The following is a 72,089-nucleotide window of genomic DNA, read 5'->3' as shown; positions in this document are numbered from 1 at the left end:
AAAGTTTTAAAAATGTTTTTATCTTGTGAGCCACCTTGGCTTTGGGGAGAAATGAGGCACAGAAATGAAATGAAATAAATACTCCGAAGTAAGTGTGTTTATTAGGTTGCACTGTAGGCACACTTATCCTGGAGTAAGTCCATTGAACGTATTTGGCCTAGCAAGTGTGAATGTGGTGGATGACACCCCTTTTCTCCCCACAGAATATAACAAAGTTCCTTTTGTGATCCAAAATTTCGCATAGGATACTCAAAGGCTGGAAGGCTATCTTACAATGAGGCAAGCTTTAGAGTTGCACAAAGCTCTTCATTCATCCTTTTTCTGGATAACAGCTCTATGCAATTCCAAATTTCACATAGGACACACAAAGGTTGGAAGGATATCTTGCAATGCGGCAAGCTTCAGAGTGGCACAAAGTCCTTCTTCCATCATTCTCTGGATAATAGCTCTACCCTCTACCCTCCCTAAGAAAGGGTTATAATTAAAACTACAAACTCCAAAGTCAGTAGAACACTGTGTCCAATCAAGCTACATGCAGCAAGAGATCTCACATGAATCTGTAGGGCAGAATTTGATCACAGAAGCAGGAGGCAGGAAATGTGGTGTTTATGTCTTTCCTCATCACTAGAGATTTTGGCAATTGAAACCATCCCCACAACTTGATTTTCCCAGCCATGCTGGAGGAGAAATCCATAGTTGTGGTGCAGGGAAAAGAACATCTGAAATAGAGATAACCTGGTCCCCATCTCTGCAATTACACTATTTAGGCTACTATTTATATACTGCTTTATGGGAGGCGATACACTTTCTAGGTTCTTTAAGAATTGCACAAAAGACACCTCTCAGGGAAAACTCAGAAGAGCTTCTCCTTTCACACAGCAAATATGTTTGGCCTCAGGAAATTTCGCTCAGAAGTGTACACCCAAACACGCACACACAAGCTATTGTGAAATGGAGATAAGCCTAAACAGGAGTAGATAATGAAGTGGCCCCTATGTGTCCTATTAGATTGTACAGAGATCTAGACAGATGTTACTATCTTTCTCCTTAGTGGTAGACAACTTCATGCATGCAAGCTCTGAGATATATATATATATTATACACACACACATGTTAGAATTTAAATGTACAGAAAAAAAAAGATTATATGTTCAACATTTCCCCTTCCTATGCCCTCCTCATGTCACCATCCCTTCTGGTATGTACCTATCCATCCATGAATGTTTCCAACTGCAGCAAAACTTGTCTTCACTTGAATTAAATCACAGACTGAGTCATATTGTTTAAATCCAGCAATCTGAAATCTATGTCAAAATGTATGTTTTTAGTCCTCACTACTGAAGATTAAGATTTAAATTCTTAAATGCTTGCCAACCTTGCTGGTTTTGTGAGTGTTTAATATCTTACATGTGGAGAGATCTTGTAGCACCTTTGATACTAACCAAAAGAAAGAAATTGGCAGCATGAGCTTTTGTAGACTTCAGTCTACTTCCTCAGATGCATTTAATATCCTACATGTAATGCAAAATTCTCAGCCAGGCTGAAAACCTGCAGGTGGTTGTGCCCAAGATGAAACTATGAAAATGATACAACTCACTGGTTTATTTTAAGAGCATTTGCTCTGTCTATCTCATGATAACTCTAGCAAGGGTTGGTTTTTTTTATGGCAAGCAGGTGGCCTTCTTTCTTAAGGAAAGGGTTTTCAGACTCTGACATGCCTATCTAGTGTATAAAACGATTGCACTGTTTCTTACAATTCAGTGTGTAGAATAGTAAGAGAAGTAAACACACGGGGTCCAGAGTATAGAGCAGAAACATTCTTATCCCCACCTTTCTTCCATGGAGAGCATCTAAGACTCCAGTATCTAACAGAAGTTCAATTTAGATACTTTGCAGAATAAACTTTTCTTGCCCTTTTCTCCTTTTGGCAGCCCCCATGTCCATCCTACATTGTTCAGGAGAGCTTCCCCATCCTGCCTGAGACCCACCTTGAGACTTCTTTTGGGAGAGTGCAGGTGGCTTCAGGTGGAAGGAAGAGGCAGGAAATATTTCTTCTGTGAACTTCCTGAAGATCCTAGCTATTACATTTTATGGAGTGCCCTTTTAAAGTGTAACAGCTAACTCTCAGGTCATACAAGGAGTACAGCCAATATCTCCTAGGCCAGAAGAAGAAAGCCTGTTGCCTGCCTGCTTCTCTTCTCTTCTCTTCTCTTCTCTTCTCTTCTCTTCTCTTCTCTTCTTTCTTTCAGACCTCAGTAACCATTAGCCACAGGCAGCATGGCCAATGGTCATGAACACTTGGAGCCCTTTGCAGCTACACAATTATTATAGCACTATGATTCCACTTTAACTGCTGTGGTTGCATCCTATGCAATTCTAGGATTTGAAGTTGAGAAAGGGGTATGTAGAATTCTCAGCCAGAGAGCTCTAGTGCTACAAGTCCCAGGTTTCCATAGGATGTTGCCACGGTAGTTAAAGTAGAACTGTAGTGCTATAATTGTGTAATGTGAAACTTGTAGGCCAGTGGTTTTCAACCTTTGGTTCTCCAAATGCTTTGGAGTTCCTCAAAGCTTAAACTCATATGGTCAGGAATGCTAGGAGTTGAAATCCAAACATCTCGAGGACTAAAGGCTGAGATGAGAACAACTGCCACTTCCAACTCCAAAGCCCTCATCCCCATCAGTAAATGGATACAGTCTCCCCATGCATACTGAACAGAAAGAAGTACAGAGGAAAATATGTTATGCATAAATGGAGATTAAGAAAGGGACTTGTATTCCTAACCTTCAGAGCTTGGAAAAATTACTTTGTGATATTATAATTTCTAGAATTTCTATTGGCCATGCTGGCTACGAGGGTCTGGAAACTCGTCCAAAAAACAATAAAGGGCAAATGTTTCAAGTTCTGATAGGATCCCAGTTGCACTTTTTGGTTCACCTTGGCAAAAATGCCTTCTGGTTCCCACCTGGTTTTCCTGGAGTTGTGTTCCCTCTGTCCCTCCCAGAGTTTTGTTTGCTATGTCCCCCCTCCCTTTCTTGTTTAAATGGCTCTCTGAATGCCTTTGGTGGGCCAAGCAGAAGAAGAAGAAAAGGAGAAACCCGTGTGAGAGCTGACTTGTGGTATTTATTGCTCCCCCTAAGCACAGGACCGATAAGAAGTTAAAAAGCATCTTGGGTCTTTTCAAGCTGGCTACCCTGGGGCTTTGATGTAGATTACATTGCAGAATAAGCCAATACTTTTATCCTGGAGATGATATTGGGTTTGTTGAAATACATGCCTCTGGGATCACAGGGCCAGCTTATCCGGGCAGAGAAGTGAATTGGCCAGGCAAGGCATGTTGCTGGTACATGAAGCAGTGACCTCTGAAGACTTGCATTGAAAATGAGTATCTATCTGTCTGCCTATCTCTATCTATCTATCTATCTATCTATCTATCTATCTATCTATCTATCTATCTAATTTATTTGTTTATTCTATTTATCAGTCTATATCTTTTATTCATGTTTGAAGAATCCTTTCCTTGTCTGGCCCAGGAAACCTACTGTTTGGACTATAACTCCCAGAATGCTCCAGCCAGCAAGCCTAGTGCAAACCTGTGCAACTTCTGGCCCAAATGAGGGCATAAAACTTAACTGGCAGCAAATGCTGAGGATATGTAGTAGCATTTGAGATAGATATTAGATAAAGAAGTCTGTGCTTAGTCCTTGCTAGTTATATGCATATGCAGTTATGTCTAATTTCCAAATCAATCTGATTTAAGAAAAGATGCACAAAATATTATATTTTTCTATGCTTTTTTCCAGTGCTTTGAACAATTACTTTTGTGGATGATGATTGCCAGATTTCTGCACACAATATGGCCATGCTGGAGGCAGAATTCTGGCAGCTGCAGTTCCAAAATGAAACATTTTCAAATTTCCCTAAGAAAGCATTGGAAACAAATAACTGAAATGGAAATCAGTAGAAGTAACTGAAACAAAGTAAACATATTCCATACTGGAAAAATCTGACAACAGTTCAAAACCATGTACATAGGCAGACTGAAATGAAGTTTTAATAAAAAGCCAAATCTTAACTTGGCACCAGAATTAAACCAAAGTTGGGACCAATTGGGCCTCCAAGGGGAGGGCATTTCAAAGGTGGGTACCACAGCAGAGAAGACTCTCTCCCATGTCTTCACAGAGAGTAGTGCACCCACAATAAGCATTTTGCACATATATGCAATCATGGATGTGCAGTTGGTGTGCTTTTTTCCAGGAAGGGATATGTAATATGTGCTTTATGTGTTTTTAACTGTTGTGATTTAACATCTGAATGTTGTAATCTGACTGATTGTTTAATCCTTTTTAAATGTGTGCATTACATATTTTTTTAGTTATTTTGTTTTAACATACATTGGAAACCACTTTGAGTCCCATTTGGGGGGAAAGGTGAGATATAAACCAAATCAAATCAATCAGTGAGTAAGTTGTACACATATAGATATTGTACACAACTATGTATTTTTGAATGGAGAATTGTGTCCTCAAATGTGAATAAATATTACTCTGGGAAGTGTGAATTAAGTCTATTCTCATAAAAAATAAAGACTGAATGAAATTATTTAGTTCTTCACTTCCCTTTATGTTGTTGGCATCATAGACTGAATTTAGTAATTCGCCTGAACAAGGAAAAAATACCCTGCAACACAATCTCTTCTCTGCTTCACCTCTTCCCTGATTGTATCTGTATTATAATTTACTGAGCAATCTAGATGACCTTGCTAAATAGTGTCCCTCTATTTTTGACTGTGGGATGAAGATGTGATCCCCTGCCCAATACCCATTATACTTCTTCTCTTGACTTTGGACACTTCCTCCCTTCTGACCGGCCTGGTCCTATGAGCCTCTTATCCCACCCATCCCTCTTGATGTGATGCATCTAGCAGATGGATGGTCCCAGTCACATTTCTTCCTATGCAAATCTTGGCCCATGCTACATCATAGAGCCTCCTGACCTGCACCCAATGTGCCAATGCACTCATGTGAGCATCACCGGCAAAATAGTGAGTTGTTCCAGTGGCTTTATAAATCATTTTCAAACTGCATAAAATAGAATGATCATCACCATGGGTTTGCAGAAGACCAAACCATACACATGAATATAAGAACTGAGGTGAGATGGTGCCTTGAGATGTAGGGACATCACCAGGAGTGTGTGGGAGGTGTACACCAGAAGGGGGTGTACACCTATTGAGTGGTTTTCCTGGTGGGACTAGTGCAGCTGCTAAGCAAGTGACCTGAGCAGTCATGCCAGACCCTAAACAGGCCGTCTAGAGGCCTCAGCACTATCACCTCCAGCAGCAGCTATTGCTATGAGAGGATGATATCTTCTGTTTAGGGTCTGCCATGACTGTTTGCCTGAGCAGCCATGCCAGACCTTGAATGGAAGGTACCACCCCTGCAACAGCATCCTAGCCAGGCAGTGGCTGAGTGGCCAGAGGGCAGGTGAGCAAGTAGTGGGAAGGAGGGCAGGGTAGGCCCCCACTGCCACCCCCTCCTCACCGGGTGACACCAACCACAGTAACACCACTGTTGGGATGCTGATGTGAGCATCTACATTGCCATCTGGTCCCTGAGCTGCTTCTCTGCTGTCTGTGCTGGAACTGAACTGTAGCCTGTAAGTTCACCTAGGTGGAGTTTGTGGGGCCTCTCCATTGGATTATCACTTGAATCATTTTTTTTTACACAGACAGGTGCAGTTATACCTGGGGCTTGTTCCCTTGCCCAGAGCTTGTAAAAGTCATTTGAATAGAGACTATCACTGTCCAGCCTTTCAGATCTTCATGAGCCTTTCTTTCACTCTCACTGCCTTCCCAAACACATTTGGGGATTATTCACACTGTGCAAATATTTCAGGATGAATCTGGGTTGAATCTCCATTGTTCATACACATCCTGATGCACCCAAATAGGCCCGAATAAACTTGGGATAAAATGTTGCATGCCTTTACATGTTCCAAATGCATTTGCATCATTGACTTCATCTTTATTCGCATGCTTGCACATGTGAGCATCTCAACTTGCAGAGATGCACATCAATGCAGTTCCATAGTGTGTATAACAAACCTGGCTCTGGACCTCCTTTCCTCAGGAGGCTAGAATAGTCCCCTCCTTGCTGCCTTTCTATCAGCAGGGAAAGGCTACCTTATTCTGGCAGACATTTAGAACTGAAGTTTTTTTTAAAAGGAAAGTGCTTTTAAGAGGTTGATGTATTGCATGAACTGTATTGTTTTAAATTCTTTTTTATGCTTTTAAATTATATGATTTAAATTGTTTTAATATTGTTAATAGTTTTATTCAATTTTGAGATTGAACTTCCATTTGTTTTTAACCATGTTGTAATTATTATAATTTGTAAGCCACCTTGCATCCCAATTATGTGGACAAAGTAGAGTGTTAATAAAGTTAGCAGTAACAACTGTTGTCTGGGGGATTCTGGGAGATGTAGTCCAAAGAGGAAATGTTTCCAAACTCTGCTCTACTCTGCACAGTTCTATATGCCACAGTGGATAACAGAGGCACAGAGTATGGAAAGGTTACTTGTTTGGACTACAACTACCTGAATCCCTCAGTTGACCAGGGGATTCTGGGAGCTGCAGTCTAAACTATTAAGTTTCCAAATTTCATTCTGTATGAACATCTCTAGTAGTGTCACATCTACATGCATGTCTCTCATCTCCAGGATTTATTGTCATGTGAAAACTAATAATTGTATTATTATTATTATTATTATTATTATTACAATTGTCATGTGCTTCCTTCCTGACATCCCAACTCTTATGAGATGGAGAGTGGGCTGGTGTGACCCCAGTTGAGTGACACACTAGCTGCTCCATTGGTCTACTATCTCCATATCCTTTGTTTTCAGCTGATGGTTTCTGTCAGAGGAACCAGCTGCCTGTGTCATGTGGCCTCAAGCTTGCCTATCAACTTATGTGAGGCCCTCGAATTTCATAGGGCTTTCCCTAAGGAATATTCGAGGTGTTGCCCAAGCTTTCCATCTTCTCTCCTGAAATACAGCCTACACCTAGCATGCATTGCCATGTTTCAAATGTGGGAGCAAATGTGGACGAAGAGCGGCTTCCAACTATAATCAGACTCCTCTACGCACACTGCCTTTATGCATGTTCAGGTGTGAGAAGAAGATTGGAAATAGCTTGGGCCACCTGAATTTCTGGTGTAACAAAAGCCATGAAAAGCAAACCTGTAGGTCAGATGTGGCTCACAAAGCAGAGTCATCTGCCCCCTGCTGGTCCTGCCAAATGTAACCAAAAACAAGCAAGAATTTTGGCCAGTTTTCCTCAGAAAGCTCAGAAACAAAGTATTTTTTTTTGGGGGGGGGGGGGAGGCAGAGGATTTACAGACTGTGGGTACAGATTCTTCACTTTTGGGAGGCATCTAGCTCAGAATACCATTGAGACAAAATGTCTGTTGTCAGCTATCTATCTGTCTATCAGCTATCTATCGATCCATTGAGAGAGGTGGGAAGATAGAAATAATAATAATAATAATAATAATAATAATAATAATTATCTAGTTGTACACACAGATTATCACATTCACTCACAGAGTACATTTGCCTTGCAATATGTACAATGGGGCCTTGGTTGTTGGAGTTTGGTTTCAGGACCCCTGTGGATACCAAATGGATGCTCAACCTCCATTAAATACAATGGCATAGTGAAATGGTGTCCCTTATGTAAAATAGCAAAATTTGAATTCACTCCCTTGTACTCACTTTTAGTCTTTGGCTACAATTCCTTTATTTTTATTTTTATTCATAACAAGCTGCAGACCAATATCATTCCCCATTTTAAAACTCAGAAAGTGAGAAATGATAGTTTAGATCTCACACACACACACACACCCCAAAAAAAGAAAGAAAAGAAAAGGAAAGAAAAAAGAGTATATCGTCTGCAGTTAGTTACTACTCTAGGTCAGTTACAATGTCATGATTTTAGCAACTCAGAAAAGTTCATCTTAGGGCTGAAACATCCCTTTGCCTTCTTACTTTATTGCTTGTTTTGGTTGTTGTGAAAATCATAAATGAGCATTTTACAACCAAATGATGGGTAATAAGGACATTGGTAAACATAGGTGGAGTAAATAGAGCCATACAGAAATCACCATGGGAAAAAAATCCCAGAAAGTCATGCCTTCCTTTTCCATAGGTACACCCAATTTTTCTGTTTCCTTATTAAAGGTCCCCCTCTAGAATCTTTAATCTGCTTTTATAAATGCTCAGTTTAAAGACCCATTTGTGGATCTGACACTGAGAATAATTCAGATGGGAAAACATACCCAAATTACAGACTTGAGAACAGTTTCTTTGCTGGACTGCAGCCCCCAAATGCCCTAACAGCATAGCCATGGGCTGTGCTGGCTGATGGGATCCTCGGAGATGTATGTTTATTCTAAAAATGTAATTTTCCCTAGTTCCTAAGTTATTCAACCAGCTATACTCTAAAACTCTGCAAGACTTTTGGAACTGGGAACAATTTAAGCAGAAGTTTGGGAGTTTCTGTGCGTCGCCCTTTGAAACAGGAAATGTAAAGGGAAATATTTACGAAAACCAAACTTAATATATGTGTGCATCCATATGTGCCTTTTGGTACCCTGACCATTTTGCTTTTAGTGATAGCATACCCTAGTTCTCCCTCCCTCCATCCTGGGTCCACTTTTTTTTATTTTATATTATGCCTCTCCTCTTCCCAGTCTCCTTTTATACAGACAGGGCACTCTGTCACTAAGCAGCTTTCCCTATGCTGATGCCTTCCAGATGTATTGGACTACACCTCCAGTCATTTCTAGTTGTCACTGCCGATGGGCGATTACAGGAAAGACCATAGCTCAGACAGAGCATATGTAGTAGGAATGGAAGGTACAAGGTCAGCCTCTCCCAGATAGTACTAGGAAAGAGTTGTGTCTAAAAATCTGGAAAGACACTGTTGGTCTGTGTATACTGCTGAACTAGATATTCTAATGGCCAGACTTGGTGAAATGCAACTTCCACTATCCTACAATGTTCTACATAAATACTGCTTGGAGGTAATAGGAAGTGCATTTCAATGCATCTGGAAAGCATCAAGTTGTAGTAGCTGGCACCAAGGTGTCTTAGGCCCATCTAAATTGCAGCTCCTTCCTTTAGCCATAATGTTGCACATATTACCTTCACTTTCGTTTCTCCCTTCCCTGCCCAACAAACCATCTTTAAGCATACAGTAAACAATTTTAATAGTTGCATTCCTATACAATGGGCCCACCAGATGTTGGACTGCAGCTCCCATCACTCCTCACCATTGGTTAAGGTTGTTGAGACTGGCATTCAAACAACATCTGGAGGGCTGTGCGATTGCCATCACTGTCTTGGGAAGACACTCCATTTTTAACAGGCTTTAGAAATGAAGCTAATTTCTTCACATCTTTCCAGAAAAGAGCTGGAAGCTGGAGGTATCTCTCTGGAAAGTTCTTTGCTGATACATGTTTTTTATCTACTGCTTGAAAGGACAGGTAAATCCAAATGTTTTGCAAATTTGGCAATGTTGCATCGTTTGGATTTTAAATTCTGAATAATTTTAAAATTGAAATTTGGAAAAAATTAAATTTACTTTTAAAATCCAACTTTAAGGGAGTTTTAGGGTTACATATTATTATTATCTTTATTTTTTTTTAAATTATATCCTGCCTTTCTCCTGGTATAGGGACTCAGTATAATATATTACCTTATCCAGATTACTTTGTTTCTTACTCAGTGAGACTGCAATACTGTGTATGGTCATCTGGGAATAAGTTTCATTGATCATAGTGGGAGTATTTCTGAGTAACAATCACTGAGTAATTAACTTCTGAATAGTAACGCTAGGCTGTTCATCTAATAGCATCCATCACTGGCAATTTTTAGTCATTGAATTGGGAAAACACATTTTAAAATTTGGGTGAGAAATTTGAATTAGGAGGCTTTACTTCAGAATGTGGCACCTTCAGCCATTTGAGTAATCCCTGGAATGCAAAAGAACCCACACATACTTATTTGGTTGTTGCTGCTGTAGTTGTGTACTTTCAAGTCCCTAAGGGGAATCTGTCACTTGACCGTCCTGCCACTACAGTTTCTAGTTACACTGGGTTTTCCTGGCAAGATTTGTTCAGAGGGTTTTTTTGGCCATTGCCTTCCTCTGAGGCTGAGAGAGCATGACTTGCCCAATGTCACCCTGTGTTTAGCCACAGCTGGGCAGGGATTTTTGCCCTGGTTTCTAGAGTCATAGTCCAATGCCCAAACCAGTACATCATACTGGTCTTCATTTTGTACCAAGCACCAAAAATAATAAATATTTATAACCAACTACAAAAATGATCCGACAGCACCACCTAGTGTTAAAAACTGTAGTGGCAGGAGGGTCAAGATGTCATCAGTTCATCTCTGGTGACAGGTAAATTTTTGATATTACTGGAAAGAGGAAGGAGGAAGAGAGTACTAATTTATATTGTTTTAAGGAGGAACAGTGAGGTGAAGTGAATTTCATTGCTAAAAGCTTTAAGACATCACATTCTATATACAGGAACAGTTTAAAAAGGTAATGCTTGTGGAGAGAAGAATCCATTCTTTTTGGCTAGAATATCCACTATAAAAATATATTACAATATCATGAATGAAAAGGGAACATATTCTATGGAATGCCTGGGTCATGTTAATTATGAGAGATGTGCTTAAAAGAGTAATATAACTTTGCATGCCTCTTTATTCTCTTTCAGTTATGGTTAGCCAGGAGCAAGGCTCAACATAGCAACTCATATCTAAGGAGGCACCTAAAATATTAAATTATATGGATTTTTGGCAGTCTATTCTTGCATGTTTTGGACATTTTAATGGGGCATTTACACTAGGGTCCATAAACCCTGATAACTAAAAATGCAAGAAATTCCAGAAATGCTCTACACTAGCAATCCAAATCTTGGTACATCTTGAGCCATCTTGGGGACTATCCAGAACAGATAATTTTCAGAGCACAACTGGAGGCAGTTTTCCCATTCCTAGTAGAATCTCTGAAAGTAGCTCCAAAAGCTGTTACTGTTTCTCAGAACTTGGTAAAGTTACTTTTTGGGCTACAGCTCCTACAACCCCCAAGCTGGTTGGTGGATTATGTGAGTTTTAGTTTTTAAAAAGGCAACATTTCCAAACCATTTTCCTTCTGATGATCACTATGGTTTTCTATTCCTCCCAACAGTTTGACAGGAATGAACCAGAAATAATAACATGCATCTGAAAAATTATATCTTTACTTTGAATAGATATTTTTATTAGCAAAAAGAACAAAGTACATTGAAGAAGACATTTCAGTGGCAAATGTGACTACTTTGTGATAAAATAATACATTTTAAGATACTACCTTGAACTACAGACTAATATTTCTGTTGAACATCTGTTTCAAAATATTAACACTCACAATATGCTACAGCTGGTGTAAGTTCAATAATAACTAGAGTCAGTGAGAAGCAACAGGAAAAGACATTCTGGGGAAAAGACATTTTGAAACTACAAAGACACAAAAGAGGAGTACGCAATCCTTTTGGCTCAAGATCTGTGTCTACTATTTGATAGATAGTGTAGGCCACACATATATGAGCTGTGAATACATACGCTTGTGTTCAGCACACACCTGTGCGCCCCTCCCACAGTTCTCTGCCACACTTCCTCTGCTTTTTCCACCACCCTTATCTTGCACAAACATGCATGCACACTTCCTGCACTTTCTCCACCAGGCATAACTTCCCAGAAACATTCACTGTTTCCCACACATTCTCACCTTCATACTTCCCTATGGCATAATTCCCCATTCCACCCACCCACACACATTCCATCCCACACAAGTGCACACTTGCCTTCTAGACAAGGATTACAGTTAGAAAGACAGATCCATATATGCACTACAGATGTGTTCTATCCTGAACATCCATCCATATATCCACCTACCCATGGCTTTATTCCATAACCCCTTTTCCCAAAAATGGGATTTTAGACACCTTACAAAGAAAAGAGAATTGCAATTAAACGACATTCAGTTAAAAATACATAAAGAGAGTTCCCTCTCAGATATGTGTTTGCACACATTTCAGTCCCACATACCCCCACTCCATCCATGCATGAACTCATATGTACATCTCCCCCACTTCAACCACATATTTTTACACAACCAGACATGCACCTCAAGACAGATCCCCCCAAACAGGCAGGCAGGCAGGCAGGCAGGCAGGCACACAGACACACTTGATCCATACACTTTCTTCATCTCCAAAGACACCCACCCTTCAGCATGTTGGTCCAGGGATAAGTAAGGAATTGGAAATGGGCTTCCCTGCTGTCCCTCTTCCACTTCCCAGATTAACTCCAGTAACATTAACTCCAGTGAGACTCTTGTTTCTCTGCTGCTACTAGAGGTAAGAAAGAATTCCCCTTTCCAGCAACACCAGATAAATTTGGAAGGAATTGTCCAAGGTGCTGAACCATGCCTTCCAAATAGGCTCAGTGCCTTGGAAAACTCTAATGTTTAGCCAAAAACCTGGAACAGTGTCATCATTGCCCTGATGAGACAACTTTAACTGCCCTTGCTCAAAGCTAGGCAACAGTTTTATAAGGCATTTAACCTTCTCTATCAGAGAGCCCTGGAGCCACAACAAACTACAACTCCCAGGATTCCCTAGCACTAAGCCAGGGCAGTTAAAGTGGTCTCAAACTGGATTATTACTGCAGTGTGTTTTGAACCAATGTTTGTAGTACAGCAATGCCACTCCATAGAGAGACTGAGATGGAGAGAGAGAAAGAGATACATTGGTAGTAGGAAGTTTTGCATTGGGGGGGAATGTATGAAACAAGACCAGAGCCACTTGCAGTATGTGAGCCATGGACTGTGCAGAAATTCTTCAAACAATAAAAAGTAAAAGTTATTAGAATATAACCATTATTCACAAAGAATGGAGGTGACACAGTCCTCAAAGACTTCAGTTTAACTTGTGGAAAACCATGCTGTGAATGTCCCCCATTTTTTCATACAAGGCAGAACATTTTGCCAATTTATACAAAATATACAAACTGGCAATTAAGCAGTCATATCATAATTTTTAAAAAGCCCAAATGCATGTGACAATGCAGACAGCACTGAGTGGATTTTTGAGCAGAGGCTGCCTATGATGCCTCTAAATGTCTTTCATTGTGAGTGTATCTATACAACAGAACCAGTGCAGTTTGATAATACTTTGCCTGTCATGGCTCCCTTTTACAGATTTCTGGGATCTATAATTTAATGAGGTACTTAGAATGCTCTGCTAGGGAACTGAAGCACAGTTCTCTGAATTACAGCAGAGATTTCTAAGTACCTCACCAGACAACAAACCCAAGGAATCTGTAAGATGTTATTCATTTACTATATTTATTTATATCCTGCCTTTTTCCAGTTCAAGACTGCAGGAGATTAACAACAATTAAAAGAAACATAGTAAAAATTCACAACATATAAAAGGTAAAAGTATAATTAAACCATCAAAAAATTAAAATCTATTAAAGACATAAATCCTTAAAAGGAAAACAGCAAATAGAAAATCCAGCACATTATGGAAGACCCTTTCCTCTTGAGCAACCAGTCTTCTGAAGTATGTCAACAGAAAACAAAAGTCTTTATCTGCCTGCAGAAATGGAGCAAGGAAGGTGCCAGCCTAACCTCTTGAAAAGGGATTTCCAGGGCCTGGAAGCAGCCACTAAAAAGGCCCTCTGCTGTGTTCCCATGAGTGAAGATGGTAGAGTCAATGGCAGTTAAAGTAGTATCAACCTTCTGTCACTGGTTAGTATAGATATACTCTGCAATAGTATGAAACTTCTTAGCTACAATGTACAGAGATATCACTGGACACCTTCATGCACAAATCTGCAGAGAGTGTGTGTGTGCCTTCAAGTTGTTTCCAACTTATGGTGAGCCTATCATGCGGTTTTCTTGATAAGATTTGTGCAGAGGAGGTTTGCCATTGCCTTCCCCTGAGGCTGAGAGCATGTGACTTGCCCAAGGTCACCCAATGGGTTGCATGGCTGCACCAAGAATCAAACTTTGGTCTCCAGAGTTGTAGTCCAACACTTAAACCACTATACCATGCTTGCTCTCTACTGTTTGTATTCATGCAATACTCAACTGAAAGTTCTCATGAAGATGGGGACACTCATTTGTACTCCATATGCTTAGTTATAGCATTAGCAAAAGGTCATACGTGAGAAGACACTCTGAGGACAGCATGTATGCAGGGCATCAGTGGAGATGAACTACCTAAGCATCTGCTAGGTAATCCAGAAATAATTTTGCCACTCTGTCATGAAGAAAGAAAAGAGAGACACTAAGCCTGCATAGTGGCTGCAATAATGATTATGTTTCACCCAAAGTTAAAATTGGTTAAATTCTAAATGTCAGAATTCTCAGTTTTTAAAACAGTTTTCAATGTGAATTATGAATGTAGAATTTCTCTCAAAATCCCAAGAGCCTTGGATTTGTTGGTATCCTTTCATTGGTTTGTTTGAAACATCCTTATAAGCTATGAAGTCACATCCTGCATACATACACTTAAGATAACAATGATTTTACAATTAAAATACACTTAAAAAGCAATATATTGTTATATGTCTGCTACTGAACATTATCATACATTAGCTGTCAAATTTAAAAAACTGAAATAAATACCAAAGTCAGAAGTCACATAATACTGAACTCAAAAATCTAATAGTAGAGATGTCAATGATCAATAATAGTGAAATCAGATATCAATAATAATTAAATATCAAATGACATTGATGAAGTACCCATTGAACAATCAGCAAAGATATGAATACTGAAAGGCTATCAGACATCCTGTATTTACAATGTGCTGGTTTATGACCGTAATAAAGAAATATATTTACAATGCTGGAGAGAATTATGCAGAAAAAGCTGGAGTCAATTTGAACAGTGGACAACAGATTCTCAGGGGTTAGGGTTGGTTGGCTAAGCTGGGGTTGAGCTGTTGTTCAGTGATATAGGTTTAATAACACTTGATATCTCCTTTTAGAACTATTAAGTACATTTCTGTGCTCTGCAGCTTGTTTTCCCACATTCCTCCTGCTCTTTCCTCCATGTTGCCTCTGAGAGAAAAGATGGCTATCATGACACCTCTCAGTCTTCTCTAAGTTAAACTCTCCCAGCTCCCTAAGTCATTTCTCATAAGACTTGGTTTCCAAACTTTTGATGATCTGGATCTCTAAGAGACCAAGATGATAAAGTAACCAAGTACTTATGTTCAAAGTAACTGTTTAAACTGTTGGCACTGAAGATGATCAAAAGTCTGCAAACCAAGTCTTATGAGGAGCTGGATGTGTTTAGCTTGGAGAAGAGAAGATTAAGAGATGATGTGATAACCATTTTTAAATATCTGAAGGGATATCATGTTTTCTCCTGCTCCAGAGACTAGAAGATGAACCAATAGATTCAAATTACAAGAAAATAGATTCCATTTAAACCTTAGGAAGAACTTTTTTACTGTAAAATTTTTGTGACAGTGGAAAAGATTGCTCTTAAAGGGTGGTGGACTTTTCATCTTTGGAGGTCTTTAAGCAGAGGTTGGATGGACATCTTTCTAGGGTACTTTACTTGAATATTCCTACTCAACATGGCCTTGTGTTCACTTCCAACTGTAATATTCTATGATTCAATGCATTCTGTTCTCTGAACAGCCTCTGCTAACCAGAGCACACACTAGCAGCCTAGGTGGCTTGTAATAATAATCTTCTCCTATTTTCTTTCTTGCTATGAAATAGCATAGAAACAATATGTAGGATGAAATTGGCTTTGCAGATCATTTACCAGATGTTACAATTTCCATAAACATCTACACCAATGCCTCTACTACACTAATGCTGTTAGTAATGCTGTTGTCAACTGTGTAAGGTTGGTTCAGGATCTAGAGGAAGTTCCAGTCTGAACAGTTCCAAAACACAAGCCCAAACATGTCATTACATGTTCATGCTGAAATAGTTTGATTAGAAATATTTTAAACTGTTGGCACTGAAAGCACAAACAGGAGCATATGGTTTCCATTTCCTAGTTTTAAACAAAAGAGTTTAAATTCTTCCCACTAATGCATGGAAATTGTACACATGTTATTGAACCACTGGTTCAAAGTAATGTTTATATAAAAAGTGCTTCCTTGGTTCAACTACAGAAACTGAAAAGAGAGACAGGTTAGTTTCATCTTCAGATCAAAGGCTGAATGGAACTGAGCATGATATATTCATTTTGTTATAGCAGCAAATCAAACATCTTCAGTGGAGATGGGGGGAAACCTCTTTTAAATACATGCTTTTTTTTTTGTAGGAAACAATATATTTGCTTTATTTCTCCCGTGCAGCATCCTCCTTCAGAGCTGGAACAGAGAAATGTAATGGTTCCACTTCCATTATTTCATGTTGAATGCTTTTGAAACTGGACATATGTTCAGAAACTTCAGTCTTCTCGCTCTGATGTGACTATAATTAAGGTGGAGAATAGAAGTGGCAGAAATGATTAATTCTTGTTCTTGTTGATGATGATGATTTTATTACCTACAACCAGGTTGGGGAAGTTATTTTTTTAAACCTCCATCTCTGGAATCTCCTAGCCAGTTATGCCTGTCTTTGCTAGGGATTTCTGGGAGCTGCAGCCCTCTAAAAAGAAACCTTTTTAGTTATGCTTACAAAATCACAACCCTCCCACATATCCATTGTTGTCATCGTTGCTGTTGTTATATGCCTTCAAGTCATTCCCAACTTAATGAAAACCCTAAGATGAACCTATCACAGTGTTTTATTGGCAAGATTTGTTCAGAGGTTTGCTAATGCCTTCCTCTGAGGCTGAGAGTCTATGATGTGTCCAAAGTCACCCAGTGTGTTTTCATGGCCAAGTGGCGATTTGAACCCTGATCTCTAGAGTTCTAGGGCAATGTTCAAACCACTATGCCACACTGGATCATATCCATGGTGATCCACAAATCTCATTTATTTCAAAGGAGATGGGGGGAAATAACCTCCCTTTCTTGTGATGCTATATCCCAGGATCAGCAGCTGAAACTGAATGGCGGGGGATGTAGGACAGAGTAAAGGAAACATTACTTCACTCAGTGCTATAGCTTAAAATGCAGTGGTGACCATCAGTTTGGGGAGCTTTAAACGGGGGTTGGACCAATTCATTGCAGAAAGGTTACTGATAGCTTCCAGTCATGATGGATATACATTACCTGCAGTTCCAGAGGCAATATTGCTCTGTATGCAGTTTGGTAGGGAACATGACTGGGAAGCTCCTTTTGTCCTGCTTATGAACTTTCCATAAGCATCTGCTTGCCACTATAAGAACAACAGAGTATAACTTCTTACTCTTATTCTCACAAAAACACTGAAATAGCTGAAAGATAACTGGACTAATGCCATGCAAGGTTTTCACCCCAGGTCTACCTCATTTAGGTCCAACTCTAGCTTTGATTCTCCTGGCCACATCAGACATGACATGCAGAGGCTCTCCCACTGCTTATTTTTAAAATGTATTTAAAGGAAGGTGTAGGAGAGAGGAGACTGACTTGATTATAGTTCTTTGTTTGCTTGTTTATTTCAAATTCCACTTTTCTCTCATATGGGACCCAAAGTAGCTAATACTATACGTTAAAACAAAATAGTTAAAACTGTAATACATTTTTTAAATAAAGTGTTAAATGATGGCACTTGAAGAAGGAAATATATAGCTTCCCTACACTGCCTTTTCCCTTTCTCTTCTACTTTAAATTACACCTCCTGAAAGGAAAAAAAAAGCCCTACAGAAAGGATATTTCTTTGTATTTTCTCCCCTGGGGCAAATAGCAATTCGGTTTGTGCAGGGTGTTCAGAAGTCCTCCTTTTCCAGGACCTGTCCTATATTTCAGCCTTCTGTCCAGAAGGAATTTCAAAATGCCCTCCATTTTCAGCATGACTAAGAAGCATAAATTTACATTTATATGAATGTTTGCAGCTTTTATTTGATCATGTTCTACATTTTCTCAAATGTCCTACATTTTGTGGTGCCTTGCCCTCCTTTGGGGTTAAGACATCTGGTCACTTAGGGTTTGTGCACATGGGTGATTCCTGTCAGGAAAATGGCACCACATAAAGGCTAACACCCCCTCCACAAGTGATGTGCTCCTGATAAGAATTTGGGCCTCCTTGTAGTTGCCTTTCTATTTCAAGAAGCCCCATATTAGACCTCTGGCTGCTTTCTTTTTTTGATGGGGCAGAGTAGTGCAGCTCAAGGTGAATGTTGGGGAGGAGCTTTTCTGCAGATCCTTTCAACTTGTCTCTGCCACTTTAGATTGTGCCTCTAAATAGGCTCAATCTATCAATTTGTAAATGAACACTAACATTACAAAATGCTGGAATATCCCATGGATCTCCTTCCAAAGAAAAGGAGGCACTCTGCCCCAGGAACGTCTCAACATAGAGAAGTGGAGTGAATGTCACACGTTTAACATATATACCTGAAGCTGCACATGGTGCTTTAATGTTCATATGCATTTTTGATGTGCATGCACACAATCGATGGATTGATTGATTTTTATTCAGGCAGGCTTTTAAAAATCATGACAGGGTGGCCTTTATATGGGGTATGTGTTTTAGATTATATTTTTAAACTTTTGTATGTTTTTAACCTTAATTTTATACTGTTTTAACTAAGTTATTTTAATGTTTTTTTTAAATAAAGTGTTTTATCTTGTGAGCCACCTTTGGTCCCTTTTTGGAAGAGAGGCAGCATTAAAATATAATAAATTGATATGACTGAATGTATACCCTACTTTTCTTCCAGGATCGGATCCAAAGTGGCTTACATTAATTTAAAACATGATTAAATTAAAGACTTATTTTACAAAAGTTAAAAGGAATCCAACAGCAACTTAAAAAAAAAACAACAACCCATGGTTTAAACAGTTCAAAACATACTTAAATCACAATTTAATTTAATGATTTTTTTTAAAAAAATATAAAATAAAATACAGTATACCGCTCCATACACACTACTTCTACATAATTTAAAACTCAAAATCCTTCAAGAATAAAAAGATCTTGACATGTCAGCAGAAAGAGAGGGAGGGGGCCAACTGGACTTCCCATGGAAAGTTGTTACACAGCCTGGGAGCAGCTACTGAGAAGGTTCTTTCCTATGTCCTGATCAAACATGCCTGTAAAGGTTGTGGAACTCAGAAAAAGCTCTGCCCTGCAGCAGATGTTATAGCTTGCACAGGTTTGTATAGAGAGATATGGTCTTTCAGATAGTCTGGACCCAAGCCATGTAGGGCTTTAAAGGGCAAACCCAGAATTTTGGATTCTGCCTAGAAACAGACTGGCAACCAGTGAAGTCATTTCAACAAAGGGGCCATATGATCCCTGTTATCAGCCCTGGTTACATTACTGACAAGATGCATCCACTCTTCACAATCAAAAATTCACAATAAAAATCCACTCTCCAGAAACTAGGGCACAGACAATGAATTCAAACTACAGAAAAAGAGATTCAACCTCAACATTAGGAAGAGCCTCCTGACAATAAGAGCTGTTCAACAGTGGAACATACTTCCTTGGAGAGTGATGGAGTCTCCTTCTTTGGAGTTTTTTAAACACAGGCTAGATGGTCATATGTTGGGGGTGCTTTGATTATGGAGTTTATCAGACAAGGGAAATTGGAAGTATAATCCAATGGCAATCTGAATGCAATCATGGAGTTTAACGTTATTGCGTGATAGTGTACTAAATGCAAATTCAGGCAATGGGAAGTCAGTTGGAGCGCAATCATGGGGTTTCACGTTATTGCGTGATAGACGACCACACACAAATTCGAGCAATGACATGCTATTTTCGGGCAATGGTGTTACCACATATGGATTTTAATAAATTTTGGAGTGTGTGTGGAGATCCTTCATGACCCCAAACTGACCTGCCAGGCTAGCAGCCATAATCCTGAAAGCAGTGGGTCAAGTAGGCAGATGAGTCATACTCACAAGACCCCTGGAAAACAACACTTTGGAAATTCTCCACAGGAAGGTTTGGGAGTTGCTAAAGGGAAAACCATCACCTCCAAGAGTAAAATCTTTGTTTTAAGTCTCACGTTTGATGATTAACTTGACTCATCTACTATCTCCCCCTCCCCCGATTGTTGTCAGACCACTTTGCCTCAACAAGACAATGCAAAGCCCTTGTTTACAATGACCAAGCAACCAAACACCTTTTGTTCTCACCATCAAGTACCTTTGCCAGAAGCAAGATTTTGCCTTATAAAAACCCCAGACTTTTGCCTGTTCACTGGGCCAATCTGGATTTCAGAGGGAAGCTCTGCCCCTTTGAACACTGACCTGGCTCCTGGCCCAGTCATTCTATGGCTGAGCCTCATGCCATCCCCATCATATTCCATTTGGGCTCCTGAAGAAGCCTACTGGAGTAAGGATAGCCCTAGTAAAACCTGAAATCCTATTCCACGCTAACCTCTGATTTCCTGAGCCTTGTATAAATGTGTGTGTGCTAGTGAATTGTGTGTGTTTTCCCTGTTTTAATAAACTGAACTTTAATTAGAAATGTCTGCTTCTGCTCCAGTTATTGGAATCTCCTGGTCTCTTGGTATACATGACAGGAGGCAATTCTGCAGAGCTGTCATAGCAGGCCCCCTCTTGCAATATTAAGCTAATAACAATAATATTAAATTCCCCTAATCAGACCCTTGGCTACAATGGGAAGCCAGTTCCAACGCAATTCGCATTCACGTGAATTCGCTGAGCTAGCGAATTCACACGAATGCATTCTGGCCCCACTTTCTTTTCATTCGAAATTAAGAGAAATTCCTCACGTGTGATAAAGTCCTGTGTGTTCCTGCATGGCAGGGGATTGGACTTGAGGTATCTTCCAACTCTATGATATGATGGGGCAGAGTAATACAGCCCAAGATGAATCTTGGGGAAGAATTATTTTAAAACATTTAACTCTGATATTGTGAAGTCAAAGCTAAACCCTGAAGAATGACACTTCTAGCAACTTAAATGAATACTATTTTTCTAAGAAATCCCTTAAGGCAAAAATGGAGATCAATTTACTAGAGGCAACAGAGAGGGCTCAAGACATTTGGCGAGAGCATCAAATAGTATCAAAGACTGATCAATTTATAGTTTTTTTTGGTGGGTTTTTCAGGCTTTGTTGCTGGCTGTGAAAGCCTTCAATTTCACATTGATCAATTTATTTTAGCACCTGAAAAACAGCAGTCTAGGTCAAAATTTTCTAAAGACTAACAATTTTTGCCCTTTCACTCTAAATCAGCTGCCAGAGGGGCCACTTTCCTCTGCCTAATGGTAGGGGATCAAGGACCAGAAAAGAGGAGCAACCCCTAAGAAACAGGAACAGTTGGAGGATGAATAAGTGCTCTGTCTTTCTCAAAACTTGGAAAGTTTTGCTCAGTCAGCAGCCACCCCAAAGATGGACAAGAGCATCACTGGACCATTTACATGATGCTCTCAAGAAAACACTCAATAATACATCTCCCTCCATCATGTCTTCTCTGCTCTCTACTCTCTCTCTCTGAACAGCTGGGGACAGTGCCAGATTTTTAGCACTCTGCAGTTCCCCTGGAGGTAAACAGATGATGCTCTTTGAATAGAAGAGTCAGCAACAGGGGACATCATTCACAATTCCTTTGCCAGGCACACTATTAATAGATTTGAAACTCAGAACTGCAAAAATGTCCTTGTTTGCTATGCTTGCTTACCGCGCCTTCTGCCTGTGCCAGCTGGCATGCCAGAAGGGAAAGCAGCTGCGAAAAGGATGGTCTTTTTTGGGAGTCCAAGGCCCAGCAGGAACAGAGTACTAGATATCTGTAAAGACAACATGGTAAAAACACAGAAAGAGAAAAATATACAATGATTCCTTACAGCATTTTCAGTGGGAAACTAGGTGATGTTGAAAGACCTAAAGATCAAAAGGACTTCCATTTCAGTCAAAATTAATACTTTCATCACAGGTTTTGGCCATGCAGGTTGGAGTATTCAGGGAGCTGTAGTCCCAAAGCTTGGTCATACTGGCTGCGGAGATTCTGGGAACTGAAAGCCAAACATTAACTTAACTTGTTGTTGTGTGCCTTAACTTGTTGTTGTGTGCCTTCAAGTAGTTTCCAATTTATGGTGAACCTAAAATGAACTATAGGGCAGGGCATAAATATTTTAATTAATAAATAAATACCTTATCCACTATTTATTTATTAAAATATTAATACCCTGCCCCATATCAAAAGATCTCAGAGCAGCTTCCACATAATATTAAAACAGGTTAAACAGTTTTAATTTTTTTTTTTAAAAAAAATAATAATCATGTATTAAATATAATGAATGGTTAACACAAGATTTAGAAGATTTAAAATGAAATACATTCATATTTGAGATGAAATAGATCAGTATTTGAGATGAATTAATGGGGTCAAAGGCCTTGGTGAACATTCAGGTTGTCAGTTGGCATGTAAATGAGATCAGTGTTGGCACCAATCAGGCCTCTAAGAGGAGGATATTCCACAGTTGGGGTGCTGTGGTTGAGAAAGCCTCATCTTATGTCTTAACACAGTGTATTGGCCTCACCAGCTACTTCACCATGTAAGCTAAGAGTGAAAAATCTTAGGCTTCTGGGCATTGATAGACTACAGTTCCCATCCACCTTGCCCATTGGCCATGCTGACTGAACTGATGGCAGTTGGAGTGCCCCAATATCTGGTTAGTAATAGCTTCTCCAGCCCTAAGCAGTGAAGGTATTCTATAGCTTCACATACTTTCCACCTGGCTCAATTATACCAGTTATATTTTGCAAGCTTTTATGGGACTGCTGGTGCTAACTCATATCTAAAACATTTTGGCTGGGTTTTGGAAAGGAGGTAGCTTACATTCCAACCAAATCTGCACCATACTATTAAAATTCACCGGAGTGATAGGACAAAGAAGCATGTTCAGAGTATTAAAAGCATATATGTACCAGTATTATAAAGTGGGACAGCACTCTTGCAAAACAGAATCCCTCTTGTGAACAGTCAACACAGATCAGTCACATTCATAGAGCTTGGAAAAGTTATATACAGCTTGTTTTTATTTGCTCATTTTCCACATTCACAAGGGTCCTTCAGCCCTAACCCCAGTGAATGTGGAGGGACCACTGTACTCACTAGTCCAAACCCTCTTCTTACATTTCTTTTGTAGCATAAAATGGACATTCCATTTTAAATCCGCTTCGAATCATCTTGTAGAAATTTGCATCAACTTGCATTCCAGGGTAAGGATTAACACCTAAAGGGGGGGGGGGAGGTACAGGTAAGGAATTGTTATTGACCTGTGCATCTTGCTGACATTTGCAAAATGCACCCACACAGATATATTCCCCTTTATTCCCTCCCCACTGCCCATTCTAACTTAGTGATTCTGAGCCAGTTAGCTATGCAATGAGATGAGACCACCACACAAAAGAGATTATCGAATGGCAAAAAAGAGCGACTTACTCCTGCCAGAATACAGTCACTTACAGGATGCAGCCAGGAATTATTACCTTGAAAATGCCGTCAATGCCGCCAATGCCGCTGAGCGACTGCATCCCGGCTGCATCCCAGCTCCCAGCCATGCTTAGCCAGCCAATTTGCAAACACGTTCCCATGCTTGCAAATTGGCCAGCTGTTACACTGGCATGCTGGGGCAAGGCAATGGCAGCCAGTAGAGTGACAGCATGAGGGGAATCTCACAGCAGCCTCTGCAGCCAATCATTTGCTATTTAAGCCAGGAGCAGAACTGAGCTCCAGTACTGTCTGGTTGCCATTGTGCAGCTGGGAGAAAGCCTTATGAAATGGTATTGGGTACCTCCTTGTGCAATGTCTGAAAAAGTACTTTTGTTTAACCCTCTAGTTGTGTAGGATTAAGTCACCAAGCAAATTCGATCAACAGAAGTTCACTTTAGACAGCACCTCTTCCTCAGTGATGCCAAACATCACTATTACCACCATCTTGAACAAGTAAATAAAATGCATGTACCTTGCTCTTAAGGAGAATTAAAATATGTGCTACCTGGAATGTGATTCTCCTTAAAAAGCAAAGCATGTAACCCCTTCATACTCATTTACACATTAAAAAAAATTATATCGCTGCTGCCACAACAAAACTCAGTGGTGAGGACCAAGAGTAACAGCATGTAATTCACAGCCTGTGAGTTACTTTTTTGTGACTTAGAAGTCAGGAATAGATTGCAACATTTTATTGCAGCTGCCCTATTTCCTGAGCAAAGGAACATGATCCAAAACATACCAAGAGAGAAAATTTCCCACAATAAGATTCCATAAGACCAGACATCACTCTTGATTGTATATATTCCTTCAAATAAGCTTTCAGGTGACATCCATTTGACAGGTAAGCGAGCCTGTATGAAGAAAGAGGGAGATAAATAAAACCAACTCTGCATTAAAGCATCCACAGATTGAAGTGGGAGAAGAAATAATTATACAAACTCTGTATACTAGATAGATAGACAGCAAGATTTGTTCAGAGGGGGGCTTGCCATTGCCTTCCCCTGAGGCTGAAAGAGTATGATTTGTCCAAGGTCACCTAGTGGATTTTCATGCGGATTCAAACCCTGGTCCCAGAGCTGCAATTCAAAACTCAAATCATTACACCACATTGGTTCTCTCAAGTCAGGATATTTGTTGTCAATAATAACTTCTAATATAACATCAAATAATCCAATAAAAACAATGGGAAAAGTCTGCAAATGAGAATTTACTTACATTCCCTCTGACAACATAGTTGGAGTCGTACATTATATCCCTGGCAAGACCAAAGTCACAGATTTTTGCCACTTTTCCATGTGTGAGTAGTATATTCCTGGCAGCAAGGTCCCTGTGAACACACTGGTAAGGAAGGATTGTGTTAATTGATTTGGCATCATATTTCACTATAAATGTTGATAATAGAATGGCATATAACTTGAGAAACACCTGTCAAAATGCCTGTAGGAGTGCCTTATGAAAGTGAGTTTTTAAAATAAATGTTGTTATTGTTATTATCAATATAATGTATTTAATTTCAACCACTTGCCCAGCCCTAGGACACAAGGCAGCTTACAAAAATGAAAACAAAGGGAGAGATAAGTTGGCATTATAAAAAACATAAAAACCCACCAAACTATAATTAAACTCTTAATAAAATTAAATATAATTTTAAAACATAATTAAAAAGCAAGAAATACAGCACAGTGTTAAAAGTGGTTTTCTTATAAACAGTCAGTTACCAAAGGTTTGGCAGACTTTTAAGAAAAATCTTCACCTGCCACTAGAAGGAGACCAAAGAAAAAGGCAATCTTGCCTTTCTAAGAAAGTCGTTCCAAATCCTGGGAGCCAACATCAAGAAATAATTCAAGACCATTATTCATTATACCAAGTAACTTCATTCTTACTCATCATATTACTTTTGAAATGTGAGCCCATGTTAATTCCAAAAGGAACTACCAGTTGTTCCAATTAATTATGTCAATTGCTACTCATTTCTTCCAAGCTCTGCTAAAAAGCAGTCGATTTTAAATTTCTTAAACTGGAGCTTGGAGGATTTGAAAAAGTTACTCTTTTTTGACCAAAGCTCCTAGAATCTCCGACCAGCATGCATGTGGTCTGGGAATTCTGGGAACTATAGTACCTAAAGTAACTTTTCCAAGCACCTAAGTGCCATGTGCTCTATTTAAGATATGAGTACTTAGGAATATCGTTCAGTCCACTTTTTGAAGTGAACTGAGTACATCTATTGGATTAAAATGTAAGTCAGAAAACAGGTTTCCTTTGGATTTCAAACTTCCAAATTCTGTAATTCAGTTTCCATCCCAAAATGCATCCTGAACTGCATGTTTTTGAACAAAATATGGTAAGAATTACCATATTTTGTGAGAAAATGATTCAAAAATACATACCTAAGTACATTTTTTCATGAATAGTTAAAGAAAACTGAACCAATTAGCACAGAAATGAGAGAGTCAAGATTTAAGAATGAACAGATGCTATGTTGATGGAAATGGTCTGATCCATTCATTCCTAAACTTCATGCATCAAGACTGTGTCCTACCACATATTCGTGCTAGAAATTTCTTCTTCTCAATTAGTTTCAAAAGTGCTACTGTATTCCTTTAGAAGTCTTTTTACACATATTCATTGGCAGTCAAAAGCCCCAGGTTCTTGTGTGATCAAATCTCCTTTCAGCTGCAACCCTCATTTTTGTTTTTTTCCAAGACTATATTAAGTCTTGGTTTCTTGAACTCAGCTAATTTAAAGTGAACAGTACTGCTGAAAGAAATACGGTCTGGCTGATTCATATAGCTTCCATCTCTGGGTGTCCTTTGTCTTTGGCCAACCAAAATCATTCCATGGCCTGCTTACTCTTCCTCTCCCTCCAACGTGTGCCAGGAAAAGCTTCACCACTGCTCTTGAATTCTTTCTCCCTAATTTTATCTGTTTATTTTTTCCTCTTTCACTTCATCTCTCTTCTTAAAAACAACAACACACCCTTCTATAATATGCTTTAAAATTTGCTATCTGTTTTCCTTTAACAATAAGACCTCTCTTTTTCTGGGAAGAACCCTGCCTTCATTTCTGTTTCTCCTTCTCAAAAATTTAATAAGCCTTGCCCCAAAATTATACCATTTTTTAAAATGGCGGTTTTGGGAAGGTTTTGAAAAATGGTGGGGGACTTTGTTATAAGAACATCTGGATCTCTCTCTCTCTCACTCTAAAGAACATCTAGGGGTAGCTGTGTTGGCCATATAGCAAGTCCAATAACATCCAAATAACAATATTAATAACATCCAAACAATGATAGCAATGATTCAAACAATGATACCAAACAATGATACAATAACGGTATCGTTGTTTGGATGTTATTCGATTGTCTGTCTGTCTGTCTGTCTGTCTGTCTGTCTGTCTGTCTGTCTGTCTTTCATTATTATTTTCATCCCCTGTCTATCTTTATTCTTCCCCAGGAATATATATATATATATATATATATATATATATATATATATATTTGCAGTACTTATATCCTAACTATATCTTTGTCATAAATGTAAGCTGCAATTTTTAACTGAAGTTAAAAGGTTCTAATGGGACTTGCACCACTCTAAACATTTTTGCTTTCTTGAACTATTTTTGGCACATGAAGCTTACTGATTTTGACTCCAGAAACTCCATTCCTTTGGCAACTTGATAGGAGAAGCAGAGAAGGTCCTCAAATGTCAAGACGTTAAGGTCTTCTTCATCATCCAGTCTTCTGTTCACATATTTCATTTCTTCTACAAATGAAAAATCATGACAGTTTTATTTCCCCAGAGTGTGGTGTGAAAAGAAGAAAGGAGAGGTCTTCTTGCTCTTTAATCAAGATCTCTAACTACTGCATGCACTAATTCTAATAGAAACATATATTCTTTTTTAAACACACACACACATATATACTTTCATAAACTTTCCTGTTACAGGAGCTAGTAATAAATGTTCAGAAGGCTACATCTGTTCAAAAGGAACTCCTGCCTCATCTTGTTATAAATTTAGATGACTCAATTAAGATTGCATCACATGATCTGATTATGAGAATCCATTCCTCTTAAAAGTAGCATCCCAAGGTCTGCTGCAGCAGAAGATAGTACCCCCATTCAAAGGGCACAGTAACAAAACCCAACAAAGGTATTGGACACAGGAAGCAGAAAACTTCTCCAGAACCTCTCTCATCTGTAGCAGTAAAAATATTATGATAATGAAAATTAAAACTCTGATGCCTTTGTAAGACATTAAAAACTACTGCATGAGGTCATTGCCTCACTCTATGTAATGGTAGTATTGGCAGTGAAGATGGTTATGCTGCTGCTGCTGCTGCTGCTGCTAATGATGAGAGCGAGATGGCTGGTTTTGCCTGCTGCTGGTATAGTCCCAGTCCCAAGTGCTAATTTCAGCAAAGTTCCTTTATTTTCCTCCTATAATTTCCAGAATAACCTGTTGGCCACCTGACTGAGGGGTTCTGTACTGCATAATCTAACCCACCCAAATGTTTCTAAGTTATGTTCTTGATGAAAAAAAATATTGTCCAATCTTTTTCTAGAACTCAAGATTCTGCTAACCAGGATTATTCACCAAATGACTGCTTGACTTCAGATTTTAATTTCTCACCATCCTGAGAAAGGAGAGCAACTCTAGCCAGTTTAGAGGTAAAATCCAAGTTTTCTTTTAAATCAGTGTTTCCAAAGTCATCCACTGGTATGTATGATCCATTTGTTATTATATTCCCATTTCTGGAAAAAAAAAGCCATCGGTGATTATTGGTTTGTTTTAAAAAGAAATGTTAACAGCAAAGAGGACGCAAGTAAGAAAAACAGAGCTTTACTGTGAAATACACAAACAGGAATCAAATCCATGACAACGGATCCATCTTTAAATTTGCAAATGAACATTTGATTGGTACTTAAACAGAATTCGTCACTCAGATCATGAAATTTGTTATATTACTCATTCACTTTAAAATTATGAAGCTGCAGAAAGAGAATTTATGTCACTTTTGATTTAGTCAGCCTATCAGCAGAAATGAAACCTGGCAACCTCAAGCAGCATTCTTGTGGCTTTTCTATAGAGCTGTGATTGCAAAACTATGCAATGCTAAGTTACCCTACACAATAATGAACTCACGGAGCTGTTGTCATGAGACACAGCGATAATGGGAGTTGTAGCCCAACAACATCTGGCAGTCACAGGTTCCCCATCTCACACTCCTTTTTTTACCCTCTAGCAATAATTACAAGGTTTCTAGTTCAAAAGCCATCTAGTTAGCTTCCAGGCATGTTGAGAAAGCCCCTAAAACTTCAAATTTTATTTAAAGTAGGCAGTACATAGGGAAATCCCCTTTGGATTGGCTACCACTAGCATAATGAGTATCACATTTCAAAAGCAAAAGATGTTGTTTTTAGAAATTGATAAACAGCTCCTTTCACCTTCGCTTTTTCCTTTACAAATATTTCTATAATACCAATTTTTGATACAACAGAAACAAACTGATCATCAGCTTCAATCTATCTTCACCACCAAGACATTGTCTCCTCTGTCTTCCCAATGATGCCCCATACAAGTTCATCACTGCAGCTAATTCTGTAACGTAATTCTTTCACACTCAATTCATACATTCGTAAATTCATACATAAAATACATACATACATGCATACATATCTATGTACATAGATTAGAACAATGAAAGGTCTCACACCTCCTTTCTGCCTTAGCGAAAAATACTCTCCTGCCCCAAATTTTAGAGCCTAGGGTCTTGATTTTGGCAAAGTATTTGATAACGTTCCACCATGATATTTTGTCTAATAAACTGACTAAATATAGTATAGAGGGAAACACCATCAGATGGATCCATAATTGGTTGGAAAACCATACTCAAAGAGTCATCATCAGTGGCTGCACTTCGGACTGGAAGCAGCTCTCAAGTGGAGTGTCTAAGGGTTCTGTCCTAGGGCCATTACTCTTCAACACTTTTATCAAAGACTTAGATGACAAGGTGGTGGTAATCCTTATCAAGTTTGCAGATGTTACAAAACTGGGAGAAGCGGCTAGCAGATTAGAAGACAGGAACAGAATTCAAAAGTATCTTGATAAACTAGGAAATTGGGCAGAAATTAATAAAATTAAATTCAGTAAAGACAAATATGAAATCCTACATTTAGTCCACAAAAACCAAGTGCACAGGTACAGGATGGGGGATTCATGGCTCAGAAGTAGTATACGTGGAAAAGACATTGGGATTATTGTTGATCATAAACTGAACATGAGTCAGTGGTGTGGTGCTGCAGCAAAGGATGCAAATGCTATTTTAGCGTGCATTAGTGAAAGCATAGTTTCCAAGTCAAGGAAAGTAGTAGTTCCACCATATTCTGCACTGGTCAGGCCCCATCTGGAGTACTGTGTTGAGTGCTGGGCACCTCAATTTAAGAAGGATATAGACATTTTGGAGCAGGTTTAGAGAAGGGCAACAAGGATGATAAGAGGCATGGAGAACCAAACACACGAGGAAAGGTTGAATAAGCTTGGCACGTTCAGTTTGGTGAACAGAAGATTGAGGGGTGACATCACTGCACTCTTTAAATACCTCAAGGGTTGTCACAGAGAAGAGTGAAGATTTGTTCTCTGCTACTGCAGAGGGCAGAACTCAGTCTAATGGAGTTACATGAAAGAAAATTTTCATTGTACATTAGAAGGAACTTTTTGACAGTAAGAGGGTTCAGCAATGGAACCAATCACCTAGAGAGGTGGTGGGGTCCCCTTCTATGGATATCTTCAGAAAGAAGCTGGACATCTACTTGCTGGAATGGTTTATCTAGAGATCCTGCACTGAGTAGTGGGTTAGACTCAGTGGTCCATGAGGCCTCTTCCATCTCTATGATTCTGAATTGTATTGTTAGTCCCAACTAGTGTAGACACATTGAATCAAAAGGATTTATATGAGCATTGATTCACCATTCAGCATTTGATTCAATGCTTCTACATTAGTTGGGACTACTAAATAAATTCTGGCCCAAGTGATCATGTTGTTGTTGTTTTTATTGTTGTGTATGTTGAATGGGGAATCAACACTTCAAGTAATAAGGATTTAATAATTATATTTTAAGCTGCTCAGAGTCTCATATTGAGAGAAAAGTGATATATAAATCAAATAAATAAATAAATAAAGTTCAATGGGCCCTCACATTCACAGGGGTTAGGATCACAGGACCCATATGAAAGCAAAACAAAAAAAACAAACAAAAAACAACAACATTATTTTTTAAATCTGAGATAAATCTCTAGATCTTTCAGCATAGTTCTATGGTCCACATCTGCCAGAAGTTGACCATGGAATTGTGCTGGAGGACCTACAGATGCCTAAAGAATTGTTTTGTTAGGAATCTCTAGGTCCCCCAGTGTGACTGTATGGTCAACTCCCAGCAGAGTCATGCCGGAGGACCTAGAGATTTTTAGAGAAAACATATTAGTCAAATCCATGAATAATCAAATCTGCAAAAGTCAAAGCCACAAATATGGAAGGTAGACTGTACTTTTGATTGTTTATTTCAGCTAAAGCTGGCTATCAGTGTTTCGTAGCTGTAAAAAAACTGATTTGAGGACTATGTATAGTCTTACATACCTTCAAGGAGGTGGAAATGTAGTTTGCACACACAGAGATGACTCTCATTCAAATAGTTACAGCTGCAGACATGCCAGTCTAGGAGCTGGCCAGAGAAATAAAAGCAAGCCTCCTCAAATGTAACTAAAATCAGATGGCTCACTGAAAATGTGCTTCCAGAACCTGGATCTGGAAGGCAGATCAAAGGAAGAAGTAAGATTCATCAAGGCCTACTGGAAATGTCAGAAATGGAGAAATGTGCAACCACACATGCACAGATTACTATGTATTTCCAGAGCAAAATATAGGTAGAGACAGCGAGTTAGATTTTGTTGTTGTTTTCCCACCTTGTATTGCACACTTTGTTTCTTCCTCACCTGGAGACCAATATTATTAGGCCTGCTTTCATTTCCTCCCACGTATCTTTCTGTCTTAGTCATTCAGTCAGAAGACCACAGAGAGTTCTCTCCCAGATATACGGTTCACTCTAATAGAACTTTCTCTTTTTTAAGATGGCCAGAATTTTAATGATTCCAGATACCAGTTTCTATATGAGACAACAATGATGTCTTTGCAGAAGCAAAAAGCATGGGAAGTATAGGTTTGCCTCCACAAGCTTTGTTGTTGTCTCCAACATATGACCCTGAGGTGAACTTATCATGGGTTTTTTCCCCTGAGGCTGAGAGTGTGTGACTTGCCCAAAGTCATGCAGTAAGTTTCCATGGCCAAGTGTGAATTTGAACCCTGGTCTCCAGAGTCATCGTCCAATGCTCAAACCACTGTCCAACGCTGGCTCCCTCACAAGCCTCAGCATTCCAAATCAACTAGAGGGTAGAAACTAATTTTTGGTCATCTTCAAATCAACTCCAGCTTATGATAACCCTATCTTCTTGGAAAGATTTGTTCAGAGGAGGTTCACCACTGCCTTCCTTTGAGCCAGAGAGAGTTTGATTTTCCCAAGGTCACCCACTAGGTTTCAATGGCCGAGTGGAGATTTGAACTCTGTGTCCCAGAGCCCTAGGCTAACATTCAAACCAGTACACCATAGTGGCTGCTCTAAATGGACAATATTTGTGCATTTTTTCATATTGTTTCCATATCAGGAATGATTTGAACAAGGAAGGGAAAGCATAATGACTGATGACAAAGATGCACAGTGCACAGACAAGAATAATCTGTTTCCCACAAAGTCTCAACATATTCACATCATGGCCAGAACTTAGAATCATAGAATCATAGAGTTGGAACAGACCGCTAGGGCCATCCAGTCCAACCCCCTGCCATGCAGGAAATCTAAATCAAAGCATCCCTGACAGATGGCCATCCAGCCTCTGTTTAAAGACCTCCAAGGAAGGAGACTCCACTACACTCCGAGGAAGTGTGTTCCACTGTCGGACAGCCCTTACTGTCAGGAAGTTCCTCCTAATGTTGAGCTGGAATCTCTTTTCCTGTAGCTTGCATCCATTGTTCCGGGTCCTGTTCTCTGGAGCAGCAGAAAACAAGCTTGCTCCCTCCTCAGTATGACATCCCTTCAAATATTTAAACAGGGCTATCATATCACCTTTTAATCTTCTCCTCTCCAGGCTAAACATCCCCAGCTCCCTAAGTCATTCCTCATAGGGCATGGTTTCCAGACCCTTCACCATTTTAGTCGCCCTCCTTTGGACATGCTCCAGTTTCTCAATTTCCTTTTTAAATTGTGGTGGACACAGTATTCCAGGTGGGGCCTGACCAAAGCAGAATACAGTGGTACTATTACTTCTCTTGATCTAGACACTATACTTTTATTGATGCAGCCTAAAATTGCATTGGCCTTTTTAGCTGCCACATCACACTGCTGACTCATGTTCAACTTGTGGTCTACTTGGACTCCAAGATCCCTTTCACATGTAGTCTCCTTCAGCCAGGTGTCCCTCATCCTATATCTGTGCATTTCATTTTTCCACCCTAAGTGCAGCACTTTACATTTCTCCGTGTTGAATTTCATTTTGTTAGTTTTGGCCCAGCTTTCTAGTCTATTCAGGTCATTTTGAATTTTGATCCTGTCCTCTGGAGTATTAGCTATTCCTCTTAATTTGGTGTCATCTGCAAATTTGATAAGTATGCCCCCAATTTTGTCCTTCAAGTCATTGATAAAGATGTTGAATAGCACTGGGCCCAGGACAGAGCGCTGTGGGACCCCACTGGTCACTTCTCTAAAGGATGAAAAGGAGCCATTGTTGAGCACCCTTTGGGTTCATCCAGTCAACCAACTACAAATTCATGTAACAGTTACCTTGTCTAGCCCACATTTTACAAGCTTGTTTGCAAGAATGTCATGGGAAACCTTGTCAAAGGCCTTACTGAAATAAAGATATACTATATCCACAGCATTCCCTTCATCTACCAAGCTGGTAATTTTATCAAAGAAAGAGATAAGGTTTGGGTGGCCTGACTTGTCTCTCTGAAACCCATGTTGACTTTTTGTGATTATGGAATTGCCATCTAGATGTTCACAGACTCTCTGTTTAATGATCTGCTCCAGAATCTTTCCTGGTATTGATGTCAGACTAACTGGATGATAATTGTTGGGATCCTCTTTTTTCCCCTTTTTGAAGATGGGGACAAAGTATGCCCTCCTCCAGTCTGCTGGGATTTCTCCTGTTCTCCAGGAGTGTTCAAAGATTATTGCCAATGGCTCTGATATTACATTTGCCAGTTCTTTTAATACCCTTGGATGTAGTTTGTCTGGTCCTGGAGACATATATTCATTTAGATTAACCAGGTATTCCTGTACTATCTCTTTACTTATTCTGTGCTGAAATTCCCCTATTCTGTCCTCTGCTCCATTATCTGCAGATTGAGCACCCTTTTCCTTCCTCTTCACTCTTTGCTCAATGTTTATGGAACTCTTGACACAAAACCTCACCCAGGTTCAATGGTTACCTGGAGTTTGTATATCCTGGGAAACTGTGGTAAAAACTGAAGCTATGTTCTCTGAAGATATCAGTCCATGTCTTGTGAAACCTGTCTCTTTTGCTTCGTAAATAGTTCAAGAGGTCTCCGTAGCAACAGTATTCAAAAATCAAGTAAATGGGTCCTGCAATATGATTTTAGAAAACAGAAAGACAAGTAAATATCTTCTATTTGGCTTCTAGGTGGGGGGGGGGGGGAGGGAACGGGACTTTTGGTTGGTTACAGGAGAAAAGCCATCTTTAATTCACTTCATGCATTCAAAATCAATCCAGGTTATCAGAAACTGCCTTATATCAAGACAGATAGGTTGCCACATTTAGGGTAGTACCCAGTGATGTACTGCAATGCTTCTTGAGCTATATGATATATAGAACTGACAGTTTTCCCTCCATTGTTCAAAGACTGGTGCTGTATTTGAGTCTATTGGCTACAAATGTTTATTTCTTCATTAGAAACTATCCAGGGGCCAACAGCAGATGGCTTATGGACCAGCACCAGTCCATCGATCACCATGTTCATTAGCGTTGGTGTCGTGGAATCAGGGCTCACAGGGTAAAAGCACTCTGATATTCTCATGAGCAGGGACAGTGATGTCTTCTGCCATCATCCTCAGTCTTTCCCTTCTTGTCTGAACTTTGATGCAATCACACCAGTCAGTGGAGAAAGGTCTGGGAATGGTGGGTTTTCCAGTAACAGTTTCTGTGCTGTAATGCAAAGTATTTCAGGCTTGCTTACCATGAATGAGCAATTATGACCTGCCTGGTCTTACAAAAGACCAGTTCCTCCTAGATTTGGTCTGTTGATTTTGTGATCAAGTGTCTTCCTCTGTTGTTGAGCAAATAATGATGCTGAGCAAATAATAAGTGTGTGCGGATGAGAGATATATTGAAGATAAGATTCAGGCTTTTGGATAGCTCCTTGGGCAAAAATCTGGAGCAGACTCGCCACCACTTTAGTACTGTTGTGTACTTTCAAGTCAGTTCTGATTAATGGCAAACATATTGTAGGGTCTTATTGGCACGATTTGTTCAGTAGGGCCTTTGCCTTCCTCTAAGGCTGAGAGAGTGTCACCCAGTGAGTTTCCCTGGCTGAGTGGTAATTTGATCCCTGGTTTTCAGAACTGTAGTCCCATGTTCAAACTACTACACTACACAGTCTCCTTCAATATGGCAACCACTAGCATGGCATAGTGATTTCAATGTTGGACTATGACTCTGGAGACCAGGGTTCGATTATGGCTCTGCCATGAAACCCTTGAGTGACCTTGGGCAAGTCACACAGCTTCAGGGGAAGGCAATGGCAAACATTATCTGAACAAATCTTGCCAAAAAAAATCCTATGATAGGTTCATCTTAGGGTCGCCATAAGTCAGAAATGACTTGAAGGCACACAATTCACACACAATTGCCACTGCACTGGCTCATTCAGTATATGAAGAATATTGCAGACTATTAGCCTGTAAAGATAGGTTTGTCCCCCTTTGTTCCTTACCCGACATGGTACAAGCTCCTAGGAGATTCACAATGTTTTCATGTTTCCCAATGTGGGTCATCATTTTGAGCTCAGACATCAGAGCATCTTTCTCAGAGGAGCCATACTTTTCTGGAAATGGAAAAGCATTAAAACCCCTTTATAGTTTACATTCAGAGTACATTCACTGTCCCATGGACGTGGAAACCATTAGCTGTCTCTGTGTGAAGTTCAATTCTATGAGTGTTTACATGGGAAGAAAACTCAGTGGGACTTACTCCCTGCTAATTCTACAAAAGATTGCTGTATTATTCTCACAAATGGCTAGCACAGGTTTATATAAGAACCTGCCAAGGAAAGACCTGCCAAATTAGGTCAAAGGCTAGTATTGTCCTGTATAGTCACCAACCATGGCTGCTTCTAGATAGACGGGTCCCATACAGAATTAGGATACATTTTTGGACTACAGCTCCAAGAATCCCCGTGTCAGTGACCAAGAGTTCCAGATGATACAATGTTTAGGCCAAATTCCCTCATTTAAAAAACATTACTTGGACAGCATTTGGAAAATTTTCTTTATTAGACTACAACTGGCCAAAGTAGCTGGGGATTCTGCGATGATAGTTTAAGAAAGTAATATTTCAAAGCTCTGTTCCTGCTGATAACATTCAAAAGGTACTGTGTAGCCTTCTGTTTCAGAGATGGGGAAAAGGACATTTCCACATTAAAAAAAATTGGGAGGAGGTTCTTGAGGGGGTGTCATGGCATCACAAAAGTGGGGATTGTGACCCATGGGCCACACTTTTGCTATCCCTGGACTATGTACTGTGTAATGAAGAACTTTGGGGAATATACAGTTTGACAACAGATACAGAAATGTTCTCTTTGTCCATTTTTCGCATATCATGCATAAGAACAATTTTGAAGCAAACAGTCATTGCAAAACCCTACCTATATCTTAAATTACCTTTTTTAACTACAGACTTTAGCTTAAATGGACAGTGGTGCTCCAAAAAATAACTTTCCAAACTCTATAATCAGAAGCCCAGTGAACACTTATGCACTGAGACCTCTAATAGTGTGATTCCTTCTCTATGCCACCAGCTGTATTTTGCCAGTAGAGGGAGATACTGGGCTGTTGCCTGATGTGCTTGGATACCACCAGGGATGAGTGAAAAGTTTGTTTTGCCCATTTTCCCCTCAGAATTTGCAAATTTCGTTATGTATTTGATGGTGGGCAAAAGTAAAGCTAACAGATTTGCACCATCAATGGAGAAGGACATTGATTAGTTGTCTCTCTGAAGCCTGACTTAGAATACGTATGGATCAGCCACATTTGTGGTGCTGAAGAAGGATTGCCACCTCTTTTTCTAATAGATCATTGTCAAGAGCCACATGGCAGACTACTAGAACACAACTTTCTCTACACTGGGATAGTCCAGCTTGGGTTCAGGCCATCTGAAAGACCTCCCAGTTTGAGTTTTTCCAAGGGTGCATCTACACTGTAGAAATAATGCAGTTTCACATCACTTTAAGTGCTATGGTTCCATCTTACAGAAACCTGGGATTTTAGTGTTGTGAGTCATGACCACTCTTTGGCAGAGAAAGCTAAAGACCTTGTAAAACTACAAATCCCAAGGTTCCATAGGCTGAAACTCAAGCACTTAAAGTGATGTCAAATTGCATTATTTCTACAGTGTAAATGCACCCGAAGTTTTAAGATCCTCTGAGGAGGGTGTTCTTTTCATCCCACCATCATCATAGGCCCATTTGGGGAGGGCATAGGAGAGAGCCTTGTCAGCGGCTGGTCCCTAATTGTGGAATTCCCTTCTATGGAAAGCTAGGTTGACTTCTCTTTAGCTCTCTTTCTCACAGCAGGCAAAGGCCTTTCTGTTTACCTAATGCTTTAAATGTTAACGGTTTGTTGTAGAAGATCTTTTAATATGGGCATGTTGTATCATTATAATTATTGTTGGCTCAAATCCAGTAGGGCTGTTACAAATGCATAATCTGAAGTTATGCTCTCGTGGCTGTTAGTGGGCAACAGCTGCTGTTATTGAGAGGGGTCTTTTCCCTTGTTGTTTGGGGTGTAGCTGGCTGACAGTCCCACCCCATCTCACATGCATGATCTCCAGCATGAGAGCAAATTGTTGTAGAGACCCTGCTTCTGCCTGTTGTGCTAAAGATTGCTCATGGCAGGGGATGGAAATGGTAGATAGCTACTTCCAGACCCCCTCTATCACAATGGCTGCTTCTCAGTAAGTGGAGACTAGGGGAACCGGGTGGGATTCATTATATAAGACCATAACTATGGTACTTATCCATAAGTAAATCCCATATAAGTGTCTGACCATCATCATCATCATTAAAAACATTCTTTTAAGAAACATTTTAATATGATTGATTAATTGTTTATTTTAAAAAGCTTTTCTGTTATCCATTCTTTCAGCTGTATTTTGTTTTAACTCAGATTGTGAATCCCTGCTCCCCTGCCAACTATAACTAGATGACAGTCTTGACAAAATCCATGAAGAGCAAATAACCTGTGATCATCTAGATGTTTGTTTTTTTAATTCCATCTCTCATCATCTTTGACCACTGTCCATGTTACCTGATGGAGTTGGAATACAGCAGTATTGGGGCAGGCACAGTTTATCTGTCCCTGATCCAAAATGGATCACTCACTTGTCACAATATATATATACATATTACCTTTGAGCATTTTGACGGCAACCTGGGCTGACACTCCTGTTTCACTAATCCCATATGCTACAGCATTCACCACTTTCCCAAAGGCACCAGAACCAAGTACTTGTCCTACATAATAAAACAAAGAAGAAGAAAAGAACATGAATTTCTTATCTTACTGTATGGAATCCACTTAGTAAGGTCACACTGAGTTTCATGATGACGACCACAGACTGCTCACCAAATTCCAAGTTTTCTCTGGGGAACTCCCACTTTAGATCATACTCAACCTCATTGAAATCAACGTAAATATATTCATTATCAGAAGGGCCAGTCATCTGGATCATCTGCAGCTGACTTTCATACCTAACTTGCTGCAGAGAATAAGACATTGTGAGTAGTGGAAATGGCATGCAAGACAGTCAGGGAGTAAGTGAAAGAGATGCAGGGATTTTTGCTATTACCTTTCTGTGTTTCTGGCAAGTTAAAAAGAATAAAACAATGATGAGTGGAAAGCAGAATCCAATAATTCCATATAATGCAATGTTATCTGGTGGAACAAACACTGCAATTTGAAAAAAAAAGATGGATTGTCAGCATGAAACAAACATTCAGAACATATTTACAAGTTGAGCTTGCTTTTAAAAAAAATTTGCCCTCTCTTCTCCTTACAAATGAACTGTCTGAACTGTAAGGAACACCAGAATTGTAAGGAATCTCTTTGGTTTTGCCAGTTTAAGGAACAGGAAAAAGCCCAATCAAAAAAGATGAAACTAAAAACATTAGTAAAACAGAAAATTATTTCATCTCCACTAGTTCTCTATAGTGTCAAACATACAGAACCCACTCATTCCCATAAAATGAACTGAGAAAAAGAAACCAAGACTAGGAACTGTAATGATCTGATACTGAGTGTGATCTTACTTAAAATTCTTCCTCTTACATAGTTGTTAGAAATAATTTTAGAGTTATTTAATAAGTGAACATTTTGTCTTAAGTATTTTAGTTTTAATTCTTGAAGAAAATATTCTGTAATTGATATTCCTCTTTTTTCCACAGGGGAAAAAATAAAGGAAAAATTTCCTCCTGAATTTTTCCTCTTCCCAGCCTTTACTTCCAACAGAAGATTCTTGCTGCTCTCAATTAAAAGGCATTGTGCAAATCTTCTGCTCTCTTTTTTTAATCAAATGAATTTTCTTGGGTAAGAAAAAGAAAGACTAAAGAAGCAATGGGAAAACACAGAAAAGGATGCAAACTGAACTCAAAGTCCTCTGTGGTTCAAATAAGCCTGTATGAGTGAGGCAGGGCAATTGTACACTGCAAAATACCAGTCTGGAGGTACTAACAGTAAAGAGATAAAGTGCAGCAATATTGGTTAGGAGTGGGAACTACGTAACCCACCAGATGTTGCATCTTAGCAATGGTGAGGATTGTTGAAAACTGCAGCCCAACAAAATATGGAGATACTAATGATACCCTTGCCACAGATGATGTTACCACACCATAAGCCTGAGACACAGAACCAGAGACAAAGTTACTTTTTTTGAACTACAACTTCAAGAATCCCCAACCAGCCTGATCACTGGGGTTAATGGGAATTACCATCAGAAAAAAATAACTGTCTCAAGCTCTGCAGAGAACTTGAATAAGATTGCTGGTTTCTAAAACTCAATTAATTCCTCTTTAGTTAAAAGTCATATTAGAAAGAATGCCCAATTTGATCGAGGTTCCCTGTACACATTTCTACTTTGGATTCTAAAATCCAGTCTTCCGTACAATATTTCATAGTGGTAGAGTTCAACGATAGCCGTGTTAGTCTATAGAATCAGTACGCAGAGAGATCTTGTACAGTGGACTCTTGTAATATGCTGGGGTTTGATTCCAAGATCCCCCATGGATAACAAAATCCGTGGATGCTCATGTCCCATTAAATATAATGACATAGCAAAATGGTGTCCCTTATAAAAAATGGAAAATCAAAGTTTGATATTTGAAATTTATACTTTTTTTGAACATTTTCACACCGTGGATGCTTGAATCAGTGTATAAAAAATCTGTGTATAAAAAGGGCGAATTGTGGTACCTTTGAGACTAACTGAAAGAAAGAAATCTTTCATTTAGTCTTAAAGGTGCTACAAGATCTCTCTACGTATTAACATTTCATAGTGTTCTGTATGTAAAGTGTACATTTAAGCTTGGTAGGTATAATGGTAGTACCTTTTAAGTTAACAGTGTTTGTTTGGCAGGATGAGCCAACTGAATTGTTTGCACAACACTCAATCAAAAATCCAGCTTGTATTTCCTTTGTGTGTAGAATGCTTGTAGTGATCCAGGAACCAAAGGTCTTTCCTTTCCGTATGCTATTTGAAATTCCCATGATTTCTGTACAACTGAGGAGGAAAGAAATTAACTACATTTTTCCAAATTTCAAGTATGATCAATAACAAAAGTATGTGCTTTGTGCAGCATGTTATTTGTTATTAAGATGTGGGAATAAATAGAGAACTTTCTCTCTATCTCTTTTAGCATGCAGGTAACTTTCATTTAGAGGTTGTGCCTAGATATTCTTATTAGGGACTAGAACATTGCCTAGTTGAAACTGGAGCCTCAGGATCAACCTACCTAGTCCTCCTCTATCATTTATGTCAGTGGTGATAAAAACTATGGAGACAACCACAATTTATGACCTATATTCAGTTGTTGGTCACAACTAGAATAAACTCATTATATCATTTGCCAAACGATAAGTCAACAATTATGTAAATCCCAATGATACAACGGGTCTTCAAATTATATACAGCCTAGTTAAAAAAAAAAAGGGGGGGGGGAGAAGAAATTGCATACAGCCTTATATGATATGGCAGGTCAACTCATTTCAGTGTTAAGACTGTCTTCACAGATCTTTCTCGGTGAAGATACCTCTTTGATCTAACATAAGATGATATAAGGAAGCTTGGATGAGGACAAGGGGGTTACCCTGATTGGGACTTGAAACCAGGGACTTTATTGCATGAGAAAAAAAGATAAGAGCATAGTGGGATGCTCCAGTCAATATCACACAATAATGCTATGACTGTCATTCAACGTCTTCCAAAATCGCGATTATTGCACAATTATCCCATGAATAAAGAGCTATTCTAGCACCACTTTTTATTCACAGGATTTTTTCCATGAATAAAAAGCAGCGCTAGAATGCTTCTTTATTCATGGGATAATTACATGATTGTTGTGAGATGTTATGTGATAATCATAGCATTATTGCGTGATATTGACAGGAGCATCCCACTATGCTCCTGTCTTTTTTGCTAGTGTGATAAAGTGCTAGGACCAGTCAAATTTTCTCCAGTGGTTGGAGAGCATCTACCTATTCATCCTCCTGCTTGGGAACTGCATAGTTTCCAGCGGGTACCAGCCTGGGAATGGAGAAGGCACCCATGGAGTAGACAACCATTGTTTATAACATACCACAGTTGGACTTCACTGTCGTCTGCTACAGGTTCCCTACATTAAGATGAATGCTCAGATCATATTCTTATAACTTTCCTAGGGTGTACTTTGACATTAGGGTCAAGGCTTTTTTGACTCTAACTTTCCTGGTCCTGTATTCAGGAACCACCCCCAGCAACTAACAGTGAGTTCAGTAGTTGAATGGATGAAGAAGAGGAGGCAAGATGGAACATTGGTCTGACTCACTGATGTGTTCTTCACAAAGCACCAGATATTACCCTTTTTTCAGAGCTAAAAAGTTAACCTATGGAAATATGGCTGAGTTCTAATCATATCATAGTATAGTGATGGCTTAAAAAGATATAACACTACCACACATACATAGGGCCACAGACATTTTTATTGACAGACTGAAATGAAATAATGTTTCATTTTATTTACTTTATATGCTTTCTTGGACACTCCCTCCAGACCCAGGATGATGCAGGATTGCTCTCAGAGATGCAAGAAATTTGGCTTGGTGTTGAATGCATTGTTACCTCTGGTTTTCCTATAAAAATATGGAAAAACAACACAGAATACTTTTAGAAAAAATTATTGCCACAGCTTGTTAGATGAAGCCACTCTAAAAGTTGAGTCTCTCCTGTTATAGCTAACCTGGACTATGGATTCATTTGTTTGCATTGAATACAGCCAGAAAAGAGCAAGGTGGTTATTGTGGAGTTGCCTAGGGGGTACAGCACTATGATTTTAGTTTAGTTGCCCTGGCACCATAGAATCATACAATCATACAATTGCAGAGTTGGAAGAGATCACAAGGGCCATCCAGTCCAACCCCCTGCCATGCAGGAACTCTCAATCAAAGCATACCTGACAGATGGCCATCAGCCTCTGTTTAAAGACCTCCAAGGAAGGAGACTCCACTACACTCTGAGGAAGTGTGTGCCACTGTTGAACAGCCCTTACTGTCAGGAAATTCCTCCTAAAGTTGAGGTGGAACCATTAATCCCGAGAGTTGCAGTTTAAGGAGAAGCATTTGGCATGTGCAAAGAGCTCTAGATTTTCATCAAACTATAAATCCCAGAATTCCATAGGAAACAGCCATACCAGTTAAAATGGAATTTAGTGCTATAACTGTGCAATGTAAAAGGGCCCCAGGTCACAGAGTGTCAAATAATTCCATTGTTTTATTAGGGTGGTTAACTATTTGTACAAACTTTGTGAACACTTGTCTGATGCAAGTGGACCACTAAGTTTGCTAATACACAATGATGCAGCCTAGGAATAGTCACAGACTCAACAGGAGACATTTCAAAGAATGTCAAACAAAACAAAATGCCTGCAAAGCCCCAACACTGATGTTCTACAGCCCAACTTAGCAACAGTTCCTACAGTGGGATGGGAATTCTGTGGCCTTCCAGTTATTGTTGAATTACAGCTTCCAGCAGCCTTAAACAACATGGTTGAAGAATGCTGGAAGTGGCAGTTCATAAACATCTGAAGGGACCCCCTGCCCTCCTGTGTGGTATTTTGGAAGGAGGTGTGGGACAGTTTTGAGCTAGAACCAACTGCTCACTTTTTTTTACTTTTTTTTTCTTTTTTCTTTTTTTCTTTGCTAGCAGAGCAATGATTAAAACAGAGAGAGGTATCTCGAAGAGGAGGAGATGGTAGCAATATTATGTAGACTGGAATGGTTGTTTCATTTCACCTCTACATACAGTGGCAGGTTTTGGCACTTGATAGGATTCACAATCCCACTGAAATTAAAGCCACCAGCCACCACTGTTTAGATGTTCAATGATATTACAAATAATTAGAAATTGTAATGAAGTAATTATTCCTTAAAGTTTTAGCACGTGTTGCTTACACTCTAGTACTATGAAAAGTACTACCCTTGGAAATGCTTGGAAGTAGCAGAAACAATATGTTGCTCATATTTCCCAGAAGTAAAAAAAGATGGACCAGTAGAACTGGAGATAAAATTCATTAATGTGGTATGTGATCTGCACGTATCCAAAAGCAGTGTCTAAGCATTACAACAGCACACGGAACAGGATGCTGTGAGGCCTCACCCTCAGCAGGATGGTGAATCTGCTCTGGTCCTAGTCTAGATTCAGATAAGGGAGCTATTCAAGGAATGAATCTAATCCCCAGAATAAGATCTTCATCTTGGATCACTACTTTAAAGGTCAGACTTCTCAATATGAGAAATTTAAGGGCCTTCTCAGTGACTGCCCCCAGGCTCTGGAACTCCCTTCCCAGAGAAGTTAAACTGGCACCCTCCTTGCTTTCTTTTTGCCCACAAGTTAAGACTTTTCTGTTTGGGCAGGTGTTTGATGACTGACTATATAAGGCCCATCACATCAAAATAACTATTTTTTATTATTTTACTCACTTTTCACATACAGTTTTAATTTTCTCTTCACGAATGAATCACTATTTTCTGCATAGAACTCATATTCACCTGGTTGGTGTTTATGGTCACAGAATGTAGCAGAGATGCTGTTTCATAAAGGAAGGAAGGAAGAGTTACCCAAGCATATGTTCAGATGCAATAATTATTAAAAGGTTTTGTTGTTTTCTTAAAAGTTAACCAGGCAGCTCTCAAAGAATAAGAACCCCAAAGTAGCATGAAAGCAAAGTTACTTAGTTCTTCTATGAATAGAACAGAATGGGCAGGAGTGGATATGGACTCACATCAGCTCTAGCTAGCATGGTCAGTAGTGAGCTACGATGGGAGTTACAGTCCAAGAACATTTGGGAGAGCCACATCTTTCCCTTTAATGGAGTGGCAAGACTACCTTCATACTTTATATTTTGGAGGCAAACCATTGCCTAATGACACAAAGGGATCTAGTAGCACATTTGAGAGTGAAAGAAAGAAGTAGGTAGCATAAAGTTTCACTGGAAGTTTCCATTGGTAGCATGAGCTTTCATAAACTTAAGCCTACTTCATTAGATACATCAGTTACATCTGATCAAGTAAACTTAAGTCTATTAGACCCAAACTTATGCTACCAACTTCTTTCTCTCCGTTAGTCTCAAAAGTGCTATATTTGCATATTGATCCAGACTAAGACAGCTATATCTTTAAATTCTACCTTCATTGACAAATCAGTTGGCCATGCTACCTGGGGATGATGCTAGTCATAGGGGGCGTTCCCACTTAGTGTTTAAAGTGATTTAAAATGCAGCAAGCCATAAATGCAGCGATTTAAAATGATGCGATTTTCAATTCGATTTTTTTCCTATTGCTCCCATTTGTGTTGTTGACGGTAAATATTCTGCATTAAAGTACCCCTATTTTGTTCCCATATAATTTACATCGATTTATTTAAACCTGGATTCGAATTTCTATTTGTTCCCATTAGCTGTCAACCATCATGACATCATCATGCCGTCATTATACTGTGGATTATTTGTATTCGATTTATCCTAGCAGTCGTTCCCATTTCTTGTCCGTTTTTACCTTCCCTCCTATTTTGGCGGTTTTTTAAAAATTAGCCAATCAGAAGCACTTATGCACTTATGTGCTTACCCCCATATGCTTGATCAGTCGAATATTCGCTTATAAGACAATATATGCGCATATGCTCTTATAAATATATATTTTTAGAAAAACTATGGGCTAATTACCTGCCTCACGAAGGCTCTGGAGGAAGAATGCAGGAAAAAAAAATGGCGATGGCGAAGGCAAAAACGAACAAGGTTACACCCACAAACCAATCCCTTGGCTGTTGCTCCTCCCTTCGCCGGGATCCCGAATCTGACACCAATTTGTTCCCATACAATTAGAGGGAATCCTATCCCGGGTTCAAAAATAACCCGAGGTATAACCTAGTATTTTTTAAACCCGAGTTAAACACGTATAATTCGATTTTTACAGGAAAAATCAAATCAGAATCGAATCACTGTGGGAACGATTCCAGAGTAATGCGGGTCTAATTCAGGCTTAAGTGGGAACAATAAGAAGTTATGTCGATTCATGACACGGGTTTTAGACTAGTGGGAACGACCCAGAGTTCCACAAATTTGGAAACCACCAGGATGGGGAAGACTATAATGAAGATGAAGGATATTCCAAACTGTTATAAATAGCCAACCATTTCATGTACTACTTCTAGGAAATCAGCAACAAAACACAGTGTCATTTTCAGAGCAGTTGAAAGTGTCCTTCATATGTTCACTATAAATGTGCATTTTTCTGTCCTGCAGCAGGTTCAGTTATATAGTTTCACCATGGTCCAACGGGAATCAAAGGTTTTGAGGGTGCATATCAGCTAATCACCTTAAGTTTTCTAACAGGCTTCTCACCATTTACTCTGATTTCTGGAAAATTTCTCATGTAGGAAAATATAGGCAGGGAGGCAGATGGCTTTGAAGTCAGTAGGGTATTGAATCAATTTTTGGCATTAGCCCCAACTTTAAAGGAGGTATGTAAAGTGCTGAACTCAGTGTTCAGCACCGTGGGTAACTCCTTTAAACTTCATATTAAAATATGGAATGGATTCACCAAGTGATATGGAACCCACCAATCACCACAGAACATATGTGCCCAATGATATTAACTGCTATTTTAAAATATAATGTTTATAAATAAGGAAAAATCCTGCTTGAAACATGAAAGACTGAGAACCAAACCAGTATCTGATTTTGTGAACAGACAATTAGAGATGTTGCTGAGCTTCAGAATAACTTGGCTTGGAATCTGAATCTCGATGAGTGTTCTATGTACGAGGCAAGAGTTACAGTTTTCAGATCATTTTCCTCTCTTATACATGCACCCAGCCACCTAACTGTCTCAAGTCCCTCACCTATCCTATCCAATCTTGTCTTTTTATGGGAAAATGCTCAGTTTGGACAAGATTTTATTTCTGAAAAAGTAGGAAGAACATAATAATGCAAAAACAACAGAAAGAACTGTGGCCTCTCAAACGTTAACTGAGTTGTTATAGTGCAGGATGTTGTGAATTATGAACACCTTTATCAGAGGCTATAAAGAAACCACCTGAAATATTAGTAGTACATAAAAAGTACATGTGGCTTGTATAGAGTAAGTTCAGAAGGAAATTAAACACAGGAAACTGTGACAGTGACATTTACATCATTAACACTGACCAGTGACAAATGGTGGCTGACAGTACAAATATGCAAAAGCAGTAGACAGAGCTGCTTTTCCTTCCTTCCTTCCTTCCTTCCTTCCTTCCTTCCTTCCTTCCTTCTTTCTTGGATTTATATCCTGTCTTTCTCCCAAAATGTGATCATAGAATCATAGAGTTGGAACAGACCACAGGGGCCAGTCCAACGCCCTGCCATGCAGGAATTCACAACCAAAGTACTCCCGACAGATGTTCATCCAGCCTCTGTTTAAAAACGTCCAAAGATGAAGATTCCACCACTCTCCAAGGCAGTTCCACTGTCAAACAGCTCTGACCTTGTCCTAGTCTGTAACTGTGGAAGACAAGTGACTTCCCTCTTCAATATGACATCCCTTAAAAATATTTAAACACAATTATTATGTTAATTCTTAATCTTCTTTTCATCAGGCTAAACACTCCCAGCTCCCTAAGTCTCTCCTCATAGGGCATGGTTTCCAGACCTTTCACTATTTTTGTGGTCCTCCTCTGGGCACGCTCCAGCTTGGCAACATCCTTCTTGAACTGAGGTGCTCAGAACTGGACATAATATTCCAGGTGAGGCATGACCAAAACAGAATACAATGGTACTATCACTTCCCTTGATCTACACACTGTACTCCTATTGATACAACCAAGAATTGCATTGGCTTTCTTGGCTGCCACATCACACTACTACCGCATGTTCAGCTTGTGGTCTACTAAGACTTCTAGATCCCTTTCACATAAACTGTTGTCTAGCCAATTGTCTCCCATCCTATATCTGTGCATTTCATTTTTATGCCTGTGTAGGGCCTTCAATTTTCCCTGTTGAAATTCATCTTCCTGTTGGAATTCTGTAGGTCTGGGTAGAAAAAGAGAAGGAGAAGAAAAAAGGCACAAATGCAGCATATTTCTGTCAGAGCAAGCCAAGCTTGTGACAGGAAACCTGTGGCTTTCCACATGTTTTTGGAACCCATTTCCAGCCAACAGATAGCCAGACCTTACCTCCATCTCTTGCTCAGAAGACAAGGCTGCATCTGAACTGCCTCCCCTCCATCCTGCTGATTACACACAGAGCTACAGCAAGGCTGGAAATAAAGCTGGATCTGCACAAGACAACACAAGGAAGCTAAAGACAAAGGAGTATGCCAGGTAGCTCCCAGAGGAGACAAATTAGGCTGGAGGAGCCAGAACTGCTTAAGATCTGCCTGTGATTTACCATCTGGGTTACATTCCCCACCTCCCTTCCCCTGCTGACATACACAGACCAAGCAGCTACAGAAAGAAGACAACAATGCAGCAAAATTTTTAGCAGACTGGGGACTTTCAAAGAAAAGGATCAGGTCTCTAGCCTATCCTATAGTTCACCTCTAGAGAAGTGACTACCTGTAGGTGCTTGGAGGAAAAAGAAAAGACATTTGGAAATTCCAGCACAGGTTTTTGCTGGTATCCTGTTAGCAACATACACTGCTTAGGGAGTGGTTTGTTGTTGTTGTTAACCACCCTCTAGTCAATCTCAACTCATGGTGACCCTGTGGATGAGACATCTCTAAGACTCCCTGTCCTCCACTATTCTTCTAAGCTCTTGCAGATTCATACTTATTACCTCCTTTATTGAGTCCATCCATCTAGCATGTGGTCTTCCTTTCTTTCTACTTCCTTCCACCTTTCCTGACAGTATTGTCTTTCCTAAGGATTCATGCCTTCTCATGATGTGGCCAAAGAGTCGTGGGGATTGTCATTTGCTGCTCTGAGTCAGGTAGCAAAAGATCTTGGGCTGGGCCAGTAACTTGGTAGCATGGGCTTATTTACAAGGCTAGTATGAATAAGAATGTAATAACCCAAGAGATGAAAAAATACTTGTAGATTTTACTTTAATGAGACTGAGACTCCATCAAGCTTCCGCTGAGAGTAAAAGGAGACGTACAATTAACATCAATAAGTTTTGGTTTACAAAAAGGAAGTGAAAATCGGTGATAGGGTGCACACAGAAATATCTTCAATCTTATAAACAAGGAACAGAAAACCAAAGAGCACTAAGAACATTTTGTGGAAAACTTTAGGGGAAGTTGTAGGTGGAGTGGAATCATTGCAGTGTGGCTTGAAATCAAAGACTTCAAAAAGGAAGAGGTAAGAAGAAAGTTCAAGAGAAATTTAGCTTTTAATTGAAATATGGAGAAACTGTTTATTAAGGCCAGCTACACAATATTTGCTGTTCTTTAGAATAAATTAATACAAGTTGTATCACACAGGATATTATACTGTGTAACACAAATGTTGTACTGTGTCATGAGATGTACATGGTAAATATGGATTGCATTTTTCTATAAGGAAGACCATTAAGTGTCTTTGCCCATCCTTTTTTTATTTAATTGAAGCAACCAGAGGTCTTGGCAATACAGATATAAAGCATATCCTAAACATATTAACTTAATAGGGTAAAGAACTGCAAAGAGCTGAGGCCTGAGATTTTACCTACAGCCCCCCACGCCAAAAAAAAAAAAAAAAAAATGAAGAGAAAAGAAATTACCTGTAATCATCTGTGTAATTTTGCTTACAGGGAAATGACATCTGGGAAAACATCCAAATACATCTAATTGGTGGGTATGCTTTCAGTTTAACTTCAAGGCAAGTTTTTTCCTCCAGACCAATTTCAAACTCTTCCTTTGAATCAGTGATGTTTATAAATCCTTTATCTGTTAAAAGATATATCAAAATTAAGCCATAGAAATTTACTGTTTATTTGGGGGGGAGGGGGGCATGAAATGTCATGCATCTTTTCTTTCTTTCTTTCTTTCTTTCTTTCTTTCTTTCTTTCTTTCTCTTTCTTTCTTTAAAATGTCCCATGGGTAGTTATGAGACAAAATTTGAAAAAGTATTAAAAAATCAAGACCCCCCCCCCCAAAAAAAAAACAACCTCAGAATAAAATCAGCCACTTTAGTAACTATCCAACTAACTAAAACTAGAAATGATACATATTAACACAAGAACTCTTAGAATTCAGAGACATAGCTGGGTTAGTCTGGAATATGAGCATGTAAAGAGATCTTATGGCAGCTTTGAAACTACTTGAGTAAAAGAAGTTTAGCATAAGCTTTCATAGACTTGGAGTTTTAGCACACAATAGATTGTTGCACAATTGCACTGGCGTGACCCTTTGTTGCCTTTCATTTCTATCGTTATTAGATCACATTTTTTCATTGACAGGAAAAAGCCATTAATGGCTTCAATATTGCTGCTATTCAGCTATTGCTTCTGGTATGAGACTTTCATTCTGCTGCACTTCCACAAATATGGGAGTCCTGTGGTATGAGTGGGTGTGATTCTCCTCATCTCCTCTTCCCTGTTTCAAAGCAAGGTGAAGTTACTTCACTTCCAGTGTCTGGAGAAAGAGGGCACAATGGAAGATAGGAACAACATTGATTTTACTCTGTTCCCCAGTATTTTTAATTTTGTTTTGCTATAATTGTACAATTGTGCTGCTGTGGCAGGTTGCCAGTATGCTTCAATGAACAATTACAGCAAAACAATTTTTAAAAATAAAATAAATACTGGGGAATGGGAGTAAAAGCAACTATTGTGAACCTCGAAATGGATAGGTACACTTTGCAAAGATGTGCACATGGTGGGCAGATTATGAGCCACATTGATTATGTATGTGATTTTAATCAGAAGAGTGAAATGCCAGCAGCATGAAGCATCAGAAATGCACAGTTGTGCACTTGTGGCAACCCTTCCCCCCCCCCCCAAACAAACAGCACACATGCACTATATAGAGCAGATACGGGAAGGGAGGCAGGATCAGGGAGGCAATGTGGAAGAATGATTATGGGAATGTGTCTCACCAAAGCAGCACCATGGTGGGATTGCAGAGAAGGTGTGATAGTGATTGTTTCAATACTGGTATGTTTCTGTTTGCTTAAACAATGTGATTGCTGCAAGACAACAGGCTGGTGTGATAAAGCCCTTGGTCTGCTTCTTCAGATGTATCTGAGGAAGTAGTCCAGGTCTATGAAAGATTATGCTACAACTTCTTTCACTGAAAATGCCCTATCTCTACTAGCTACCTGCCTCTACTCAGAGACGTTAAAAAGTTACTTCTTTGGGCTGCAACTCCCAGCATGACCCACACACTGGCTATGCTGTCTGGGGAATCCTGGAAGTTATAATTCAAAAAATAGCTTTTTCCAAGCTCCATCTATACCTCCTTGGATGGAGCGCTTTGAAAAGGACCTTTGAAGGTCTGTGAAATGCAATCTTTTCAATAAATCTGGCTTCAAGCCATTAGTACTTAACACAGTAGGAATACATTTCTACCCTAGCCACTTAACACTTCAGGTAGTAGAAAATACATTACTGTTGAAAGGATGCCAAACTTCTCTTCTGCTGTGCTTCCAAATGAGAACATAAGAAAAGGTCAGACCAAGTGGGGAACTGTCAGGGGTGAGTGAGGTGAACTGGCCCCTGGACACTTTGGGATGCTACACTCTGCTCCCATTACACCTACCATGAAAAAAAATGTAAAAACATTTTGCCCTCCAAATGCCCTCTATGGGATGTGAAGGCATCTTACCAACTTTTTGAAGGGTCCTTTTAAGTCCAGTAGAGGACTTTTTCATAAAAGGATGTGAAAGAGAGCTTGGGACAGGGTATTTCTAATTTTATATTAATTTTTTGAAGTTTTTGAACCTTAAGAGGTACAAAAATTGCCGTGAGCCACATGCGGCAACTTTCCACCCCTGATCTAGCCTATCATTCTTTTCCCCACAATAGCCAAACCAGAGCAGTAAGAAAACAGAGCTCCTGGGCCAGTCTACACAATGAAAATTATCCTGGTAGAATGTGAGTTGAATGTGATTTGCCCATATGCAATCCAAATGCATTCAATCTTTTTTTTTTTTTGGGGGGGGGGGGGTGAGTGAAAATGTCTTCAAAATCCAAAGAAAGAGCCATCACATTTTTTTACCATAGTATATGGAATGATATACATTATTGAACATGTGGATGTTTGATTATTCACACGGCATCACATTTAGGCAGAAGCTGAGTAGGTGGGCAAATTGTAAAGCATGCGGTAACAGGCAGCAGACGCTTGGCTGGAGGGAAGAGAATAGAAATGCTAATTCTATGTAAACATTCAAATTTTAAGTACAGGATATAAAATTACCTAACTGCACCAGATTAACTGTCACAACTAATATCTGTTAGTGGTTCTATCTTCCATGCAAATGTCTAATCCAGTTTGAAAGCCATCTAACTGGCATTAACCATCTTGTGGCAGAAAATTCCATAAATTAAATAAGCATTGTGTAACGGGCTCAGCGTAGGAAAACTCTAATCTAGGTTGATGACTGGAAGTGTATCTCAAAAAATGGTCAGGATTTTTCACTGTAGACAAACAAGTCAAATTTGTGTAAAGTTATGTCCAGATACTATACAACACCAAAGCAATTGCATAAAATAGACAGAAACTTTTGATAATAAGTGACACAAAACACTGGGGAAAGATTCAAATAACAGAATAGGGGACAAAAATGTATGAATAGAATAGTACACTATCATGGCTAGAACATGAATTTGCACTATTTACACTTGGCAAATAAAGTAAAATATTATTGGAAGATAAGGACTATATTTCATATAGAGAGCCAGCATGGTGTAGTGGTTTGAACACTGGATTACAACTCTGGAGACCAGGCTTTGAATTTCCACTCAGCCATGAAAATGCACTGAATGACCTTGGGCAAGTCACATTCTCTCAGCCTCAGACAAGGGCAAGGGCAAACCCCCTCTGAATAAATCCTGCCGAGAAAATCCCATGATAGGTTTGCCTTAAGGTTGCCATAAGTCAGAAATGACTTCAAGACATACAATAATAAATAACAACAAATATTTCATATAATAGTAGCATGGTTATGCAGTGAAAAAATTTAATAGAATCATATGGTTGGAAGAGACCACAAACACCATCCAATCAAATCCCCTTCCATGCAGGAATATACAATCAAAGTACTCATGACAAATGGCCATCCAGCCTCAGTTTAAAAACCTCTAAAGAAGGAGACCCCACCACACTCTGAGGCAGAATATTCCACTGTCAAACAGCTCTTACCACCAAGAAGTTCTTCCTAACATTAAGGTGGAATCTCTTTTCCTGTAGTTTGAATCCATTGTTCCAGGTCCTTGTCTCTGGAGCTGCCAAAACTAAGCTGGCTCCATCCTCAATATGACATTCCTTCAGATATTGAAACAGGGCTATCATGTCACCTCTGAACCTTCACTTCTCCAGGCTAAACATCCCCAGCTCCCTAAGCCACTGCTCATAAGGCAGGGTTTCCAGACCTTTCATCTTTTTGGTCACCCTCCTCTGGGCATGCTCCAGCTTGTCAATATCCCTCTTAAACTGTGGTGCCCAGAACTGGACACAGTATTCCAGGTGAGGTCTGACCAAAGCAGAATAGAGTGGCACTATTAGTTCCCTTCTAGACACTGCACTCCTATCGATGCAGCCTAGATCATATTGGTTTTTTTAGCTGCTGCATCACACTGTTGACTCATGTTCAGCTTGTAGTCCACTAAGACTCCCACATCCCTTCCACAAGCCAAGTGCCACCCATCTATATCTGAGCCTTTCATTTTTTCTGTCTATGTGTAGTACCTTACATTTCTCCCTGTTGAAATTCATTTTGCTAGTTTTGGCCCAACTCTTTAATTTGTTAAGTTCATTTTGATTTCTGATCCTGTCTTTTGGGCTATTAGCTACCCTTCCTAATATGATGTGCTCTGCAAATTTGATATGCATGCCCTCTATTTCATCATCCAAGTCATTGATTACGAAAATGAGGTGTCCAGTATTGATCACACAGTTGGATGCCTCTTTGTGACCTCAGAGGGAATGACCCATTCCAGCAGTGGCACCATCATGGTACACTGTGTAAACCTGTCTTGCTCCAGAGTACTTCAGATTTCCCTGGAATATCCAGAGCAAAAAGGTAGGTTTTAAAAATTGGATTTGAGGTGGGGATGGCCCAGATTCAGTGTTGAACATGTCTTCCCATGTGAAGACAGTCCACACCTGAATCAGTGCTTTGGTTCTACATTTTCTGAACAGGGTGACTTGAGGGTGGGGGGGGGGGGGGGGACCGGTGTAACTGGCCCATTTAGACATGTTCATAGAAGCTACCAGACACCACTATCTCCAACAATATTTGGGGGGCCATAGTTGTCACATCATTACTTTGGAATATGGCCCAGATTATGTGCGCTCTTCAGGCTCAGTGCAATAATATCCTCAGTATCCTAAACAAGTCTTGGAAATCAATTATATATTATATGGTTACTTGCTTCCTCCTTCTTCCTCATCATCTTTTGAGTGTAAATGGACCTACACTTCCTTTCTGGGAGTGTTATGGTGCAGTCTTATGTATGCACTATCACTAATGCTAACCATAGGTAGTTCAGTTGGAAATATATTTTTAAAAAACCTTGGTTGTAAATTAAGCCCAACCATGTTTAGCAGTGAGCTTAGAAAAATTACCTTTGGACCACAACTCCCAGAATCCCCATACAGAATGTAGTGGATTCTGATATTTGTAGTCCAAACATCCCCAGCCAAACTGGATTAGTGGTTTTCTGGTGCATATATATCACAATAAGGCTAGAATGAGGAAAGGAAGGGTAAATCTGTTGAGGTGGGGAAAGAAGGAAGGAACATGTGATCTTATATCGTGTTACAAATCTTGTAAAGTTTGGTTAGGATGTTGGAAATGTAACTTGTATTTGCAGCTTTTCATTTGGAAAAAAAATACTGTATATGGTGGGTTTCTTTGGGGTAGGCTTTTTTTTAATTATTATTTTTTTAGCTACATTCAGCTTAGCTCTGTTTCAGCTTCTCTCTAGCAGAAGAAATGTTGAAGCATTTTCATGATGAAAACAGTACCACAGACATGCACACGTCAGCACAAACATGTCTTGTATGACATATAACTTACCTAAAACTTTAACAAAAATGCTTTGATTCACAGCAAGTTCTTTAGAATAGCAGGTATAATGTCCATCATTAGAATGTTCAACTGATGAAGCAAATGCATATTTATTCTTAATCCAAAATGTATCCTGATTCAGTCTTCCTTCAAGTGACATGTTCTATTTTTTGAAATAAAGTAGTAGTAGTTACTAGGAGCATAACCTCATATATGTTACCAAACTATCCAATGAAGGCAGAATAATGAGCCTTATGGTGTGAGGTTTTAGACACCAAGGTGCATTACATCAGTTGTGAAGTATACAACTAAACCTGTTACTCTTTCCCCTCTCCTAGTATTCTGTGTTTTTTTGCTTCTACCTTCCCAAAACATATTTGGCAACTAGATTTTTAAAAAAGATATAATTTGTGTATGTGCTGATTTAAATTTTAAATTCAAATTAAAGCTTCATCAAAACTACAGGAATAAATACAGGAGTTTGCTCCTGCTCTTCTGATACTAAATACATTTGCTTATAAATAAGGACCATTTTGTTGGAAATAAAGTTAATATAAAAATAAAATAAAATGAATATCATTACACCAATATACAGGAACCAGTTTAGTGTAGTGGTTTGAGGGCTGGACTATCTGGAGACCAGCGTCTGAATCCCCGCTCAGCATGAAAATGCACTGAGTGACCTTGGGCAAGTCACACTCTCTCAGCCTCAGAGGAAGGCAAAGGCAAACTCCTTATGAGCAAATCTTGCCAAGAAAACCCAGTGATAGAGTTGCCTTAGAGACAGATTGGTATAGTGGTTTGAGTATTGGACTATGACTCTGGAGATCAGGGTTTTATTCCCTGCTCTGCCATGGAAACCCACTGGGTGGCTATGGGTGAGGCACATCTCTCAGCCCCAGAAAAACCCATAATAAGTTCACCTTAGGATCACCATAAGTCAGAAATGACTTAAATGCACACAACAACCACAATAACAACAACTGAAAGGGCTTTCTTTGGAAGAGAAGTTAAAAAGAAAATAAGGCACACTGCTCATGGTTAAGCTTATAGATGTGGTTAGATTCTAGGAAGATGGGCAGGGTGGTGGTGCTGATAAGATGAATGTATATTATGAAAAATAAATTAATTGGAAAATACTATGACTCTCTCAGCCTCGGACGGAAAACCTCTTCTGAACAAATCTTGCCAAGAAAACCCCATGATAGGTTCGCCTGAGGGTTGAAACAACTTGAAGGCACACAACAACAACTATCACTCATTTGTCCTTAATAAATTAGAATCTAATTCCTCAGTTTAGATTTGCATTTTTTATACTGAGTTAAAAGCTTGTTTTTTTTTTAAAAAAAGTTCATTTTGTTCATCCACAGTACTGTATTGTTACCCATGCTGCTCGATATAAATTTTGGAATCAATGATAACCCTTAATGACCCCTGGATGAACTCTAGCAGCCTGTCCTCCATTACTGGCAAAGCGAGAGGACATGTACACCTCCCCTAAGGGAGTTCCCATATTAACATCTCAGAGGGTCCGGGGAAGTCGCATGAAGGGATTATCTCAAGGCTGGGAAGAGTAAAAGGATTGCCTTCCCTGAAGCTATCAACCTCCTCCTCGAACCTATTGTCCGAGAGGCATAAGCCCTTTATACTATCTAAAGCAGACATCCAGGTGAAAAGAAAATGTTTAGAACACCTTTGTTTCGGCCAAGACAGCCTCTTTGCCTCAGGCCAGATTTGGCCTATAAAAAGTCCCCACTTTGGCTGTTCAGCACGCCATTTTCAAGGTCTACTTGCTCCATGTCAGTCAGACCTCTGTTTTGGTAGCCGGCATTTCTGCTCACTCCCAGGTTGCGGAGCAGACTTGTCTCACTGTCCAGCACCCCATTCGCTCCCCGGAGGGAATCTACATTCTGGTAAGCATCTCCATTAGTAACGCCTGAAATCTGTTCCCATTTTCCAACCCTAATTTTCCTGAGTCCTGAGTGTGTGTGTGAGTGTATGCGCAACGCATGTGTTTGTCCCCTATTTCAATAAATCAGACATCTAGTTATTAATATCCGTCTCAGCTTTATTTATTGGGATCCCCTGGTCTACTCCGTATACATATCGGGAGGGCAATTTCGGTGGGCTCTCATAGCCAGCCCCCTCTTGCAATATTTGAGCTAATAACAATAATAATAAAATTCCCCTAAACGGACCCTTGGCTACAGTATGTGGTTCAATTTATGATTCAAATATTAGAATTTAGACTTCTTCATCTTCAAACATGAAATTACTTTTGACGGGTTCGAATATTAATCAATTTTTTTCTAGGGGTATGGGGCATAGAAAAGGTTGAGAATCACTGGATTAAATGGTCTACTATAACTGAAACTCACAACTGAGTCTTTTTGGTTGATTCAGTGTAGGATTATAAAAGTCTGAATCCAACCCATTATGTTTAAATAGTGCGTTCTGTTTCAGAGACAGAATAGATACAGGCTCTCAAAATGTGCTTCCATTGACAAGCACATCTAGTACAAATTTCAAGAATTTGAATGCACCAGTGATTCATTCACTCTGCCATCTCTTTGAATCTATAGTTCAGTTTAGACATTAAGGTGAATGTGTACTCCCACACTAGGATTTTCCCAAAGATATATTTGCCTTAGCAATCAAATTAAGCCCATATTTATCTGCAGCTGACTGCCTGCAAAATAAAACATACCAAATGCAAGATAACTAGATGAGCAAAATAATGTTCTATGACAAACATACGTTTTTCATCACTTGTGGGTACCTCTGCTGCAAAAAGAAAAAGTGATAAATTTATTGTCTAGTTAGGTCCTGAGTTTAGCTGAAAAATCTGGACATTACTGTTTCTTCCACTTCCATAAGTTTTGGTAGCACCAAGGCTGTTACGACATCTGAGGAACTTGGAACACTCACACACTTTTCTTGCATTTTGGTAAAAAAGAAGAAGAAGGTTTTGTCCAACTGTGGATCACTTCATGAATGAAACAGGGAGAAGGATTCCTATATTTCTGGTGAGCTAAAAGAATGTTCTGACAGTGGTCCAGGGCTTTTAGGAAATACTTGAAGAGCACTGAGATTTTTCAATACTGACTGAACATTTTGAGCCTCAACAGTAGTAGAGTTTCATCCCTCTTTCTCTGCTCAGAGCTGGGAAGGAGGATGGTTCAAAACACACTACTGAAATAATCCGGTTTGAGACTGCTTTAACTACCCTGAATAAATGCTAGGGAATTCTGGGAATGGTAGTTTTGTGAGACATTTAGCCTTCTCTGTTTGGTGTCACAATAAAGTACAATTGACAGGGTTCCCTAGCACTGAGCCAGGACAGTTAACGTGGCCTCAAACTGGATTATTTCTGCAATGTGTTTTGGACCAACATCAAGATTTCCCCGCACTCATCCTGGACCTCAAGTATGCAAAAAAGAACATGCTCCCTGCTTTTACATGTAAGAATAACACAGTGTTTATGGATTCCTTGGGATAGATTGGGATGGAGAAAGCATTCTTGGACTGCATCTCTCAGCATTCCACATCACTGGCAACAGTGGCTGGGGCCAATGGAAGTTTCAATGGAGGGCCACACTTTGACTATACCTTCAATATATGATAAAATAATGTTTCAGAATTCAGTAGCTTGACAGATATGTGTACTGAATTTCATTTTCATGATGAGGCATGGAAAGATGCATATTAAAGTCAAACTTTTAATAAGTTAATATTTAATACACTCATTCAAATTTATTGCTAGTACTTTCTGCAAAGAAAATCTCATTACCTTCGTTAACTGCTTGTTATCCCACTTAATTCCAAAATCATAATTGGGGTAATGGGCTCGACATCGCAAGAACAGTGGCTCTCCAACTTTAAGAAAGAATTCTGGCATGGGGCTTCTTGATATTACATTTAAATCTGTCCAAAGAAAGAGGGAAACCCAGAGAAATTAAAAAGTAAAACAAAATCCTGACAATTTCTAATAATCACCACCATCATTGACTAGGTGTTGGGGGAAATAATTTTGCTCCCCCATTGGGAAAGGAAGGAAGAGCAAAATCAGCTGAATTATCAGCCACCATTTGCAAATGATACAAACGTTCCTCCACTATGTGAGGAAAGGGAAGAAGAAATAAAGTTGAATCCCTGGATGGAAAAACAGGTGGAAAAGCTTGGCAATTCTCCACACCAGCAATCCTGGAGTTCCTTCTGCAGAACAAACTTGCAGATAGTGGAGTCACTAGGTGTTGTGGGGGATAAAGATGGGTGAAAGTCAGATGGGCCCTCCTCCCCCTCCAAGTTTTGCCGTGGTAGCGGGTTGCTCCTCAGGAGTAGGACGCTGCTGTGTCGAAGGAGAAATGTGTGTGTATGCTATTGGCCGCTGCTGTGCACCCAGCAGTTCCTATACATCTGGTGACACCTGGGGCAGGGACGTAGCCAAGGGGGGGGGGTTCTTGGGGTCCGGACCCCCCCTTCCATTAGAAAAATGAATGGTGCCTGCTGCTGCACCACCGCACCCAAGCCCCATTATAATGGTGGCACTTAGTCTGGACCCCCCTTCCTAAAATCCTGGCTACGTCCCTGCCTGGGGTGGGGTCACCACTGCTTGCAGAACACCCCAGACAGTCTTAAGCAAACAGTGGCATAATTAGCATGAATGGAGAACTAACAGTTCTTTGCATATAAGGGTCTTTGTAATTCCATTACCTATTGTGTAGATTTCAGTGCATTTTCGGCCTAGCTCATTAGTTGCACAGCACCATACACGTTGATCAGTTACCAGGTTGCCTTCTCTTAGGTCAAGTTCTTTCTTCTGTATTCTATGCAGGTCTTCATTTGAGGGGGAATTATATGTTCTACATCTGTAAAACAGAATTGTAAACTGAATCTAAAGGAATTACGTGTCAGAGATGAGAACATATAATTGTTACTGTCATGATCTACTTGGAACAAAGACATGGGCAAATAACTATTACATTTTTAAATATCCATGAATTTGTAACAAATTTTTTAGCCAGCCGATATGGACCTGCAGCTGATATGCCCTCAGGACTTGTTATTAGCCTATAGCTTCCTAGCTCTTGTCTATCACATTATGTCACTGACTATTTGATATCACATCTATCCCTTCCTATCTTTCTTTTTTTTTAAAAAGCACTGTACAGTGGACCCTTCCCTTACATGAGGAATCTGTTCCGGACCCCCCCCCCCAATAAGGGAAAAAGCATATATGCTTGCGCCCAATTGAAGATAATGGAGCATAAGCCCATAACATGCTGTGGTGTGCATGCTGCGAGTGTGCACACCATTGTTTTTCCCCTGTGCGGCTTTTGCGTAGGCGGGTGCGCTGTATAACATTACAGACACTGCTACATTCTCAGGAAGCCTGTATGTTGTTTATAATGTAGATTAACCTACCTCTGCCAAAGGGAATTCTACTTCCTACAGTTCATGTCCTAAGCATTCTGCCTTTGCTTGTAACAAAGGGAGCAGTGGCAACAAGTGGTACCCTATGCCAGTGGGACAGGAAATTCCACCCAGATTTTGAGTAACTTTAAAGGAGCTATCCAATGTGTTGTATATATTTGGGAAACAGGGCTCAGCACTTTGGATAGCTTCTTTAAAGTTCAGATTAAACCTGGATCTGATTCACACCAGGAATAAACTCTTCTAGAACATGTCTACATAGCCCGAACCCCCCCCCCCACAAAAAAATTATTGTTCTTAATATTATTAGTCACACTTGCGCCACTGGTCATGCCTTATCAATTTTCCAGATTCATGGATTCTTGCTGTCTAGGGATGAATAAAAAAGTTTCATTTTGTTATGTGTCACTTTCAGAAGTTACCATTTGGAGTATTATTTGCATGGGAACTGGGGGATTATGCAGTCTGCTTTTTTTAAAGGAAACTTTTCCAAGCTCTAATCAGTTTCACATGGTTTCAGTCATAACTCTTCTTCCCCATTCCCACATGAGCCTACAGTTCTCATCCACCCTCAATCAAACAAACAAAGAAAGAAAGCTAAAAACAAAATCTAGAGGTGAGAAAATCCCATTCCAGAACAATCAGATGTCCTTTATTACTTCAGGGAACACTATTTCTAAATTCAGAGCAAATCATCTAATTTTACCTTCAGTTATTGTTTCTTCTGCACTATATTTATATATACTCATTTGATTTTAGAAGTTTGAAGAGGGATGTAATAACATAGAAACATTCAGATACATTTTGCTTTCACACAGCATCTCAGTCATTTTTGTTTGAGGTCCACGTGAGCTACTTTTTCTTAGAAGAAAGAAGTTGCCTCAATATACATGTAGAATGAAGTGGACAAGGTGGTAGCAAAACTGGCAAAATAAGCAACTTACCTTTCATCAGTGTCACTACAAGAGAGCCATTCAATAACTGGTTTGGGATGTCCATCTGATATGCAACTGACAGTTCTGGTATGTTCATTTTTTATAAAATATGGTTTTCTTGGGCTTCCTATTGAAAACAATGCATCATTGCTTGTTAATTTATTCCTTTATCTATTTGTGTATGTACATGCATTTTTGCTTGGTAGTGTACTTTGATAACAACAGAGCTTCTGAACATCTCGTTATTCTTTGAAGCAATTTCTTAACACCAAAGACTAACCAATAAATAAATAAATAAATAAATAAATAAATACCTTCATATTCCTAAAGCAACTGATGTCATCCCAATGTGCTGATGTACAACTCTCATCATCCTCAGACCATATAGCTTTTGGCAAATGCTGGCTGGAAACCATGGGAGTTGTAGTCAGGCACATCTAGATAACATGGGAACCAGAAGGGATTGGTCACATAAAGCTTTTTGCATTAGCTCCATGCGAAAATGTCTTACAGCATAGCTGGATTAATCTCCCTGAATTTCAGGTTCTGATGAGTCCTTGCAGCAGAGTTTAACACCAAAGCCTAACCACTGAAAGTGTGAACAGGGTTTTCATATTTTATTAAAATTCTACAGCATGTTAGAAACCTGATCAGCACCATGGAGACACCATTCCACAGGAGTGCAACTGCCAAAAACAAAAACAAAAACTAACAAACAAAAACAGCAATGCAAAGCTGAGACTCATCAACTCCACTTGAATGTTGGGAGATGCATGTACAAATGTACATTACTATGATTAGAAGGCTTCCTTCACATCCTTTCATTATTAGACTTTACTCTAGCATTCATCCAGAAATTCTGTAAAGTCTGGATTCACAATTTCTCTGCACCTGCAAGGCCATGTGGAGATATCCACCAGGCTATTGCTGTCACTCATCAGTCCTCTTCCATGCAAGTGAATGAAGCAACATCCCTTGTATGGAGAGAAAGGGAGGAAAATTGCTTCTTGCAACTCTCTGCCTGAGGACAAGTCCTTGGTAGTGATGATGGGTCCCTCCTCCTGCCACTTTATGGCATGACAGCTGCATATCCCCCACTCTACCAATTTAAATTAAATTGTATTATTTCTCAATTTATTTGATAGGAAGAAAGAAAGAAAATTCCCTCTTGCCAGACCTTCCAGATATTTATGCACTACCAGCTCTTCTTTCCTCATGAACTTGCTCCATTCTTTGCATATGATGAAAAATGCTCTGTGTGTTTCATTTCCAAATATTTCTGATTCCAGCTCTCTGAACTCTCTCTCCCATCCCCTCTTTTTGCTCCCCTCCCTCATCTCTCTTTTTCTCCCTGATTTCTCTCCTTTTTCAAAGTCTCTCCCAAAGTTAAACTTTATCTTTTTTGTTTCTATCTTGTATAAGTTAATATCCATCTCCAAAAGAGTGCCTGAGGATTTGGTACTTGGGTCCTGGCCAACCTATTGTTTAGCTACTTGAAAATATCAGACTGTCTTGAGAACACTTATTGACTTCAGAGTCCTTCCCTTAGAAGGACCATGTGCCTATGCTGGGAAATAAAATGAGTGACGTGGGAAAAGAGCAGACAATACCAGAACAGAAACAGAGGGAGGATATTTACATAGGGAAAAAGGAAATCTCTAAGGGGGCAGAATCTGTGATGTTTTGCACTTTCAGCATTAGGCGTAGGCTGTGTCCATCATTCCTCTGAAAACTACAATCACACTGGCCCTCTGCCAGGCTGTCCACTTATATGTCACTACAAATGGAGGCGTGGATCGCCAAAAACAGAAGACATACTGGAATATGCTAGAAGTAAAAATTTAGAAATCATTACCATAATTTAAATAAAAAAAAAACCACATGCAATCATAGTAGAATGTACTGTGACTAAGTGAGCTGTGTGCCTATCTATCCTGGTGGCTGAAGGCTTCTATATTACTGGTGTGGGGAATCCTCTCTTTGTGTTATTTTAGACTTTAAAGGAGCTGTCCAAGGGGCAAAAGATATTTGGGAAACAGGGTTCAGTACCTTGGATAGTTTCTTTAAAGTCTGGAATAAAAACTCCAGGGTGGATTCAAAGCACGAGAGCCACCAAACCCTTCTGCCTAGTCAGCCTGCTGCCTGATTGTTCACTCCCAGAGGTCTGTTTCATTGCTCCACTTCTCTCTCTTCATATGGATTCTTTTTCTTCAATCTGGATTTAGACACAAGCCTTTAAACAAAGGATTTTTTCAAACATAACACTGTCCTCCAGTAGCCCTCCAAAGAGGGTACTGTTCTTTGTAAAGCAGGACACATGACCACTACATCCTCCATACCATACTTACGTCTTACATGAAATGTAAATGTGACTGTGTAGTTATTAGTTTCAGTTTTAATTGAAAGTATGTGATTTCCAGCCTGTGACTCTCTGATCTTTGGAAACTCTACAGAAATAACACGCCTGTAACAAAGATAACAGAGATTAGATTTTTTAAAAAGTTCATTAAAAGGAAGCAGGCCAAAAACATAAAGAGAAGTAAAAGGAAAAGAAAACCAAATATGTGGTCAGGAGCAAAGTAACTATCCTACTGGTTTTTTGACTGTTTTTTCTAGAAAGCCTTATCTATAAATGAGCTTTCTGCAAAGTAGTGTCTACGGACACCTTCTCTTACCACCATTTTATCCCAAAAATAACCCTGTGAAGAGTTGGTTAGGCTGAAAAGTAATCAGAGTGAGCTTCATGGCCAAATGGGGTCAGTCCAACACTCAGCACTATGAAGGCTTTCATGGCTGGCATCCATAGTTTTTTGTGGGTTTTTCGGACTATGTGTTCATGTTCTAGCAGAGTTTCTTTCTGACTTTTCGCCAGCATCTGTGGCTGGCATCTTCAGAGAGGATGCCAGCCACAGATGCTGGCGAAACGTCAGAAAGAAACTCTGCTAGAACATGGACACATAGCCAGAAAAACCCACAAAAAACTCAGCACTACATTTTTCATTCAGAAAATTCTCTCTGGTGACACAAGGGAAGACCCTTTCAAGCACCATCTAAGCATATGCCCGAAAGCACATTTTAGTATATAAGTGGTGCCATTTTAATTGGTTATTTTAAAGATTAAAGTTGTCCTTCACAGAAGGCTTGTGAAAACATGCTAAAACACTTTATTTTTAGCAGGAACATCCTCCTCCTTAGCAGTTTCTTCTGCAGAAGAGGCAATCTGCTATTCGATTTTAAAGTGTTTTGACTCTTCAGTCATGAGAATTGCTAGAACAGAAATTGCAAGTAAAAGTCTGGTTGCTCACATAGTCTTCTCTCAGTTGTCAATGCCTTCAGCAGTGAGGATTTTAAAAACATTCCTTTAATCCATCTTTGCTTACCGGTTGTCTGAATCCAGAGAAATGTTACAGTTAGTCTGGGTCTCCCTGAAAACCCAAATACAGGTGATGCTGTCTGTAATATTTATTATTGCATTTATTTCAACACTTTCAAGTACATCAACTTCCACATCTTTTGCTGCTTCATAGATATTCCCAGGACTTTGAGAATTCTGGGAACATTGGAGACCTTGAGCATTTTCTTGGATCTGTATTGGAAAGAGAGGGTAAAAATAATAATACTGCTTTGCGTACATCAACTCGCAGATGAACCTCATGCATAAGTCAAGGGCAGGTTTGGGGGCCAAAATTATGGATTTTGCCATGACCCATGGATAAGTCGAGTGTGAAACTTGGAGGCTCCTTCGGTGTGTGTATGTGTGCATACAGCAAGAGAGACTCTAATTGAGGCTGTTTGTTTCAGTTTTAGTTCCAGCCTTCACCCAGACAGAGACCACCACTGCGGGCAGGAAAGAGTCTCTTTGTTAAAAAGCAATTAATCACTCAGGGCCCTTTCTGCTTGGCGCAAGAGAAAAAGAAACTGTCTTCCCACCACATGGGGAAATCTGAATGAGCTGCTATCACATTACCATACTGACCCGTAAATAAGCTGACCTGGGATTTTGGGGTCAATTTTTGGGCATAAATTTTTAGACTTATAGGTGAGTATATACGGTAAATACCTCATGGAACATTTTTGATACTTCATGCACAGTTCCATCTGCATTGAAACCTCCTGCATTGAATAGGTCATTGAATTTTACCTTCCAAAGGAGTCTGGTTTGCAGATCAGAGATTTCCAGAAGTGCTGCTTAGTCCACAGACAACATGTATATACATCTTATTTGAATCAAAAGGTAAAAATATATCCTTTTTCACTGGCAGCAATGAAGATAACAGCAATGGTGACAGGGGGCCCGGGGCACATTTGTATGGCACAAAAATAGCCAGGGGATAGCATGTGATCCACTTCTATGTTAAAGGATGGTGATGGAACAATGGAAAATGACAGATGCAGGGTGTACAGACATTAGAGTTAGCAACATTTGCATGCCTATGTTTTCTAACTGCTATTTTTTACGTTATAGGATTTTAGGCACACATATGGTGACCTTCACTCTAAACTGTTGGCATTTTTGTCTTCCCCTTCCCTCCTTCATTAGTCCATGTGTCTGACTATTAAAAAGTAATTTCTACATAAAACTACTTTTATATGCTTTACCAAAAAGACTAAGGTTGTTCCTTTCTCTGCTAGACCCTGTGTGAGTGTGTGTGTGTGTGTGTGTGTGTGTAGCTTGTTGTTCAGCTTCTGCCTTACTAATTTGATCACTCTGCTTGAGTGATCCAGTATTGTCACTCACATTTGCCAACTATACAGCAGGCAAAAGAAACAGCGGAGAAAGGAGAAATAACATCATCAAGGAGGTTACTGGATGAATGGACCAGAGGTTGCAGAAACAGCAAGAAGTGGGAAGTGAGAGGTGTGGACTGTGCATGTAAACAGACATAACTTCTGTGTTCTAAAATGTTTTCAGTGGGGGGAAAAAGAATCCATGTTGTATCAGGATAGTTTTGTACCCCAAATAACAAAATGTTCTCTGCTGAATGAAACATCTCCTAGAGATCCATTTTTTTCTCAGAAGACATTCTACTGTGAACCAGAGTATTACGTTCCCAAGTGGAATTCTTCTTCGCCCTCTTTCCATTGACAGACAAAGCCATTTTTATTTAGGATGGACTCTGCCTTTTTAATTTAGTGTGCTATAAGGATCTTCAATAGGGTATGTTATGTTTTTGTGCTTTTTACTATGTTCTGATGTATTTTAAAGTGTTTAAATTTAGTGTTCTAATATAATTATTTAATTTTAAAATAAAACACCTTTTAATCAAATAGGCTTTAGCTGTACATTCTTATAATTTCTTGTAATTTGCCTTCAGCTCCCATACTGAGACAAAGGCAGGATATATATAAAATAAATAAATAAATAAATAAATAAAATTACCATTGATATGCAACATTATAAAACCCTCATTACACACACAGAGAGAAAAGCAACAAATTATACATAACTAGGGTTGCAGCCACACTGCAGAAATAATCCAATTTGACACCACTTTTACTGCCATGGCTTCATTACCTGGGATTCTGAAATCCAAAATATCCCAAAATCCAAAACTGTCTACATGGGTGTTAACAGTGACACTTTTGCTTTCTGATAGTTCAATATACACAAAATGTGTTTCATGTACAACGTTATTAAAATATTGCATAAAATTACCTTCAATGTTACATTTATAAGGTGTATATGAAACATTTGATTTTAGCTGGTGCCCAAAGGTTAGTAAATTCATTATGTTCCTTGGGGTCAGGATTCAAAATCTGGAGAACCACATAATAACCCCTCCTTCAAAGATGCCATTTGCTTAACCTTTGGAGAAGGCAATACTCAAAACCAGGCCTCTGAGTATATTTATGCTACGTATTTGGCACCACTTTAAATGTTGTGGTTCCCATCCAATGAAATCCTGGCACTTGCAATTTGGTCAAGTTTTTAGAAATCTCTGCTAGAAAGCCCTGGTGGCATGAGGTGCGCTAATACCTCATCAAACTAAGAATCTCAGAATTCTATATAGTGGTTTCCAAACTTTGGTCCTCCAGATGTTTTGGACTTCAGTTCCCAGAAGCCTCAATCAGCTTGGCCAACAGTCAGGAATTATGGGAGCTGAAGTCCAAAACATCTGGAAGTCCAAAGTTTGGGTACCACTAGGATAGAGCCATAGCAACTGAAGGGTTATCAATGGGGCAGTGTGCACTACTTACATCCCAGAGCCCAGGCAGTTTCATATGGGGGAGTGTGTGTGTGTGTGTGCATTTACCTCATGAAAAGATGAAAAATCTGATTCTCTTGCAGCTTTACCACTTTGCTTGATTAAAAGACAAGTTATCTCTGAGGTATTCAGGTTTATCACAGCAGTGGATGCCACTGTAAGAACCAGAGCTACAAAACACACAGAAACAAAATGTAATGTAAAGACTTTAGAGATATCAGGAAATTGAGGAACTTGCAGATAAAAGCAACCCAACAACCTTGACCAAAAACACTTCCAACCTAGGAAGGGGCTTTTCACCCTAAATATGAAGTTCATCCTCTATATGAGCAAAGGTTCATATGATGTTCACCCTCTATATGAGGTTCAGGATAGTTAAAAGGAAGGGCATTTTCAACAAAGCACATAATTACACTGTGTAATTTGTTACCATAAACTACTGCAATGGTTGCCAGTTTGGATGGAATTAAAGCAAACTTCATAGAAGATAAAGCGGTCATTACTCGTGATGGAGATATATTACCCCGAGGGAATGGGTAATGGGAGGAAAGGCAAATATAACTTGGTGAGCCACCATCATCCAGGTCTCAGAGAAAGCCCCTATCTCCTTCCCACCAAGTACTAGCAGACTTGTGACTGAGGAGCCCCTTCTCTTGTCCTCAGGAGATGGGAGAAGGATTCAGTCAGAAGGCACAGACAGAATAGAAAAAAAGAGATAAAAGCTGAGATAAAGGGAGTGGGTTCTCAAAGAATATGTTAGTGTCCCCACAAGGAAGATAGAGTGCAAACCTGGATACAACTAATTTCTCCTCCCATGTTGTTTTTGTTTTTGTTATTTCTTCAGTTTAGGATTCAAGGACCCAGTGTGGTGCAGTGCTTCCAGTGTTGGACTATGGAGTTTATCACACAGAATGGATCTCGTGTAGAACCTGAATTTAAACTGCAAAAATGCCACAAAAGCAGGTAGATTTTCAGATGATGTTGAGGGTTAACCCAAACAGAAAGTGGACAAAACCCAGAAAAGCAGGTTGATTTTCACATGACATAAGGGTTAATGAGCAATAATGTGACACTGACCCAGATGGAAAATCACAAAAGTAAAAAGGAGTGGGCTTTGGTGAGTTTCCATTTGGATTAATGTCGCGTTATTGCTTATTAATGCTGACATGTCTGAAAATCAACCCGCTTTCGTGAGGTTTTTCCAGATTTTTAAATCCCATTTCTGCACGAGATCTGTCCATGGGATAGACTCCAAAGTCTCTGGAGGCCAGGGTTTGAATTCCTACTTGGCCATGGAAATCCACTGGGTCACCATGGGAAAGTTACACTCAGGCTCAGAGGAAGGCAAAGGCAAACCCCCTCTGAACAAAATTTGTCCCATGATAGGTTCATCTTAGAGTCACCATAGGGTTGGCAACAACTTGACGGCACACAACAACAACGACAACAACAACAACAGCAACAACAGCAATAAGCTTCCATTCTTCTGGTCAAATGAACTGGCTTGATAAGACATGAGCATCAAAGTATGGCATGATACTGAATCAACAACAACAAAGTAGGAAATACTTTAAGAATAAATTCAGCTGCAGGACCAGCCCCACCACAAGGCAGAGGTATATTTAACCACCACATCTTCCATCCCAATCTGATCTCATGTGTAAATTTAGCCAAAGGCCAAGAATTGTCTATGTACTAATTTCTGTAAGTTGCTCTGGGAGCCATTTTCATTGGAGTGCATTTTATAACTTTAAATAAGTAATAAACAAATATATTTCCTCCCGTACCAGTATGCTTCTGGAACATCAGTTGAAGGTGAGCCTCAGTAGGAGGGTGTTCTTGCACTCATGTCCTGTTTGTGAGTCTTCCACATGGATGTCTGACTGGTGACCGTGGAAATGTAATTATGGCCTGCATAATCCTTTGATATAGTCCAGCACAGTTCTTATAGTCTCAAAATAATACAATTTCTTATTGTTCTTCCTTTCCTGTCTTCTGTTTTCTAGTATGTCTTATCTGAACCATGACAATTTTATTTGTTTCAGAATGTGTTTTGTTAAAAGTAGTGTGAGTTTGATTCTTAAATAGCTGTTTTTTGTTTGTAGCTCTGGCAGCCTCCATGGCAACTGAATGAGAGCCTCAGTCACTGCAGCGTGCCTTTTCCTGCAAAAGGGAAGGTAGCATGGGAAGGTAGCTACTGAAAGACCAAGTACAGTTGGCTTTACCTGTGGTTAGTTCCTTGTTCTTACTTCACTTTTTCTTGTTCCTTATGTCTCATTTTTACCACCCGGACTAGGAAGTGGCTTTTCACCCTCAAATACTGGTAAAAAAACAACGTCAAACAGAGCACAGGGCAGACATGATGCTATTCTCATTTCTCAGGAAACGTGAACTACATGCTGTTATGAACAATAAGGAAACCCAAACTGCAGCTGAGATGGGAGAAACAGCATTTTACATCCCTCTGACGAATAATTGCTAATTTCTTTCTTCTGCTGCAAGGTGAAGTATTGTGTGTCTTTCCCCCTTTTTCTGACCCTACAAGGGCAGTTCTCATTTGGATCTGAATGTGAACTTGAGTTCTTATCTTTACCACCCTTCTCTGATGTGGCTTTTAAAAAGGAAGTAGTGTTGTCCTTTGATATGTTAGACACAGGACTGGCAGGTCAGGATTGTCCTCCCAGTCCCTGAGACCTAGAAATAGCCCATATGGTGATGTCACAGGGGCAGGTGGACCCTCCCGAAGACATAGGAATCAGATCCTCCTGGTGCCATTAAGTGTTATAGATCAAGATCAATCACAGTTGCTCATACCATGTCATTCAAAGATACACAGAGACACATGGATGTTATCATAAGGAAGAAGCAAGTGTCATGAAAACAGGATTAAAACGTGGTAATAGCATGATTGGGGGAAGATTATCACCCCCCCCCCCCGTGCGCTTCTTCCATTCGTGTCCCGTGCATAAACTGTAATGGACTCGTCTTTGGGTAATAATGGGAGTTTCCATTATTACCCACTGACACATCCATTATAGTTTACACACAGGAAGCAAATGGTAGAAGCATGTGGGGGTGTGATAATCTTCCCCCTGAATGTGCTCTTGCCATGATTTAATCATGTTTTCATGATACTTGTCTCTCATGTGATAGAGTCCACTGAGCCAATATTTTCCTGGTTGGAAACTAAAGTAAGAATCCTAGTTTTGGATCTGGGTATATTCCCAGATCCAGCCCCTCTCCCTAAATCTGCTTCACATATGCCCACCGCAGAACCACATGGTAGAAGCTTGGGATGTGATGGGACCTGTATTTCAACCAGACCAAAAAAAAAAAAAAGAAAAAAAAAGGAGAGATTCAACCTAGACAAAAGAGGGAAAGAAGGGAGGGATGGGATCGTGTCAAGTCAGGAGACATAAAGATTCCTCCTGTTGGTATCACAGGGTGCCAGCCCAGGTAATGTCACTAAGCATGACACTTTAAGCATTGACCACAGTTCCTTAGAGCATATAATTCAAATACAGTTGGCCTCCATATCTATGGATTTTTTATCCATGATTTCAATCATCCACGGCTTGAAAATAATGAAAAAATATATAAACCTTGATTTTGCCATTTTAAGGGTCACCTTTATGCTATCCATTGTATTTAATGGGATTTGAGCATCCAGGGATTTTAAAATCCGTGGGGGATCCTGGAACCAAACCGCAATGGATACAGGGGCCCACTGTAATAAACCTTTAAGTCTAACAAAGAAGGAAATATTGCTTGACTGGAAATTACACAAGCCTTCAAAATTGAGGATTATATTTTTTTTGTAAAAGAATGTACACTGTAGGAATTTGTAGAAATTTGGAATTGTAAATCCAAAAATGACCTCAGATTTGCTTCATCACATAGGTTTTTCACAGTTCACTTCAATGTTTCTATGTTGTAATATGTGACTGAATGAAATAATCCTGCAAAGAGCAAGAAAGACAGTCTTCTTTTCAAAGACTTTCAAAGTACTTTAATCTGTTGATATAAATCACAAAAATCTGTTCAAAGGCACTAAAAGGAATATACTGGAATATCAGTTCCCATACTTAATCAAAGCTATCAAATGAATTGATAAAAATATCAAATTTGTGAAAGAATTCTATGTGTTACATTTTTCTTGTATTTTTCACATTCAGCCCCCAAAAATACATTCAAAACAGCTACAATATATAGTTTTTTCATAACAGGCCTGTGTTATGTTTTCTGAAATTTGCATTGAAAATGTAAGCCTGCATCTGTTTTGAATACAATTGCCAGCATTACATTTAAGAATACATGGGATTTATAATCCAGCCAAAGAAAGTTTTTCAAGCTTTACTTTCCAGTCAAATAAAGTTTTTCAAGCTTTAATTTGAATAGTAAAGAGTGTAGAACAGGAGTTCCCCACCTGTGCTCTGAGGAGTCCTTAGGGCTCTGTGTGCATTTCCCAGGTGCACTACGGCCCCTCCAGGAAAATGAAAGAAATAAAAATTGAATGAAATTAAAGAATAAAAATATATTCTTATACATATATACTCCTAAACACCATTAACTTGTAAGACATAGGACA

The 72,089-nt window shown here is 39.4% G+C and overlaps 1 protein-coding gene across 1 annotated transcript; it reads right to left on the bottom strand.

The window, feature by feature from the left end:
• Positions 1–16,433: 16,433 nt before the first annotated feature.
• Positions 16,434–68,001, bottom strand: LOC149319906 (receptor-type tyrosine-protein kinase FLT3-like). The gene is made up of 24 exons (XM_089508460.1): positions 67,932–68,001; positions 67,550–67,671; positions 64,676–64,881; positions 63,644–63,759; positions 61,305–61,422; positions 59,641–59,795; positions 58,718–58,851; positions 54,937–55,090; positions 49,475–49,640; positions 44,223–44,329; positions 42,269–42,377; positions 40,598–40,770; positions 38,845–38,930; positions 38,622–38,754; positions 38,405–38,509; positions 35,714–35,824; positions 34,193–34,346; positions 28,285–28,406; positions 27,292–27,416; positions 24,874–24,996; positions 24,398–24,509; positions 23,296–23,395; positions 21,841–21,946; positions 16,434–16,568 (listed from the first exon to the last, which is right to left on the bottom strand). The coding sequence occupies exons 1-24, from the start codon at positions 67,999–68,001 to the stop codon at positions 16,434–16,436; spliced, it is 3,042 nt and encodes a 1,013-aa protein (XP_089364586.1).
• Between the last annotated feature and the right edge of the window lie 4,088 nt (positions 68,002–72,089).

The sequence above is a fragment of the Sceloporus occidentalis genome, unplaced genomic scaffold (genome assembly GCF_023333645.1).
Source record: "Sceloporus occidentalis isolate IW3139 unplaced genomic scaffold, rSceOcc1.0.p SCAF_2, whole genome shotgun sequence".
NCBI lineage: Eukaryota > Metazoa > Chordata > Lepidosauria > Squamata > Phrynosomatidae > Sceloporus > Sceloporus occidentalis.
The sequence above is the reverse complement of the archived record's forward strand: the minus strand, read 5'-3'. Positions and strand labels throughout refer to the sequence as shown.

Excerpts from the sequence above, each read along its gene's own strand:
- LOC149319906 (XM_089508460.1), bottom strand. The coding sequence starts at position 68,001 with ATGACCGCTTTATCTTCTATGAAGTTTGCTTTAATTCCATCCAAACTG. Across the intron at positions 55,091-58,717 it reads ATAACAAGCAGTTAACGAAG|AACATGTCACTTGAAGGAAG; the intron begins GTAATGAGATTT and ends TTCAAAAAATAG. Across the intron at positions 38,931-40,597 it reads AAACACTGTTAACTTAAAAG|ATAACATTGCATTATATGGA; the intron begins GTACTACCATTA and ends TTGTTCCACCAG.